The sequence below is a fragment of the Somniosus microcephalus genome, unplaced genomic scaffold (assembly GCF_052327205.1).
Source record: "Somniosus microcephalus isolate GS21.2 unplaced genomic scaffold, FLI_Smic_1.0 unresolved_chr4, whole genome shotgun sequence".
In the NCBI taxonomy this organism is placed as follows: Eukaryota; Metazoa; Chordata; class Chondrichthyes; order Squaliformes; family Somniosidae; genus Somniosus; species Somniosus microcephalus.
Genome location: NW_028225182.1, coordinates 33723912 through 33788045, shown reverse-complemented (window position 1 = coordinate 33788045; position 64134 = coordinate 33723912). Strand labels below are relative to the sequence as shown.

The window sequence follows — 64134 nt, the reverse complement described above, 5'->3', positions numbered from 1 at the left end:
CAAAGGTATTTTGATATTGATGGATATCCTGTATAGAAAACTTTAAGAACTGTAATACTGTAGTGAAGTTAAGATTTAAAAGTAAGGTTCTCTGTTAAAAAGATCATATTTTTTCTCTTTTTAGAACTGTTAACGTTGCGATTGACTGATTCACCAACTGTAAATTGCATGTCGGTTCTTTTAATAAATCTCTATATATTTTTAAAATTGTCTCACATAAGTCTTCTGTATCAATAACTCGCAAACTCAATCTCTGTACACTCTGGTGGAGAGGTACATTTCTGAAGGAAATCTCCGGACCCTCATAATATCCGGGATGTTACAGTCTGGCTAAACTTATTAAAAGCACTATCTGGAGGACAGTAACATTCTCGGGTTGTTCCTTTCCTTTAGGGAGAGATAGCCCAGACCATTAGACCCAGTTAAGCGTCTTTAGGATTCGGCTAACTCAAACTTTAGTTGAAAGTGAACATCTGAGAAATATGCCTGATCCAGGATAGCCCCAAAGGGGCTAGGACGAGTAAATAACCCTTCACCCGTATCTTAACTCGCATCAAGTCCCGTTCACCCATCACGCCCTGTGCTCGCTGACCTTCACTGGCTCCCCATCCTACAACGCCTCAATTAAAATCCTCATCCTTGTTTTTAAATCCCTCCATGGCCTCACCCCCTCCCTATCTCTGTAATCTCCTCCAACCCTACATGCCCACAAGATGCTCCTTAAAACCTACCTCTTTGATCAAGCTTTTGGCCACCTCTCCTGATATCTCCTTCTGTGACTTGGTGTTAAAAAATGTTTTTTTTTATTGATATCGCTCTTATTAAGCCCCTTGAGAACATAAGAATTAGGAGCAGGAGTAGCCCATATGGCCCCTCGCGCCTGCTCTACCATTCAATATGATCATGGCTGATCATCGACCTCAACTCCACTTTCCCGCCTGATCTCCATATCGTTTGATTCCCCTAGAGTCCAAAAATCTATCCATCGCAGCCTTGAATATACTCACCGATTCAGCATCCACAGCCCTCTGGGGCAGAGAATTCCAAAGATTCATAACCCTGAGTGAAGAAATTCTTCCTCATCTCAATCTTAAATGGCCGACCCCTTATCCTGAGACTATGCCCCCCTGGTTCTAGACACTCCACCCAGGGGAAACAGCCTCTCAGCATCTACCCTGTCAGAAGTTTTACTATGTTAAATGCGCTATATAAATGTAAGTTGTTGTTATGTCAGCTGTGGCTCAGTGGGCAGCACCCTCATCTCTGAATCAGAAGGTTGTGGGTTCAAGTTCCACTCCAGAGACTTGAGCACAATAATCCAGGCTGGCACTCCAGTGCAGTGCTGAGGGAGTGCTGCACTGTCGGAGGTGCCATCTTTCGGATAAGACATTAAACCGAGGCCCCGTCTGCTCTCTCGGGTAGACGTAAAAGATCCTATGGTGCTATTTCGAAAAAGAGCAGGGGGGAGTTCTCCCCGGTGTCCCAGGGCCAATATTCATCCCTCAATCAACATCACTGAAACAGATTATCTGGCCATTATCACATTGCTGTTTGTGGGAGCTTGCTGTGTGCAAAATGGCTTCCGCGTTTCGTACATTACAACAGCAAAGTACTTCATTGGGTGTAAAGCGCTTTGGGATGCGAAATGTGTTATAGCAATGCAAGTCTTTCTTTTTTAAGCGCTATTCACCTCAAAGTGACCTCCGCACGTTACAGTAATCACACCCTCGAAGCCTTAAAGGCACAGCCAAGTTGCAGCAGCTCCATCTTAGCAGCAGAATATTACACAGGCCTGCCTCCTGACTTGCTGTGAGCATTGCCACGGGAGATCCACCAGCACGCTGACTATATTTTTTTCAAGCATTGTTACCTTAGCCCTCTGGACAAGGCTCCGGAGTCTCGGAGGTTTGTTTGTCTGCTGATTAAAGGGTCTCGGGGTGGGGGGGGAAAACTTAACAAGCTCAGTCATTAATTCCTACACGCCGTGAGGCCGAGAAGCAAATGGAAAACGAACAGACTTTTTATTTAAAAATAAACCCAGACGATCAGGGTCCGGGTAACCTACAGCATTCTGAACAGCGCGTACAAAAAAACTGGAGCATTGGGTTCAAAAGCAGAACGGTGGTGGTGGTGGCCTTCTTCAGGTAGCACGCAGCGGAACAGATATCTAGGCGTGTTAGTGGATGAAGCGGATTCTTTGTAGGCCTGTCGTTTTAGCCGTGTCAGGGACCAGCATTGACTCTTCATTTATAGAGAGTACAACGAGGAATTTCGTGAGGTGATGTGGGGGGCGGGGTTTCATATCTAATATTGAGGACAAGAATCGGCCATTCAGGCCATCGAAGCTTTTCCTTCTAGGACCGCATCTCTCCCTCAAATCCCATCCCTCAATACCTCAACCCTTCCTCAAAGCCCAATCTTCGAGTACCTCAACCCTCCCTCAAGGCCCAACCCTCCAGTGCAACCCTCCCTCAAAGCCCAACCCTCCCTCAAGGGGAGGCTGGTGTGGGAGCGGTGAGACCAGAGACCCGGTGAGTATTTAAACTCACTCTCGCGGGCTTTCTTACCAATTTCAGACCGGCGGCGGTGTTCCAGAGCCACGTCACGATTCAAAACGTGACGCGGGCAGGAGGGAGCAGCGGATTGGGTGAGTACGGCCAGGTTAGTTTGACAGTTAAGCTCCATAGTTTATAAAGTTTAGAAGGTCTTAATTTTTTGTGGTTATAGTTTCTAGTGCTAGTAACCAAGGGCCCTTGAGTATATCATTTAATTGGTGGTATTGATTTGATTTAAGTTAATGTGAATTAATTAAAGGGTAAGTCATGGCAGGAGAGCTCTGTGCCGTGGTATGCTCCTCCTGCACTATGTGGGAAATCAGGGACACTTCCTGTGTCCCTGACGACCATGTGTGCGGGAAGTGTATCCAGCTGCAGCTACTCACAGACCGCATTGCGGCGCTGGAGCTGCGAGTGGATACATACTGGACCATTCGCGATGCTGAGGACATCGTGGATAGCACGTTTAGGGAGTTGGTCACACTGCAGGTAAAGGCTGCACAGGCAGGAAGAGAATGGGTGACCACCAGGCAGAGCAGTAGGCGCAGGCAGGTAGTGCAGGGGTCCCCGTGACCATCCCCCTCTCAAACAGATATACCGCTTTGGATATTGTTGGGGAGGATGGCTTATCAGGGGAAGGCAGCAGCAGCCAACTTCCTGGCACCGTGGGTGGTTCTGCTGCACAGGACGGGAGGAAAAAGACTGGGAGAGCTATAGTAATAGGCGATTCTATTGTAAGGGGAATAGATAGGCCGCAAACGTGACTCCAGGATGGTATGTTGCCACCCTGGTGCAAGGGTCAAGGATGTCTCAGAGCGGCTGCAGAACATTTTGGAAGGGGTGGTGCATATAGGTACCAACGATATAGGTAAAAAACGGGATGAGGTCCTAAAAGCTGAATATAGGGAGTTAGGAGGTAAATTAAAAAATAAGACCTCAAAAGGTAGTAATCTCAGGATTGCTACCAGTGCCATGTGCTAGTCAGAGTAGAAATAGAAGGATATTTCAGATGAATACGTGGCTAGAGTAATGGTGCCAGGGGGAGGGATTCAAGTTCCTGGGACATTGGAACTGGTTCTGGGGGAGGTGGGACCAGTACAAACCGGACGGTTTGCAGCTGGGCAGGGCCGGGACCGATGTCCTAGGGGGAGTGTTTGCTAGTGCTCTGGGGGAGGGTTTAAACTAAAATGGCAGTGGGTTGGGAGCCTGAGCAGGGAGACAGAGGAAAGGGAAACAAGAATAGAAGCAAAAGATAGGAAGGAGTAAAACAAAAGTGGCAGTCAGAGAAATCAAGGGTTTAAATCAAACATGGCCACAGTAAATAATAATTCTAAAAGGTGTAAGAGTGTTAAAAAAACAAGCCTGAAGGCCTTGTGTCTTAATGCGAGGAGCATTTGTAATAAGGTGGATGAATTCGCTGCGCAAATAGAGGTAAACGGATATGATATGATTGGGATTACTGAAACATGGCTCCAGGGTGGCCAAGGCTGGGAACTCAACATCCAGGGGTATTCAATATTCAAGAAAGATAGGCAAAAAGGAAAAGAAGGTGGGGTAGCATTGCTGGTTAAAGAGCGGATTAACACAATTGAAAGGAAGGATATTAGCTCTGATGATGTGGAATCTGTATGGGTAGAACTGAGAAATACCAAGGGGCAGAAAAGGTTAGTGGGAGTGGTATATAGACCTCCAAACAGTAATGCGGAGGTTGGGGATGGCATTAAATGGGAAATTAGAGACATGTGTAATAAGGGCACAGCAGTTATCATGGGTGACTTTAATCTACATATAGACTGGGTTAACCAAATTAGTAACAATACTGTGGAGGAGGAATTCCTGGAGTGTATACGGGATGGTTTCCTGGACCAATATGTCGAGGAACCAACTAAGGATCAGGCCATCTTAGACTGGGTATTATGTAATGAGAAAGGATTAATTAGCAATCTTGTTGCGCGAGGCCCCTTGGGTCGGAGCGATCATAATATGATTGAATTCTTCATTAAGATGGAGAGTGAAGTAGTTGACTCAGAGACTAGGGTCCTGAATTTAAATAAAGGAAACTACGATGGTATGAGGCGCGAGTTGGGTTGATTGGGCTTATACTCGCTGGAGTTTCGAAGAATGAGAGGGGATCTCATTGAAACTTATAAAATTCTAACAGGACTAGACAGACTAGATGCAGGAAGGATGTTCCCGATGGCCGGGGAGTCCAGAACCAGGGGTCACAGTCTAAGGGGTAAGCCATTTAGGACAGAGATGAGGAGGAATTACTTCACCCAGAGAGTGGTGAACCTGTGGAATTCTCTACCACAGAAGGCAGTGGAGGCCAATTCATTAAATATATTCAAGAAGGAGTTGGATATATTTCTTAAGGCTAAAGGGATCAAGGGGTATGGGGAGAAAGCAGGGACAGGGTACTGAATTTGGATGATCAGCCATGATCTCATTAAATGGCAGAACAGGCTCGAGGGGCCGAATGGCCTACTCCTGCTCCTATCTTCTATGTTTCAAAGCCCATCTCCTGAATACCTCAACCCTCCCTCAAAGCACATCCCTCCAGTACCTCATCCCTCCCTGAAAGCCCATCCCTCCTGCATAATTCTCCCTCAAAGGACATCCCTCCAGTGCAACTCTCCCTCAAAGCCCATCCCTCCTGTACAACTCTCCCTCAAAGACCATCCCTCCTGTACCTCAACCCTCCCTCAAAGGCCATCCCTCCTGTACCTCAACCCTCCCTCAAAGGCCATCCCTCCAGTACCTGAACCCTCCCTCAAAGACCATCCCTCCAGTACCTGAACCCTCCCTCAAAGACCATCCCTCCAGTACCTCAACTCTCCCTCAAAGCCCCAACTCTCACTCTTTGTAATCACAGAATCACAGAAACCCCACAGTGCAGATAGAGGCCATTTCGGCCCATCGAGCCTGCACCGACACATATCCCACCCGATCCCCATAACCCCTACACCAACACATATCCCACCCTATCCCCGTAACCCCACGTATTTAATCCCCCTAACACTAAGGGTCAATTTATCATAGCCAATCAACCTAACCCGCACATCTTTTGGAATGTAATAATTGTAATTAAATTAGGTGGCATAGATTTAAAGTAATTGGTAGAAGGATTAGAGGGGAGTTGAGGAGAACTTTTTTCACCCAGAGGGTGGTGGGGGTCTGGAACTCACTGCCTGAAAGGGTGGGAGAGGCAGAAACCCTCATCATATTTAAAAAGTACTTGGCTATGCACTTGAAGTGCCGTAACCTGCAGGGCTACGGACCAAGAGCTGGAAAGTGGGATTAGACTAGAAAGCACTTTGTCGGCCGGTATAGACACGATGGGCCGAATGGCCTCCTTCTGTGCCGTAAATTTCTACGATTCTAAAATTTGCTCTGAGGTACAGCTTGTGCAAAGTCATCATAATCGGTACAGATAAAGCACGAGCCCTGACACACACTGATGCAGATCGAAGGTGACCGGGCCCCGAGATAGGTTTGAGGTGCAATAAATAAACAAACACAACGTAGACCGCCCCCCCGCCAAGTCTGGCCAGATCCCTGCCAACCAACATCACCACCCAGTGAACCACCCAAGTTCCGCTCAGTCCTGCCTTACGACGGATATTTTTCACCCGCAATTTTTAACGGGTCCCTTTCTCTTTTCAGACCCGCTGTGCCGTTCCGAGGAGCGTCTACTGGGTTTTCCGACAGATTTCCGGCAGTTCCGCCTCTGGCTCCTTTCTGTTGGCCGTCGGGGTGGATTGCACGGCACCGCGCATCACCAGTTTCCTGCTACATTCAACGAACCAACAACTCTCTGGAACAGTGCTCAAGTATTGGAGGAAATTGGAACGTCAAAGAGAAAAATAAATCAATTCCTGAGCAGCTCGACAGTGCAAAATTCCAGCCACAGCTGTCCAGATGTGCGCCTGTGTCCAGCGCGCCCTCACTTCCAGTAAAACTTCCGCAGTTCTTCCCAGAAGAGGAGGCTGAGAATGGTGTGCGGGCCCAGTCGGAAGTAGGACGCCCCTGTGCCCTTGTAGAGGCCGAGGAGGCCTTCCTTCTTCATGGTCTTTGCAAAGCAATCCAGATACCCCGTGTAGAAAATACCCTGCAGGAAGACAACAGTGAAGGTGACTGACTATAACGTTTGAAGGGGACGGACTATAACGTTCGATGGGGACTGACTAGAACGTTAGACGGTGACTGACTATAACGTTCGATGGGGACTGACTATAACGTTCGACGGGGACTGACTACAACGTTAGACGGTGACTGACTATAACGTTCGATGGGGACTGACTAGAACATTCCATGGGGACTGACTATTATGTGTGACGGCTCAAAGGGTGACCACATTTTCTGAACCGATCCGGGGACGCACAGGGCGGGAGTACAGCAAAGTAGCCAGGACGAGTTGCGCAGCCGAGTGAAGTAAAATTTACTGGTTATTTTGATGCAAACTGAATCTGCAAAAAGGCAGCGGCAGAACTTTCCGCCTGAATAATGCGGCCGCTGTTCACGGCATCTGCCGACCGTGACCACCGGCTCATCTCCCTCCTCACAGCCCGACACTCCGAGCCGGGAGATCCACGCGTCCCGACTCCAGTTGCCATCGGCCTCCCCCTCCCCTCCGGTTGCTCGGACATTTTGGCTCCGGTGCCGATTTCTCTTCAACCAAATTTTACAGGACCACCCGGGGATTCGGTGGGGGTGGGGGAGGGCGGTCGGGGGATGGGCAGAGCTCGCGTGCTGTGGCCAAAGAGTGCGATAAATTAAAGCCCCGCAGTGAGCCCACCCCTTCTACTGGTTGAAAACTGGAGATTGGCTTCCCTCCCACCAATCGGAACCCGTTTCCCCGCCCCCCCAACCCACCGCTGCACAGCCCCCGCCCAGTTCATCGACCGACCGCAGGGCGGCTCGGGGCCACGTGGCTCCCGATTTGAACCCGCGCGTATTCGGAGACGATTTTCCTGAACAAGGGATTCTTGTTTGCCAGGGAACACAGACCCTCATCCGGAGACTGTCCCAGGACATATGGTCACCCCGACTGAATGGTCTACTCTTGTTCCTAATGTTCCTTCCCATTTGCCGGCCGTACATGCAGGAAACTTTCGATTAACCGGCACCTAAATAACCGGAAATGTCGGTTAACCGGCAAAATTCAGGAGTAATCACAGAAATCACAGAAACCCCGCAGTGCAGATAGAGGCCATTTCGGCCCATCGAGCCTGCACCGACACATATCCCACCCTATCCCCGTAACCCCATGTATTTAATCCCCCTAACACTAAGGGTCAATTTATCATAGCCAATCAACCTAACCCGCACATCTTTGGACTGTGGGAGGAAACCGGAGCACCCGGAGGAAACCCACGCAAACACGGGGAGAATGTGCAAACTCCACACAGACAGTCACCCGAGGCCGGATTCGAACCTGGGTCTCTGGCGCTGTGAGGCAACAGTGCTAACCACTATGCCACCGTGCTGCCCTGGTTCAGGTTCAGGTAAGTTTTATTACTTGCCTTCCTCCATGTGTTGCTGTGCAAGGGTGTGGCTGCAGCTGTTGCTAAGCTACAGAGACGCTTGCAACTTGTGGCCATTGTTTTGAACCTGGGTTTGTTGCTTTATACGGAGCTCTCAGCTCCGTATCTTTTACTATAGCGTTCGGTTATCCGGAATTTTTGATGAACCGGCACCACGTCGGTCCCGTCCGTCCCGGATAAAAAAAAGTTTCCTGTATCAGGATATCATCGGCCTCGCTTTCCCGTCCATTAATATGAATGAGCTCGTCAGCGGCGGCGGGGGGGGGTGGGGGGGCGGCAGGAGTCGGCGGGGGGGAATGTTATAAATCTCATCATTCATCAAGAAACTACTCATGAAATAACGCTGGACGGCCAGCTGGTGGCGCCGTCCAAGGAATATAAATACTCGGGCATCGGCCCCAGCTTCCCAGGGACATTTTGTAAGACAAGGAACTAGTGAAGTACAACTAGACCTCCATGTTCTGAAACAAGTTGATTAAAGCCTTGCTTTATACTCAAACCAAGTGTGTAGTGAGTTTTATTACGTCAGGGAACAGGCCCTGTTGCCTGTTTAATGCTCGGGGGGGGGGGGGCGGGGGGTCGCGATCCATTACCTTCCCCTTCTTGTCCACGGGCTGGTTGTAGAGTCGGGTGCTGATTACATCGAAGGGCGTCATGGCGAGGACGACAAACACGCTGCTGACCATCCCCGCTGTGAGCGACACGAGCCAGCTGCCCGGCTTAAAGACCTGCGAGGAAAGAAAGGAGCCGTCAATGGCGCTGGCTGTTGGTGGTGGGGGAGGGGAGGGGGTGGCGTAACGTCACCTGCGGGATCGGGCCACACACAGATTTCAACAACAACTTGAATTTGTGATAGCAGAACATGGCCCCAAGGATCTTCACAGGAGCGTAATCAAACAAAGGTTTCACACCGAGCCTTCGTAGCGAGAGGGTTCGAGTACAGGAACAAGGATGTCTTGCTACAGTTGTACAGGGCCTTGGTGAGACCACATCTTGAGTATTGTGTGCAGTTTTGGTCGCCTTATCTGTGGAAGGATGTTCTTGCCATGGAGGGAGTGCAGCGAAGATTCACCAGGCTGATACCTGGGATGGCAGGAATGACGTATGAGGAGAGATTGGGTCGATTGGGCTTGTACTCACTGGAGTTTAGAAGAATGAGAGGGGATCTCATTGAAACATATAAAATTCTAACAGGACTAGACAGACTAGATGCTGGAAGGATGTTCCCGATGGTCGGGGAGTCCAGAACCAGGAGTCACAGTCTAAAGATAAGGGGTAAGCCATTTAGGACAGAGATGAGGAGGAATTTCTTCATCCAGAGAGTGGTGAACCTGTGGAATTCTCTACCACAGAAGGCAGTGGAGGCCAATTCATTAAATATATTCAAGAAGGAGTTGGATATATTTCTTAAGGCTAAAGGGATCAAGGGGTATGGGGAGAAAGCAGAGACCGGGTACTGAATTTGGATGATCAGCCATGCTCTCACTGAATGGCGGAGCAGGCTCGAGGGGCCGAATGGCCTACTCCTGCTCCTATCTTCTATGTTTCTATCAGCCACACAAGGAGATATAAAGGACAGGTCTTGGGCAAAGAGGTAGGCTTTAAGGAGCGACTTAACGGAGGAGAGGCAGAGAGGCTTAAGGAGGGAATTCCAGAGCTTGGGGCCCAGGCAACTGAAGGCACGGCCGCCAATGGTTGAGCGATGGAAATCGGGGATGCGCAAGAGGCCAAAATTGGAGGAGCGCAGCGATCTCGGGGGAGGGTTGTGGGGCTGAAGGAGATTACAGAGATAGGGAGGGGGGGCGAGGCCATGGAGGGATTTGAAAACAAGGATGAGAATTTTTAAATCGAGGCCTTGCCGGACGGGGAGCCAGTGTAGGTCAGCGAGCACAGGGGGTGATGGGTGAACCGGACTTGGTGCAAGTTAGCAGAGAGTTTTGGATGAGCTGAAGTTTACAGAGGGTGGAGGTTGGGACGCCGGCCAGGGGAGCGTCGGAATAGTTGAGTCTAGAGGTAACAAAATGCATGGATGTGGATTTTCCAGTAGCAGATGGACTGAGGCAGGGGGCGGAGACGGGCGATGTTACGGAGTCTGTGCTGTTCGCTTATTTAATTATTTATTCGTTCCTGGGATGTGGGCGTCGCCAGTATTTATTGCCCATCCCTAATTGCCCTCGAGAAGGCGGTGGTGAGCCGCCATTTCAGAGGGGCAGATAAGAGTCAGCCACATTGCTGTGGGTCTGGAGACACATATCGGCCAGACCGGGTAAGGACGGCAGATTTCCTTCCCTAAAGGACATTAGTGAACCGGATGGGTTTTTACAACAATCTGATAGTTTCATGGTCACCATTACTGACACTAGGGGGGAAAGATTCAGTTGGTTTGCGCCTCCCGTTAGCGCCTTAAGAGGGCGCTAATGGGGCTTAAAGCAACTAGCGCCCATGCGCGGCGATGTTTGCGCCGCTCACGAAATTGACCAGACATTTTGCGGCGGCGCTAAACACTACCGCCACGATCTCCTGCGCTCGCAGATCGTGACGTCAGTCGAGCGTGCAACACCCTGGTAGTGCCCCGGACCGGATATTGAGTGGCGCCCCCTGCCTTACCGCCTGCCGCTAGCAACGACAGGTTGAGGGGAGTGTTTTGCAGTCAGGAAGGGACTGGGGGAAGTGCTATTTAAGGCGACCGCTTCCTGCCTTTTTTTGTTGGTAACATTTTAACACCACGCATTCTGAGAGACTTCTGGAGAGATTCAACGCTGTGTGAAGGTGTTTTGGGTACTGAGCAGCACTTTGCAGGTGTGGCAGAGCCACTAAGGGACTCTGAACAACTGTACATAATTCCCTTTAACAATCTGTTAGCTACAGCCTGAACCTGTATCTTGTATATACGTTTCAGGTCTGGTACAGAGCGCGGTCCCTTTAAGAGCGCGGGCAAACGCGATGACGTCATGCCGTTAATCACGTGATCCTCCAACGGCGGGAAAAACGTGATGACATCATGATGCCGTCCACGGGACCGTCCTAGCAGTCCTAGTGGAGCCTTCAAACTGTAAAGACCTGTATCCATAGTTCTCTTGCATTTGTCTGTTAAACTCAGTTAGTTTTACATTAAACTTCTTTTGATTGATCGCCTGAGTCGACCTCAGTCTCTTGATAGGAATTAGACCATTCCTACACAGGTTCATTTTGATTTGCCCTTCCTTGTATCGATTTAGAAGAGACTATGGGGGCTGCACTCTGAGCTCTTTCCCTGGGCCTCTCCATTGTTCTTTCCAGCAGATTTGATGTACAGGTCTCTCCAGGCCGAGATTCAAGGCTGCAATGAGCAGGGTGTGGATGGAGAGCAAGATCGGCCCTCCCCTTTAAGAACTGGCCGGCGCCAGTGTGTCCGTGTTCCATTGCTGACTGACATCACATGAGCTCCGCCAGCGCTCTGAGGTAGCGACTCGCTCCTCGGCCTTTGCGCTGAAGTAAGATATTAAAAATTGGATAACGGCAAGACAAACCAGGATTCACTTGCAACATCAATATACAAGGTGGAGGGAATGGGTTAATCCATGCTCTGAGTTGAACAATAGAGGTCTGTAAAATTGTATAAACCCAGCTAAGTTTAAACATGATTAAGGGACTTCAAATGCTGAGAGATTAAAACTGCCAGAACAACTCCTGGAAAGATTGAGAGAGATGGGTATGTTCGGCCAAGCGAGTCGACACCTATGGACTTAAGAATCTGTTTAGTGTAAAGCACAACAGGGTTCTATTCTTCAATGTATACTGAGGATTAACTAAAGTGTTTTTGCTTTGCAGAAGTGACCCAAGAGTAAGACAGAAAGTCTGCGGATTGCCCGCTTTGAAAAGAACTGCTATCTTAAGAAAACACTTAGCAGACCGAACCATCTGACCACGGGCAAATAGATAGTTGTAAAGTAATTAAGATGAGGCCCATGGTCACAAGAGGTGACGGGACCAACTGATAACGAAATGTGGGATTTGTAAGCGGCTGGAAGGATGGAATGTCACGGTTTTATAATTACAATTTAGCTATAACTCTGTATATGCTAATAAGCTTATCCCCGCCTCTAGGGCAGGGCCTTAATTTTTGTATAACTGTGTGGACTTTGAGAGGTTTGTTGGAGTTGGATTCAGACGTGTCTGAAAGGCTCTCCCTCAGGCCTGAGTAAACCGTTTTGACTTCAATTAGTGGTCTGTCTTTCTTTCAACAAGCCAGTGACGTCGACCTTGTATATCACTTGGTCCGCACTTTGGGGGCTTACATCAGCGCCTTAAGAGAGGTGTGTAGCGCCTGATTTAGCGCTCCAATCACCTCCAGGGGCGATAAAAGCCAAGTTTGCAGTCGGAGGCGATAATTAGCGCCAGGCGCTAATCTTTGCACCCAGCCGATAATCGCGCCCCAAACGGGGCGATACTGAACTTTTCCCCCTAGCTTTTTTATTCCAGATTTGTTTAATTAACTGAATTTAAATTCCCCAGCTGCCGTGGTGGGATTTGACCTCACGTCTACCGGATCATTAGTCCATTACCACTATGCTACCGTACCCCTATCTCAGGTGAAGAAACAGTCAGGGTGCGACAAACGGCCCCTCGCCCAGGGAAAGGGGCAAAATAATCAGCCAAGGACCCCTCGCAGCCGGCTTGTACCTTTTGTGTGGAGGACGCAAAGAATCCCCACAGGGATATAGAGAGGCTAAGTGAGTGGGCAAAAATCTGTCAGATGGAGTATAATGTGGGAAAATGTGAGGTTATCCACTTTGGTCGGAAAAATAAAAAAGCAAATTATTATTTAAATGGAGAGAGATTACAAAATGCTGAGATACAGAGGGATCTGGGGGTCCTTGTACGTGAATCACAAAAAGTTAGCATGCAGGTACAGCAAGTAATTAGGAAGGCAAAAGGAATGTTGGCCTTTATTGAAAAGGGAATGGAGTATAAAAGCAGGGAAGTCCTGTTACAACTGTACAGGGCGTTGGTGAGACCACACCTGGAGTACTGCGTACAGTTATGGTCTCCTTATTTAAGGAAGGATATACTTGCATTGGAGGCAGTTCAGAGAAGGTTCACAAGGTTGATTCCTGGGATGAAGGGGTTGTCTTATGACAAAAGGTTGAGCCTATACTCATTGGAGTTTAGAAGAATGAGAGGTGATCTTATTGAAACATATAAGATTCTGAGGGGGCTTGACAGGGTAGATGCTGAGAGGATGTCTCCCCTCGTGGGGGAATCTAGAACTAGGGGGCATAATTTCAGAATAAGGGGCCACCCTTTTAAATTGGAAATGAGGAGGAATTTTCTCTCTCAGAGGGTCGTGAATCTTTGGAGTTCTCTTCCCCAGAGAGCTGTGGAGGCGGAGTCATTGAATATATTTAAGGTGGAGATAAGACAGATTTTTGAAAGGTAAGGGAGTCGAGGGTTATGGGGAGCGGGCAGGGAAGTGGAGTTGAGGCCAAGATCAGATCAGCCATGATCTTATTGAATGGCGGAGCAGGCTCGAGGGGCCGAATGGCCGACTCCTGTTCCTACATCTTGTGTTTGTTCGTTCTCCCGTGCCCTTTAATCCATCCCTTTCTCTGACCCACTGTTGTGGGGAAGTTTCGAGCTAAAACAATCCACTCGATTCTACTGACCTGCAGTTCGTTGGTGAACTGTTTCGCTTTGGAGAACGTGGAGAGCTGGGAGGCTGAGCCAATCATCACCCTGGGCACCGCCGAACCCGACCCACGCCACAGTCCGGTGATACCGTGCCGCTGGTAAATAGTAATCAGTGCGTCGAGCATCCCCTGAGGAGAGACCATGTGGTTGGATCAGTATCAATATATTGTTCAAAATGTTCTGCAGGTTCTCTGTTATCACTAGAAATTCATTATAGCCCAGGAATGGGCGGTTATTGTTAGCCAGGCGCTAATGCTTTAGACTGCACGCAAAATTCGTGCTCACTGCTCAAAGAAATGATTGGAGCGCTAATTCAAGTCTTAAAGTCCAACTTCATTGGCGTTACACTCAAAGGGTGGACCAATATCAAGTGCAGTCTAATCGCAAATCATCATTGCCACAGACATTTTTTCAGTTCTTAAAGGGGAGGTTCATTGATGCTGCAGAATCTCATTCTCAGCATTGCTGGCTGTGCAGCTGCCTCAGCAGCAGCAGCAGGTCAAGGAGAAGGAGTCGGAGGACTGAAGCAGCTGTACTCATGGCAGATCCACGCCCCGGGGAAGAGAGCCCACAGATTCTGCGATCAAGCATTGGAGGCCTTGGTGTTCGCTGTGAAGAGACGGAGGGCGGTGCTCTACCTGGCAAGTGGCAGGTGGCCCTTACCGCAAGTCTTCCGCACCATGTGGAGGGAGGTAGCCCAGCATATCTTGGGCAGCACTGTAGTCCCCAGGACCCACACACAGTGCAGGAAGAAATTTAATGACCTTACTCAGGTGGGTAGGGTGAGTGAACGCTTCAACAAATGATACATACCATCATCTGAACCTCAGTCTGCGCACTCTGCCCAAAGCACCACAACCCCAGCACTCGCCCACCAACAATCTCTACCCACCAACACTCACACCCACATCTTGCACACAATGACAGCTATTCAGCTATAGCAGGCACATCACCCAAACACATCGCTCCACACTCACTCACACACTTTCCTTTCTCTTGTGCTGAGATATGGCCTGCGACAGGGATGGAATGATAGGGATGTGGTGAGCAATGGGGATCTGGGGTTTAATTTACTGGAACCGCAGTCTGATGAGGCGGTCACGGACCGCCCTTCCAGAAGGCCGATTGAGTGGCTGCCTCCTCCCTCGCTCCTGTTCCTCCTCTCCCTCTTCCTGAGGTGGTCCCACAATCCCTGGGAGCCTCATGATGGCCAAATTGTGGAACATGCTGCAGGCGACGACGAAATGGGACACCTACTCGGCCGAGTACCATGGAGCCCCTCCCGGGCGGCCAAGGCAGTGGAAATGTTGCTCGAGTAGCCCAATGGTCTGCTCGATGATGTTCCTGGTGGCAGCATGGCTCTCATTATATGAGCGCTGGGCAGGAGTGTTGGGGTTGCGGAGGGGAGTCATGAGCCAGGTGGTGAGCGAATAGCCCTCGTCTCCGACCAGCCAGCCGCGAGCTTGATGTGGTGGCTGGAAGAGACCTGGCGCAGGATGAAGGCATCGTGGCTGCTGCCTGGATAGCGGGCATTGACATTGAGGATTCACTGTCTGTGGTCGCACACCAACTGCACATTAAGTGAGTGGTAGCCTTTGCGGTTACGGAAGATCTCAGGATGGTTATGCGGTGCCCGCAAAGCCACGTGGGTGCTGTCAATGGCGCCCTGCGCCATGGGGAATCCCGCTATCCTAGCAAAGCCACATGCACGCTCGTCCTGCTTCTCTCTGGTGATGGGGAAGGAAATGTAGTCCCTTCTCCTACTGTAGAGAGCCTCTGTGACCTCCCGGATGCAGCGATGGATGGCGAACTGCGAGATGGTAGCTATATCTACTGTTGCAGACTGGAAGGATCCGCTGGCGAAGAAACTTGAGGGTGACGGTGACCTTAACTGCCACTGAGAGAGCCGTGGTCGCCCTGGTCTGAGGCTTGTGGTCTGGTTGCAGGAGGTGGCTGAGTTCTGTGACCACCTCCATGCTGAAGCGGAACCTTCTAATACACTGCTCCTGGCTTAATTGGAGGAAGGAGAAGTGCTCTCGGAATACCCTCGGAGGGTAAGGCCTCCTGTTGAGAGCCCTGATGGCCCTTCTCCTCCCTCTGGCCACATGATCCAGGTCAGGTACAGCATGGGTTAGATACAGAGTAAAGCTCCCTCTACACTGTCCCATCAAACACTCGCAGGGCAGGTACAGCACGGGTTAGATACAGAGTAAAGCTCCCTCTACACTGTCCCAACAAACACTCCCAGGGCAGGTACAGCACGGGTTAGATACAGAGTAAAGCACCCTCTACACTGTCCCAACAAACACTCCCAGGGCAGGTAGAGCACGGGTTAGATACAGAATAAAGCTCCCTCTACACTGTCCCATCAAACACTCCCAGGGCAGGTACAACACGTGTTAGATACAGAGTAAAGCTCCCTCTACACTGTCCCATCAAACACTCCCAGGGCAGGTACAGCACGGGTTAGATACAGAGTAAAGCTCCTTCGACACTGTCCCATCAAACACTCCCAGGGCAGGTACAGCACAGGTTAGATACAGAGTAAAGCTCCCTCTACACTGTCCCATCAAACACTCCCGGGGCAAGTACAGCACGGGTTAGATACAGAGTAAAGCTCCCTCTACCCTGTCCCATCAAACACTCCCAGGGCAGGTACAGCACGGGTTAGATACAGAGTAAAGTTCCCTCTACACTGTCCCATCCAACTCTCCCAGAGCAGGTCCAGCACGGGTTAGATACAGAGTAAAGCTCCCTCTACACTGTCCCATCAAACACTCCCAGGGCAGGTACAGCACGGCTTAGATACAGAGTAAAACTCCCTCTACACTGTCCCATCAAACTCTCCCAGAGCAGGTCCAGCACGGGTTAGATACAGAGTAAAGCTCCCTCTACACTGTCCCATCAAACACTCCCAGGGCAGGTACAGCACGGCTTGGATACAGAGTAAAGCTCCCTCTACACTGTCGCATCAAACACTCCCAGGGCAGGTACAGCACGGGGTTAGATACAGAGTAAAGCTCCCTCTACACTGTCCCATCAAACTCTCCCAGGGCAGGTACAGCACAGGTTAGATACAGAGTAAAGCTCCCTCTACACTGTCCCATCAAACACTCCCAGGGCAGGTACAGCACGGGTTAGATACAGAGTAAAGCTCCCTCTACACTGTCCCATCAAACACTCCCAGGGCAGATACAGCACGGGTTAGAAACAGAGTAAAGCTCCCTTGCACTGTCCCATCAAACTCTCCCAGGGCAGGTACAGCACGGGTTAGATACAGAGTATAGCTCCCTCTACACTGTCCCATCAAACACTCCCAGGGCAGGTACAGCACGGGGTTAGATACAGAGTAAAGCTCCCTCTACACTGTCCCATCAAACACTCCCAGGGCAGGTACAGCACAGGTTAGATACAGAGTAAAGCTCCCTCTACCCTGTCCCATCAAACACTCCCAGGGCAGGTACAGCACGGGTTAGATACAGAGTAAAGCTCCCTCTACACTGTCCCATCAAACACTCCCGGGGCAGGTACAGCACGGGTTAGATACAGAGTAAAGTTCCCTCTACACTGTCCCAACAAACTCTCCCAGGGCAGGTACAGCACGGGTTAGATACAGAGTAAAGCTCCCTCTACACTGTCCCATCAAACACTCCCAGGGCAGGTACAGCACGGGTTAGATACAGAGTAAAGCTCCCTCTACACTGTCCCATCAAACACTCCCGGGGCAGGTACAGCACGGGTTAGAAACAGAGTAAAGCTCCCTCTACACTGTCCCATCAAACACTCCCGGGGCAGGTACAGCACGGGTTAGATACAGAGTAAAGCTCCCTCTACACTGTCCCATCAAACACTCCCAGGGCAGGTACAGCGCGGGTTAGATACAGAGTAAAGCTCCCTCTACACTGTCCCATCAAACACTCCCGGGGCAGGTACAGCACGGGTTAGATACAGAGTAAAGCTCCCTCTACACTGTCCCATCAAACACGCCCAGGGCAGGTACAGCACGGGTTAGATACAGAGTAAAGCTCCCTCTACACTGTCCCATCAAACACTCCCAGGACAGGTACAGCACGGGTTAGATACAGAGTAAAGCTCCCTCTACACTGTCCCATCAAACACTCCCAGGGCAGGTACAGCATGGGTTAGATACAGAGTAAAGCTCCCTCTACACTGTCCCATCAAACACTCCCAGGGCAGGTACAACACGGGTTAGATACAGAGTAAAGCTCCCTCTACACTGTCCCATCAAACACTCCCAGGGCAGGTACAGCACGGGTTAGATACAGAGTAAAGCTCCCTCTACACTGTCCCATCAAACACTCCCAGGGCACTGCCTCTGCTCCCTCCACTGTAGACCCTGGGGGGTGAGGTCAGCTGCCAGTACAGCCCCCATTAATGTAACCAAGTGCAGCAGTTTGATTTTTTTTAAGAATAAATGCCCTGGTTGTGAATGGAGGGCCAGAGGCTGAACAGTTGCGATTTCTTAAGTGTAGTTGCAAGAGAGTTGGGAGAGAGTTTTTTCCAGGGGCGGACACAGAAGGAAGTAGGGTTGAGGGGTGGTGGAAGGGGGAAGTGGGTGGAGAGCGATACAAGGAAGTGGTCAGAGATGGCCTTATCTGCGATTGACACGATGGGAGTAGCGAGGCCACGAGAGATGGCAAGGTCGAGGGGGTGGCCGTGAATATGGGTTGGGGAGTTTACATGGAGGGAGAGATTAAGGGAGGATAGGAAAGTAGTGAACTCGGAGGAGAGAGAGTATGATGACTTGAGATGGAGGTTGAAATCGCTGAGGATGAGCAGTCGTTTGGTGCAGAGGCTGAGGGAGGAGAGCAGTGAAGATATCTCGGTAATAAAATTTTTATGGTACTTGGGTGGGCGGTAGAGAACAAGAATTTTAAATGAGAGGTGAGAGGGGTGGAATAAGGTGAGCTGCTCAAAGGAGGAGAAAGCGCCGGAGGAGTGGAGAGACAGACCAAGGTGTGATTTGGTGATGAGATCCACACCGCCACCACGGCGGTCTGGGCAAGGCAAGTGGTGGAACTTATAGCCAGGCGGGGAGGCTTCATTTAAGGGTGAGGTGTCATCACCCCTCAACCAAGTTTCCGTCAGGGCCATGATGTCGATGTAATCATCCACGATCAGCTCATGGATGGCAAGGGCCTTGTTCGCAAGTGAACAGACATTCTGGAGGGAGATGCGGAGAGCGTCGGTGATGGCTGCCCCACTGCCAGCGTCCACAGGGTCAGCGCTTTGGGGGGGGGGGGGGGGGGGGCGTGGTGGGGGAGGAGATTGGCAAGATTTGCCCCCAGTGGGCGCGCTGGGCGGGAGGGTCGGCGGGAGAATAGGATGGGACAGTTGGGGTTGCTGCTCGTAAGGAGGCAGCGACGAGTGCCTCGATGGGCCTTTCGTAGGATGCCAAGAGAGGCACAGAGGGAAGCTGCGGGCTTATCCAAGAGGGAGTCAAGCCTGGAACGGCAGCAGGTGAATTGGAAGGTCGAAGAGTAATGAAGGATTGGGGTAGGGATTTGGGAGGGCAGAGTATGAGAGAGAGGAGATGAAAGGAGGCATGACGGCAGGAGAGAGCGGTCAGGGAGGGATAGAGAAGGAAAAGATGGGGAAAAAGTGGAAAAGTATTGAATGGCCCGGGTCTGGAGCGGCAGCCACAGTGCGCACGCGAATGGACACAGCTCAGGTTACATAGGCCTGGTTTATGTAGTAATTAATGGGATACATATTTCCTGGTAGCAGGGAATAGGTTGGAGACAATAGTAGGTCCCATGGAGGGACACAGCTGACGGAAGCAGGATGGGGCCGGCACGGGGCATCGATGAACCGCTGTCCAAAGCAGGCGAGTGAAGCCCAGAAGCTATTTGAAGGGCAGAGAGTTCGAGGATGGAGGTTGTTGCCGTAGGAACGAGAGTCGGTAGCGGTGCAGAAAGATGATGGCAAAATTGACGCAAGTTGAAAGCCAGCGTCAATCAAAGCGGCGGGGAGGAAAAAGTAAAATCACAAGCCAGCGACAGGCAAAGCTGAAAACCGATAGAACGAGTCAAGTGTAAGATAGAACGTACCTGTAGGATTTAGTAAACATTATTAAGATTTTAAACCATTATTAAACAACCATAATGTATGACAATGTGTGTTAAAAGCCTAAAGCCTGTATAAAATGGCAAATGGTTGAGAAGCAAAGCATGATGGTACATTAGGCCAACTTGATGTAATTCTGTAAAATGGTCTGTTAAGTAAACAAGGAGATTGTGGGGAACAAGAAATTCAGCAACATTGCAAAAGAAGATAGGGGCTGGAGACAGTCACCACTCCCTTTTTCTCAAAAATGCAGAACAATGAGCTGATTAAAAAGCAAAAAGACATCTGTGAGAACTTAGTGTGAAGGTCGTTCTCAGATAAGGATAGCTTGCTTACTAATTGCCACGTAGGCAAAAGGGAGAAAAAGGGTATAAAAATAGATATTGAACACCGAAAGCAGCGCGGAGCCAGAGGAAGAAGAAACCTCAGTCAACAGAACACAGCAAGAGAGTTAAAGAGATCGCGCCGCAGGGATATAGACAGGCTAAGTGAGTGGGCAAAAATCTGGCAGATGGAGTTTAATGTGGGAAAATGCGAGGTTATCCACTTTGGTCGGAAAAATAAAAAAGCAAATTATTATTTAAATGGAGAGAGATTACAAAATGCTGCGGTACAGAGAGACCTGGGGGTAGCTTTGTACATGAATCACAAAAAGTTAGCATGCAGGTAGAGCAAGTAATTCGGAAGGCAAATGGAATGTTGGCCTTTATTGCAAAGGGGTATGGAGTATCAAAGTAGGGAAGTCCTGTTACAACTGTACAGGGCGTTGGTGAGACCACACCTGGAGTACTGCGTATAGTTTTGGTCTCCTTATTTAAGGAAGGATATACTTGCATTGGAGGCAGTTCAGAGAAGGTTCTCAAGGTTGATTCCTGAGATGAAGGGGTTTTCTTATGAGGAAAGGTTGAGCAGGTTGGGCCTATACTCATTGGAGTTTAGAAGAATGAGAGGGGATCTTATTGAAACATATAAGATACTGAGGGGGCTTGACAGGGTAGATGCAGAGAGGATGTTTCCCCTCGGAGGGGAAACTAGAACTCGGGGGCATAGTTTCAGAATAAAGGGTCGCCCATTTAAAACTGAGATGAGGAGGAATTTCTTCTCTCAGAGGGTCGTAAACCTGTGGAATTCTCTGCCCCAGAGAGCCGTGAAGGCTGGGTCATTAAATACATTGAAGGTGGAGATAGACAGATTTTTGAGCGATAAGGGAGTCAAGGATTATGGGGAGCAGGCAGGGAAGTGGCTTTGAGGCCAAGATCAGATCAGCCATGATCTTATTGAATGGCGGAGCAGGCTCGAGGGGCCAAATGACCTACTCCTGCTCCTACGTCTTATGTTCTTAGGTCACTCGGAAGGAACGCCGGGGTTCGTTGAACAGACTGCGACTGTCTTCTTGTTAAGTATTACTTCTTTGTACCGGATGTTTAATGTTTAATAAACCGGTTTTACTGATACACAATATACCTGGACCCAGAGTGGTTTGTGTAGTCACAGACTGTTTTACTGATACACAATATACCTGGACCCAGAGTGCTTTGTGTAGTCACGGACTGTTTTACTGATGCACAATATACCTGGACCCAGAGTGGTTTGTGTAGTCACGGACTGTTTTACTGATACACAATATACCTGGACCCAGAGTGCTTTGTGTAGTCACGGACTGTTTTACTGATGCACAATATACCTGGACCCAGAGTGGTTTGTGTAGTCACGGACTGTTTTACTGATACACAATATACCTGGACCCAGAGTGCTTTGTGTAGTCACGGACTGTTTTACTGATACACAATATACCTAGACCCAGAGTGGTTTGTGTAGTCACGGACTGTTTTACTGATACACAATATACCTAGACCCAGAGTGCTTTGTGTAGTCACGGACTGTTTTACTGATACACAATATACCTGGACCCAGAGTGCTTTGTGTAGTCACGGACTGTTTTACTGATACACAATATACCTGGACCCAGAGTGCTTTGTGTAGTCACAGACTGTTTTACTGATACACAATATACCTGGACCCAGAGTGCTTTGTGTAGTCACGGACTGTTTTACTGATACACAATATACCTGGACCCAGAGTGCTTTGTGTAGTCACGGACTGTTTTACTGATGCACAATATACCTGGACCCAGAGTGGTTTGTGTAGTCACGGACTGTTTTACTGATACACAATATACCTGGACCCAGAGTGGTTTGTGTAGTCACGGACTGTTTTACTGATACACAATATACCTAGACCCAGAGTGCTTTGTGTAGTCACGGACTGTTTTACTGATACACAATATACCTAGACCCAGAGTGCTTTGTGTAGTCACGGACTGTTTTACTGATACACAATATACCTGGACCCAGAGTGCTTTGTGTAGTCACAGACTGTTTTACTGATACACAATATACCTGGACCCAGAGTGCTTTGTGTAGTCACGGACTGTTTTACTGATACACAATATACCTGGACCCAGAGTGCTTTGTGTAGTCACAGACTGTTTTACTGATACACAATATACCTGGACCCAGAGTGCTTTGTGTAGTCACAACTGTTTTACTGATACACAATATACCTGGACCCAGAGTGCTTTGTGTAGTCACAGACTGTTTTACTGATACACAATATACCTGGACCCAGAGTGCTTTGTGTAGTCACAACTGTTTTACTGATACACAATATACCTGGACCCAGAGTGCTTTGTGTAGTCACGGACTGTTTTACTGATACACAATATACCTGGACCCAGAGTGCTTTGTGTAGTCACAGACTGTTTTACTGATACACAATATACCTGGACCCAGAGTGCTTTGTGTAGTCACGGACTGTTTTACTGATACACAATATACCTGGACCCAGAGTGGTTTGTGTAGTCACGGACTGTTTTACTGATACACAATATACCTGGACCCAGAGTGCTTTGTGTAGTCACGGACTGTTTTACTGATACACAATATACCTAGACCCAGAGTGCTTTGTGTAGTCACGGACTGTTTTACTGATACACAATATACCTGGACCCAGAGTGCTTTGTGTAGTCACGGACTGTTTTACTGATACACAATATACCTGGACCCAGAGTGCTTTGTGTAGTCACGGACTGTTTTACTGATACACAATATACCTGGACCCAGAGTGCTTTGTGTAGTCACAACTGTTTTACTGATACACAATATACCTGGACCCAGAGTGCTTTGTGTAGTCACAACTGTTTTACTGATACACAATATACCTAGACCCAGAGTGCTTTGTGTAGTCACGGACTGTTTTACTGATACACAATATACCTGGACCCAGAGTGCTTTGTGTAGTCACGGACAAATGAATTCAGAGATTTTAAAAGCTACACAAGTGAAACAGCAGCTCCTAGCTAGAAGCTGAAAAACCAGTAGAACCATTCAGCAGAGACACAGCCGCAGTTTAAAAGTTATTTCTAAACAAAAAAGAAAATCTTTTAGCAGCAGAGATGGAGATACAGCAGGTCAGTCTTACAGTGTAATCCAGTGTAGTCCAGTGCAGAAACGTAGTGGTGTAATCCAGTGTCGTTCAAAGCAGAAACGTAGTCTGGATGTCCAGAGAAATCCAGGAGATTGGGAAAACCAATTTGAGAAAAGAATTCAGCAGCTTAAGACTTGAAGCGACTGAAAAGCAGAGCAGTCACAGCAGCTGAATCAAACAGTGTAGTCAGTAGAGCAGCACCGTCCTGATTGGTAGAGGAATCCAGGCGATGGAAATCAAGTTTCAGCAGAGTCACAGCAGTTGAAAGAGCTCAGTGAGGACAAAGGCACGCAGGGTCAGGGGGCGGGCAGCGGGCTCTGCAGGGGTAGCTTTAAACTTGTAGTTTGGGCTGAAATGCCTTCACTATCACAGCCAGGGCATTTTAAGCAATGGAAGAAAGGAGATTGGTGAAAGAAAGGACAAAGGATGACCAAGGACATAGCTGAAGAGAAGAGCAGCTCAGTAAGAAGCGGCCAGCCCAGAAGACATCTTGGAATCAAATCCATGGCCTCGAATCCAATCCCTCCATGGCCTCGCCCCTCCCTATCTCTGTAACATCCTCCAGCCCTACAACCCTCCGAGGTCTCTGCGCTCCACCAATTCTGGCCTATTGCTCATCCCTGATTTTCATCGCTCCACCATTGGTGGCTGTGGATTCAGCTGCCGAGGCCCCGAGCTCTGAAATTCCCTTCCTAAACCTCTCCGCCTCTCTCTCCTCCTTTCAGATGCTCCTTAAAACCTACCTCTTTGACCAAGCTTTTGGTCTCCATTCCTAATGTCTCCTAATGTGGCTCGGTGTCAAATTTTGTTTAATTATTGTTCCTGTGAAGCACCTTGGGATGTTTTACCACGTTAAAGGTGCTATATAAATGCACGTTGTTGTTGGGCTCGTTGAAGGGAGCATTACTCATTATCTAACCTGTACCTTAGTGTAGAGGGAGCTTTACTCTGTATCTAACTCGTGCTGTACCTGCCCTGGGAGTGTTTGATGGGCAGTGTAGAGGGAGCTTAACTCTGTATCTAACCCGTGCTGTACCTGCCGTGGGAGTGTTTGATGGGACAGTGTAGAGGGAGCTTTACTCTGTATCTAACCCGTGCTGTACCTGCCCTGGGAGTGTTTGATGGGCAGTGTAGAGGGAGCTTAACTCTGTATCTAACCCGTGCTGTACCTGCCGTGGGAGTGTTTGATGGGACAGTGTAGAGGGGGCTTTACTCTGTATCTAACCCATACTGTACCTGCCCTGGGAGTGTTTGATGGGACAATGTAGAGGGAACTTTACTCTGTATCTAACCCGTGCTGTATCTGCCCTGGGAGTGTTTGATGGGGACAGTGTAGAGGGAGCTTTACTCTGTATCTAACCCGTGCTGTACCTGCCCTGGGAGTGTTTGATGGGACAGTGTAGAGGGAGCTTTACACTGTATCTAACCGTGCTGTACCTGCCCTGGGAGTGTTTGATGGGACAGTGTAGAGGGAGCTTTACTCTGTATCTAACCCGTGCTGTACCTGCCCTGGGAGTGTTTGATGGGACAGTGTAGAGGAAGCTTTACTCTGTATCTAACCCGTGCTGTACCTGCCCTGGGAGTGTTTGATGGGACAGTGTAGAGGGAGCTTTACTCTGCATCTTACCTGAGCTGGGAGTGCTTGATGCTGTCACTGGATGACTCAAATGTACAGCGTTCCACTCCGCCCATGCTCACCTTGAGGAGCAAAAGGAATAAATCTGAGCTTACAAATATCCGGCATCAAACATGGCACTCAATCTGTGAGTGAGCGAGTGTGTGCGAGGCCCATGGAGCTACATGTCCCGCCCTGTCTGCTAGCCATTCCGAGCAATGTAGATCACAAGGGCCATGACTCACTTAAAGATTTGTGGTTCCCCCTTCCCGGATCACTGTCTCCACACGAGCAGTTGCCCAGGACCCGAGTGTTCTGACTCGGCGACGAGTCAGCGGAAGCGGTTTCACTGAATCAGCTCTTGATCTAGAGACTGAAGAAGTTGTTCCCCTTGGAAGCAGAGAAGGTTAAGGGGAGGTTTGATGGAGGTGTTCAAAATGATAAGAGTAGATAAGGAGAAACTGTTTCTGGTGGCAGGAGGGTCGGTAACCAGAAGACACCGATTTAAGGTAATTGGCAAAAGGACCAGAGGGGGAAGATGAGGAGAATGTTTTTAGGCAACGAGCTGGAATGCGCTGACCCCACAGGCCGCGATGTGATAACGGCCAGATCGACTGCTTTTAGTGCTGTTGCAGATTCAATAGTAACTTTCAAAAGAGGAATTGAATTAATATTTGCAGAGGAAAAATTTGCAGGGACCGGCACCTAAATAACTGGAAATCTCTGTTAACCGGCAAAATTCAGGAGTAGGTTCAGGTAAGTTTTACTTCGTATTAGTGGCCGTTCTTGGATCTATGGCTGTGTAACCGGGGTTCCTGCACCTGTTGCTAAGCAACAGGGGCACCTGGATCTGTTGCTGTGTACGGGGCTCTCATACCTTTTACTATACCTCTCTGTAATCCGGACTTTTTGATAAACCGGCACCACGTCGGTCCCGGATAAGAAAGAGTTTCCTGTAATTGGACAGCTCTTTCAAAGAGCTGGACAAGCACGACGGGCCGAATGGCCTCCTTCTGTGCTATGATGGCTAACCTCCACATCCCGGGATCTAGAGGAAGGCCCAAGGCCTGTTGGACAGGCACCAGCCAGACTGGAGAGAGCGCCCTCTCCAGCTGGAAAGTGCACCTGCGCATGAAAGGCAGGATCCTACCCAGCTGTGACGCCCTCCGCGGTTAGCGTCAGCCGCGGTTCAGTGGGTCGCGCTCTCTCACCTGTGTGAGTCAGAGGCTCGTGGGTTCCAATCCCCCTCCAGGGACTCGAGCACAAAATCCAGGCCGACACTCCCAGTGCTGGTACTGAGGGAGCGCCGCACTATCGGAGGTGCCGTCTTTCGGACGAGACGTTAAACCGAGGTCCCCGTCTGCCCTTTTTAGGTGGTAAAAGATCCCGCGGCCACTACTGGAAGAAGAGCAGGGGCGTTCTCCCCGGTGTCCCGGTAATATTTATCCCTCAATCAGCAGCACTAAAAGCAGTCGATCTGGTCGTTATCACATCGCGGATTGTGGGATCTGAGTGCGCACAAATTGCCTGCCACGGTTTCCGACATTACAACAGTGACCACACCTGGCTCTAAAGAGCTTTGGGATTTGAGTACAGGAGTAAAGAAGTCTTACTCCAATTATATAGGGCCTTGGTGAGACCACACCTGGAGTACTGTGTACAATTTTGGTCTCCTTACCTAAGGAAGGTGTTAGGGAATATATATATATATTTTAATAACATAGATTTTAATATGATTAAAATCTAATGATTTAAAGAAATCTGATTATGCTTAAGCTGGCCACGTGCCAAAGGATGGTGTGATGTATCAGATCCAATCACAGCTGGTAACGTCACATCGGCTGACTTAAAAACTGAGAACAATGAAAATGCTGATTTAGCTTAAACTGTGAAAGTGCTGATCTTAGCTTAAAACTGAAAGTGATGATTCTGCTTAACTAGAGAACAAAGGAATGATTGATGTACCAGAGATCCAATCAGTGTGATGTAGTTGAACCAACCATAACTCTGCATGCATGCTGCTGAGCCAATGGTAATAAAGGGGGCGGGTACATCTGCTGCTGTATAAAAACCAGCCATTTTGAATATGTTGTTAGTCGGATGAAGGAAGTCAAACAGTGTAAATCAAGTGATGCAATAAATCGACTATTTAAAACTTACCACCGGATTCGCAAACTTTTATTTTAGTGTGTTGACCTCAGATCAGTGTGGTCCACTGAACTTACCTTGATCTAACAGAAGGATATGCTTGCCGTAGAGGGAGTGCAACGAAGGTTCACGAGATTGATTCCTGGGATGGCGGGACTGTCGTATGAGAAGAGATTGAGTAAACTAGGCCTGTATTCTTTTGAATTCAGAAGAATGAGAGGGGATCTCATTGAAGCATACAAAATTATTACTGGGCTTGATAGGGTGGATGCTGGGAGAATGTTTCCCTTGGCTGGGGAGTCTGGAACCAGGGGCCACAGCCTCAAGATAAAGGGTAGGCCATTCAGGACTGAGATGAGAAGAAATTTCTTCACAGAGGGTGGTGAATCTTTGGAATTCTCTACCCCAGAGGGCTGTGGAGGCTCAGTCATTGGGTATATTCAAAACAGAAGTCGATAGATTTCTGACTAGTAAAGGCATCAAGGGATATGGCGATAGGGCCGGTGAATGGAGTTGAGGCAGAAGATCAGCCACGATCTCATTGAATGGCGGAGCAGGCTCGAAGGGCCGAATGTCCGACTCCTGCTCCTATTTCTTATGGGACGTCCCGAGGTGGTGAAAGGCACTATCGAAATGCAAGTCCTTTCTTTCGTACCTTGACTTAATGACTAGGTTTACACCAGCCAAGGATGGTAACTTGAGGGAGGTGCTGGAGGTCAGAGGGCACCGGATGATCCTGTACCAATCAACGGTCAGCGGCTACAGGACAGGAGCCGGGGGGCGGGGCGCACGAGAAAGAGAGACCGGGCAGGGAAAATGAACCACCATTAGCTCAAATGTGGCAGGTTTGGGAACAAGGAGGGGAGACAATTCACTGCTGCACCCCTCCCTCCAACCAGAACCACCAAACTCGCATTTATACAGCGCCTTTCATGACCTCAGGATGTCCCACAGCACTTTACAACCTCGCAGGTGGACGTAAAAGATCCCGCGGCCACTATTTCGAAGAAGAGCGGGGGGGGGGGGGGGGGGGGCGGGGTGGGGGGGTTCTCCCCGGTGTCCTGGGGCCAATATTTATCCCTCAATCAACACAGCAAAAAAAACATTATCTGGTCATTATCACCTGGAGTACTGCGTACAGTTTTGGTCTCCTTATTTAAGGAAGGATATACTTGCATTGGAGGCAGTTCAGAGACGATTCACTCGGTTCATTCCAGAGAGGAGGGGGTTGACTTATGAGGAAAGGTTGAGCAGGTTGGGCCTATACTCATTGGAGTTTAGAAGAATGAGAGATGATCTTATTGAAACATATAAGATACTAAGGGGGCTCGACAATGTAGATGCAGAGAGAATGTTTCCCCTCGTGGGGAAATCTAGAACTTGGGGGCACAGTCTCAGAATAAAGGGTCGCCCTTTTAGAACTGAGATGAGGAGGAATTTCTTCTCAGAGGTTCGTAAATCTGTGGAATTCTCTGCCCCAGAGAGCCGTGGAGGCTGGGTCATTAAATACATTTAAGGTGGAGATAGACAGATTTTTACAAGATAAGGGAGTGAAGGGTTATGGGGAGCGGGTGGGGAAGTGGCTTTGAGCCCAAGATCAGCCATGATCTTATTGAATGGCGGAGCAGGCTCGAGGGGCCGAGTGGCCTATTCCTGCTCCTATTTCTTATCTTATGTTCTTATTGCTATTTGTGGGAGCTTGCTGTGTGCAAATTGGCTGCCGCATTTCCTACATTACAACAGTGACTACACTTCAAAAAAAGCATTTAATTGGCTGTAAAGCCCTTTGAGACGTCCGGTAGTCGTGAAAGGCGCTTTAGAAATGTAAGTCTTTCTTTTCAATGAAGTACTTTTGCAGTGTAGTCACTGTTGCAATGTTTGGAAAGCTAGTTGTATGCAGCAAGATCCCACGAACAGCAATGAGATCCTTGTCGACACGAGAGATAAGATGCGAAAGAAGCTTAGGCCCAGGCTTAAGCGTAAGGAACGAGAGGTGATGCAAAGGACGTGAACTGCTTTTTCCTGGATTCTCCTGCTGTGAGGGAGATCAGAACTAGGGGCCATCAATATAAGATAGGTCACTAATAAATCCAATAGGGAATTCAGGAGAAACTTCTTTACCCAGAGAGTGGTGAGAATGTGGAACTCACTACCACAGGGAGTGGTTATAGAGTCATAGAGTTATGGAGCACAGAAAGAGGCCCATTGTGGCCACGCCGGCCATCAAGCCCTGTCTATTCTAATCCCATTTTCCAGCACTTGGTCCGTAGCCTTGTATGCTATGGCGTTTCAAGTGCTCATCTAAATGCTTCTTGAATGTTGTGAGGGTTCCTGCCTCTACCACCCTTTCAGGCAGTGAGTTCCAGATTCCAACCACCCTCTGGGTGAAAAAGTTTTTCCTCAAATCCCCTCTAAACCTCCTGCCCCTTACCTTGAAACTATGCCCCCTGGTTATTGACCCCTCTACTAAGGGGAAAAGTTCCTTTCTATCTACGCCCCTCATAATTTTGTACACCTCAATCAGGTCCTCCCTCAGCCTTCTCTGCTCTAAGGAAAACAACCCCAGCCTGTCCAGCCTCTCTTCATAGCTGAAGCGCTCCAGCCCAGGTAACATCCTGGTGAATCTCCTCTGCACCCTCTCCAATGCAATCACATCCTTCCTATAGTGTGGCGACCAGAACTGCACACAGTATTCCAGCTGTGGCCTAACTAGCGTTTTGTACAGCTCCATCATAACCTCCCTGCTCTTATATTCTATGCCTCGGCTAATAGTTGAGGTGAATAGCATAGATACATTTAAGGGGAAGCTAGACAAACACATGAGGGAGAAAGGAATAGAAAGATATGTTGATGGGGTGAGATGAAGAGGGGTGGGAGGAGGCTCGGGTGGCGCATAAACACTGGCACGGACCAGTTGGGCCGAATGGCCTGTTTCTGTGCTGTACGTTCTATGTAAGATGCAGTGTTGAACCGTACATGGCAAATGACCTCTGGACACTCCTATTCCTATGTGTTCCACTAGGACCAACAATTTATCAAGGCACTTCAGGTGCTAGCCACGAGAAGATCTTGACCGCTGGACTGTCCTGGTCCCGAGCCGCGATGTATAGCAGTTATAAAATAAGCAACCAAGTAATCTGCTTTGACGTTGGTTGCAGGATAAGCATAGAGTCATAACGGCGCAGAAGGAGGCCATTCGGCCCATCGAGTCCGTGCCAGCTCTCTGTAGAGCAATCCAGTCAGTCCCATTCCCCCGCTCTATCCCCGTAGCCCTGCAAGTTTATTTCCCTCAAGTGCCTCTCCAGTCTCCCCTTGAAAACATTGAGTGTCTCCGCTTCCACCACTTCCGTCGGCAGCGAGTTCCAGGTCCTCACCACTCGCTGCGTAAAAAAGTTTTTCCTCACGTCCCCCCTGTATCTCTTGCCCAAAACCTTAAATCTGTGTCCCCTAATCCTTGTACCATCAACTAGTGGGAACAGCCTCTCCCCGTCTAGCCTATCCAAGCCCGTCATAATCTTGTACACCTCGATCAAATCACCCCTCAACCTCCTTTGTTCTAATGAAAACAATTCCAGCTTCTCCAACCTGTCCTTGTAGCTAAGATCCCCCATCCCCGGAACCATTCTGGTAAATCTCCTCTGCACCCTCTCAAGGGCCTTCACATCCTTCCTAAAGTGTGGTGACCAGAGCTGGACGCAATACTCCAGTTGTGGCCTAACCAGCGCTTTATAAAGGTTCAGCATAACTTCTCTACTTTTGTACTCAATACCTCTATTTATGAAGCCCAAGATCCCATATGCTTTGCTAACCACTCTCTCACTATGTCCCGCCACCTTCAGGGACCTATGCACATTAACTCCCAGGTCCCTCTGTCCCTGTACACCCTTTAAAACTGTGCCATTTTGTGTATATTGCCTCTCTCTGTTCCTTCTGCCAAAATGCATCACTCACACTTCTCTGTATTAAATTCCATCTGCCACTTGTCTGCCCATTCTGCTAGTCTTTCTATGTCCTGTTGCAGTCGATTGGTATCATCCTCACTGTTTGCCACCTCCCCCAAGTTTGGTGTCATCAGCAAATATAGAAATTCTGCTCTGTATTCCAATATCCAGTTCTTTTATATATATGAAAAAAAGCAGTGGCCCCAGCACTGACCCTTGGGGAACAACACTGTCTACCATCCTCCAGTCTGAAAAACAGCCATTTACCACAACTCGCTGTTTTCCGTCCTTAAGCCAATTCCTTATCCAAGCTGCCACTGACCCACCTATTCTATGAGCCTCAATTTTGTTAACCAGCCTTCTATGTGATACTTTGTCAAATGCCTTCCTAAAATCCACTGCATTCCCTTCATCAATCCTCCCTGTTACTTCATCAAAAAATTCAATTAGATTGATAGTCAAACACGATCTGCCTTTTACAAACCCGTGTTGGCTCTCTTTAATTAGCTTAAACCTCTCCAAGTGCCCGTTAAAATTTTATTCCTTGATTATTGTTTCTAAAACTTTACCCACCACTGATGTTAAACTGACCGGCCTGCAGTTACTAGGATTGTCCTTACACCCTCTCTTGAACAACAGTGTCACATTTGCCACTTCCCAATCCTCAGGCACCTCCCCCGCATCTAGGGAAGATTGGAAAATTATGGCATGCCCTTCCGCTATCTCCTCCCCAAATTCCCTTCGCAACCTGGGATGCAAGCCATCTGGGCCAGGCGACTTATCCACTCTAAGCAGGGCCTATGATAATTGCTCTTCAGGATCAATACGAGTGTAAAACTTTAACTAGTGTCAGCGGTGGTTAGTTTGCACTGACCACTTTTTACTGTCTTATCCCCTATTGATTAATAAAAAAACTTGGAGGTGTCTTGTCATTCATTCATGGGATGTGGGCATCGCTGGCAAGGCCAGCATTTATTGCCCATCCCTATTTACCCTCGAGAAGTCGCAATCCTGAACCGCTGCAGTCCGTGTGGTGATGTTGTCATCGCGGTTTGCACTGCCATTTCAATTCAATTCAATTTTATTTGCCATATGTAGCTAGTACAATGGAATGCTTACTCCCCGTTGGGACGCGTCAGCTATACATACAGCGCCGTGTTCAGAGAGTCAATACAATGGCTTCCCGTGGCAGTGGGAGCACGATGTCCCTCAGCCGCTCCGTCCTCCTCGTCACCGCGGCCTCCTCCTCACTGTTGCCGGCTCCACGTGTGGTGGCCTGCTTCTCCCGCTCACGATCCGACCTCTGGCCACCATACCCGGCTCCCCTCCTCCCAGTCGGACTGCGAGCTTCCCGCCAAGGAGCTGCCGGCCGACGTGCTGCAGCGGGTCGTCGTTGCTGCTGCTCGTTGCGCTGCGCTGCCTCTGCCCGACTCGCCGAACACATCGTCGGGATGTGAATGTTCCGGTCGCCACGACCTCCTCCTCACCGTCGCCGGCTCCACGGTCCGACGGCCCGGGGCCTGCTTCTCCCGCTCATGGTCCGGCCTCTGGCTGCCATGCTCGGCTTCCCTCCTCCCAGTCGGAATGCCTTCCCGCCGAGGAGCTGCCGGCCGACATGCTCTAGCGGGTCGTCGTGGCTGCTGCTGCTGCTCGCCGCGCTGCGCTGCCTCCGCCCGACTCGCCGAACACTTCGCTCCGGTTGCGGGAGTGAGCGGGCCGCCCGAAACAGGGAGAGCGCGCTAGCACCGGACCGTCCCCGTCGCCATCTAGACTCTCACAGAGGGCAGTTAAGAGTCAACCACATTGCTGTGGGTCTGGAGTCACATATCGGCCAGACCGGGTAAGGGCAGCAGATTTCCTTCCCTAAAGTGAACCAGATGGGTTTTTACGACAATCCGGTAATTTCACAGTCCCCGTTACTGATTCTAGCTTTTCGTTCCTGATTTTATTTCATTGAATTTAAATTCCCCAGCTGCTACAGTGGGATTTGAACTCGTGTACTCCGGATCATTAGGGCAGGTCTCCGGATTAATAGTCCAGTAACATAACCACTATGCTACTGTACCCGTTAGGTGAGCTGAGCCCTAAGTCTAGAGCCCCATAGTGTTTCGAAACTGGAGTCTCTGGAACTCGAGGGGTCTGTAAAGACATCCCGCTGGAGGTCATCATATTTCTGTATTCGCTCCCTTCACTGCTGTACACCAACAGACAGCATTTACTGTCTGGGGGATCCCTGGGAGTGGGAGTGTGTCAGTATTTACAGGGGGTCTATGGGAATGTGTCAGTATTTACAGGGGGTCCCCAGGAGAGGGTCAGTATTTACAGGGGGTCCCTGGGAGTGTGTCAGCATTTACAGGGGGTCCCTGGGAGTGTGTCAGCATTTACAGGGGGTCCCTGGGAGTGTGTCAGCATTTACAGGGGGTCCCTGGGAGGGTGTCAGTATTTACAAGGGGTCCCCGGGAGTGTGTCAGTATTTACAGGGATTCCCCAGGAGTGTGTCAGTATTTACAGGGGGTGTCCGGGAGTGTGTCACTATTTACAGAGGATCCCTGGGAGGGTGTCAGTATTTACAAGGGGTCCCCAGGAGTGTGTCAGTATTTACAAGGGGTCCCCAGGAGTGTGTCAGTATTTACAGGGGGTCCCCGGGAGTGTGTCAGTATTTACAGGGGGTTCCCGGGAGTGTGTCAGTATTTACAAGGGGTCCCCAGGAGTGTGTCAGTATTTACAGGGGGTCCCCGGGAGTGTGTCAGTATTTACAGGGGGTCCCCGGGAGTGTGTCAGTATTTACAGGGGGTCCCCGGGAGTGTGTCAGTATTTACAGGGGGTCCCCGGGAGTGTGTCAGTATTTACAGGGGGTCCCCGGGAGTGTCAGTATTGACAGTATGAAGACTGCTTGCTCTGGGCAGTAGACAGCTGTATCGTGTGACTTGCAATTTGTGGGTGAATGGACACTATAAATAGGCACATGTTTCAAAAACCAGCCTGGAGACCTCGCGCAGCCTTTAATTTCGTACTTGCCACTATTTCTCAAGCGCAGAAAATCCCCTTTGTTCTTCGGAGCCATTTACTTCCTGTAATTGGACGGTCTGGATTAATAACTGTTGGGTAGGATTCGCGCGGTGGGTGGGCGTTGCCAAGTGTACGGCAATCACCCGCGCTCTCTCAATTCCTGCCCACACTCTCTGTAATTCCGGATATTTTTAAATCACAAGCCATAACGCCACTGCCTAACTGCAGGCCACACTCCAGCTGGATTCTCCACTGTCCCAGGTGTGTCGCTGAAATAAAGAATAGATTTGCCTTCCAAAGTTAGGCTTTATTAACTTTAAAATTGGCAGCATATCTTTCTACATCCAGTCCCAACTAAAGCTAGAAAAGGACTGAATTTAAGGTAGCCACAACACATCATGTGATCATCAACTACCAATGAGATTACAACACATATCCCAAGGCAGTTAACAAACAACGAATCACAATACTTTTACTAATCAAGGAATAATCACCACATTCACCCCCTCCTTTAAAATATACTCCAACCTAATAACTTTTACAATTTACAATTAATTATTTACAACTAAACTATGCACGAGAATAAAACTATTTACATAACACAATACTAAATGAACAACAAATAATAACATTACGCATAAGTATTAAGTATCTCTCAACTAAAACAATATACTATAATATTTCAACAATTTTTAAAACATTACTATCAATTTAAAAGTCCATTTTCAATCGGTCGACCGGATATCTTGTCCGTGTCGACCTTCTTAACCTTGGTGAAATTCCTTGCCCTCCCACGCCAGAAGGCACAGAAGTATCTTCAACAGGAAGGCTATCCATATCCCGATTCTCAACGGTTTCCGGATTAGAAATCCCATCAGAAGATGAGCTGGGACGGTCATAAACATCTATCAAAGGCTGACTAATAGAAGTATGATTATCTGCAATCGGATTGGAAATATTCGTAGTATCTGTAACAGCATCCACATTATCCGAATCATGACCATTATTATTATCCTCAGAAGAGGGCTGGCCCCCACAAGGAGCCAAGTCTTTAATTGAAACAGTACTTTCTTTCCCATCTTGGAATCGAATATGAGCATATTGGGAATTTGCCTCCAACAGCTCCACCTCCTCCACCAAGGGGTCATATTTTGACAATCTAACATGGCGTCGAAGCAACACAGGTCCCTGCATAGTAAGCCATGAAGGTACCGAATATCCCGTAGTAGATCTCCGCGGATAGTTAAAGAGCCTTTCATGGGGGGTCACATTAGTAGCCGTTGAAAGCAATGATCTAATGGAATGCAGGGCATCAGGCAGTACCATTTCCCACTGTGTATTCTTAAGGTTCCGGGATGTCAACGCCAACATAACTGCCTTCCAGATCACCCCATTGTATCGTTCGCACTGTCCATTACCCTGGGGATTATACGGGGTAGTTCTGCTAGTAGAAATTCCCCGACTCTGAAGGTATTCCTTCAACTGGGAAGACATAAAAGAACTTCCCTGATCCGAATGGATATACGCAGGCATCCCAAAGATGACAAAAAGTTGAGTCAAACATTTAATAACTGTAGCAGCTGATACATCTGCACAAGGAAAAGCAAAAGGGAACCTTGAAAACTCATCCACAACAGTAAATATATATCGGTTTTGAGTAGTTGAAGGAAGAGGTCCCTTAAAATCAACACTCAAACGTTCAAAAGGAGAAGTAGCCTTTATAAGATGAGCTCGTTGAGGCTTAAAGAAATTCGGTTTACACCGAGCACAGATAGAACATGATGAAGTCATCCGCTTGACGTCTTCAACTGAAAAAGGCAAGTTCTTACTGCGTACAAAGTGTATCATCCTCGTAACCCCAGGATGACATAAGGCATTGTGAAGATTAATAAGCGTATCTCCGTGAATCACCGAACAATAAGCCCTCGACAGTGCATCAGCAGCAACATTATCCTTCCCCGGACGATAAACTATGTCAAAATGGTAACATGCCAACTCAATCCTCCATCTCATTATTTTATCATTTTTAATCTTTCCAAAATGTTTAACATCAAACATAAAGGACACAGATTTTTGGTCAGTTACCAACGTGAAATGTCGCCCCGATAAATAATGTCTCCATTTACGCAATGCTTCTACTATTGCGTATGCCTCTTTTTCTATTGAGGAATGTCTTTTTTCACTATTATTCAAAGTACGTGAGAAAAAGGCCACAGGTCTTCCATTTTGGTTCAAAGTAGCCCCAATTGCAAAATCTGAAGCATCCGTCTCAATCACAAAGGGAACCTGCTCATCAATGGAATGCACAACTGCTCCTAAAATATCCTTTTTAATATTCTCAAAACATGTCCTGGCCTCCCATGATAGAGGATATGTCGTAACCCGAATAAGAGGCCGGATCTTCCGTGAAAAATTTGCAATCCAATTAGAATAATAAGAAAACAGTCCAACAACTCGTTGCAAAGCCTTAGAATTAGTAGGACAAGGTAAATCGATCAATGGTCGCAGACGTTCTGGATCTGGTTTAATCTTATTTCCTGAAATAATATACCCCAATAGATTTACCTCAGTAGTCGAAAAGACACATTTCTCTTTGTTAAAAGTTAAACCAACTTTTTCCACAGCTTGAAGGAATCTTTTTAAATTAGAATCATGCTCCACCCTTGATTTGCCACACACTGTGATGTCATCTAAGTATGAAAAGGTGTCAGAGAGGGAGTTATCACTTATAAAAGCATCCATTGCCCATTGAAAACAAGCAACACCATTAGTAACACCAAATGGTATTCGGCAAAACTGATACAGCTTTCCACCAGCCTCAAAGGCCGTATATGGTTGATCCTTCTTAACAATAGGAATCTGATGATAAGCACTCTTTAAATCAATAGTGCTAAAAACTTTATACTGAGATACTTTATTGATAAGCTCATCAATCTTAGGCAAAGGGTACGCATCTAATTGAGTATACCTATTAATAGTTTGGGAATAGTCTATCACCATTCGTTTCTTGTGTCTCTCATTAGTCGTGACAACTACCTGTGCTCGCCAAGGCGAACAACTAGGTTCAATGATTCCTTCCAATAAGAGACGTTGAACTTCAGAATTAATAAATTCTCTATCCTGACTACTATATCTTCTTGACTTGGTAGCAATTGGCTTACAATCCGACATCAAATTGGAAAAAAGTGATAATGGAGGAATAGATAAAGAGGTTAATCCACAAATAGATAAAGGTGGCTTAGTCCCTCCAAATGAAAGACTAAGAGACTCGTGTAACTGAAGCACATCATGTCCAATCAAAATATCCGCACAAAGATTAGGCAAAACAGATAGGCGTATATCAGTATACGTATTACCTAGAAGAACCATTTTCACAAAGCAACAACCAGCTATTTGTGAAATAAGGGTCGTCTGAGCCATACACACCTGATACGTAACAGGCGAAATTTTCAAATGCTTCTCCTTCGCAAACTGAAGACTTATAAAACTCTCAGTACTGCCCGTATCTATAAGGGCCTTCACTTCCAACCCATTAACTTGAGCCGTAACTATAGCTTTGTTTAGGCCATGAGCAAATGCAGCAGAAATTGATGCAATAAACGCCCTATCTAAAGGCTGAATAGTCACAGAAGAGGTAGTGGAGGAAGACCCTCCCACACCAGGAGAAGGGAAGGTAATTGAACCTAATGATTTGCACACACGTGCATAATGACCTCTCTTGCCGCATTTACTACACACAGCCTCCCGAGCAGGACACTTCAGACGAGGGTGCCGGATATTCCCACAAAAATAACACTTCTGAATCCTAGAGGCAACGGCCGCCGAAGTAGAAACTGTTTCAAAATCTAGTAAACCACTCCCATTAAGTCCACATAATTCCTTTTCATCCGAAACTGCCGAAACCATAGTCGCAGGCCAATTAAAAAGAGCATAAGAATCCGAACTTCTCTGAGCCATATCCAATGTAGAAGCTTGCTCAAAAGCACTTTTAAGATCCAGAGTCTTATTTTCTAACAACCGCTGACGAATTGATCTAGACAGTAATCCATTAATAAAAGCATCCCGTACCAATTCGTCCTTATATTCTTCAGCCGTCACAGCCTTATAATTACAGTCAACACTAAGGCACCGAAGTGCTTGTAAATAAGTATCCAAAGATTCTCCCACCTGCTGCCTACGGGCAGATAGAAGATGACGTGCAAATACCTCATTCTTTGGTTTAACAAAAATCTTTTCCAATGTAGAAGTAGCCTCTTCATAAGTTTTACAGTGCAAAATATATTTATATACATCCGGGTCAATGTAGTTGATCAGCATATTCAGCTTATTTAGAGCCTCTTGATCCAACACGCCCAAAAAGTTTTTAAATGTACAATACCAATGTTTCCATTTATCATCCACTCCAGCAGAATTGGGGTCAGCCTTGAATCGTTCTGGTTGAAGATATCGCTCCATTCTAACATAAAGTTAATAAATTGAAATAAAGAATAGATTTGCCTTCCAAAGTTAGGCTTTATTAACTTTAAAATCGGCAGCATATCTTTCTACATCCAGTCCCAACTAAAGCTAGAAAAGGACTGAATTTAAGGTAGCCACAACACATCATGTGATCATCAACTACCAATGAGAATACAACACATATCCCAAGGCAGTTAACAAACAACGAATCACAATACTTTTACTAATCAAGGAATAATCACCACAGTCGCGAAGATAGAAAGTATTGCATTTCTATAGCGCCTTTCTCCACCTCAGGACGTCCCAAAGCGTTCACAGCCAATGAAGTACTTTTTTTGAAGCATAGTCACTGTTGTGATGTAGGAAATGCGGCAGCCAATTAGCGCACAGCAAGCTCCCACAAACAGCAATGTGATAATGATCAGATAAAATGTTTTGGTGATGTTGATTGAGGGATAAATATTGGCCCCAGGACACTGGAGAGAACTCCCCCTGCTCTTCTTCGAAATAGTGCCACGGGATCTTTTACATCCACCCGAGAGCAGACGGGGGACTCGGTTTAACGTCTCGGCCGAAAGACGGCACCTCCGACAGTGAAGAGTCGACCACGTTGGTGTGGGACTGGAGTCACACATAGGCCCAGACCAGGTCAGGACGGCAAGTTTCGTTCCCTGGGGAACCAGTTACGTTTTTACGAATCAGACAGTCACGTTTACTGACACTGGTTTTTTTTTTTTTTAAAGACGGACTTTAAAATGGGGGCTGAATTACGTCTGCTCGCAGAGCTCCAATTATCACAGGTGAGCTGTGGCTCAGTCTGCAGCGCTCTCTGGCCTCCGAGTTGGAAGGTCGCGGGTTCAAGTCCCACTCCAGGGACTTGAGCCCACAATCCAGGCCGACACTCCCGGTGCCAGTGCGGAGGGAGCGCCGCACTGTCGGAGCTGCCGTCTTTCGGATGAGACGTTACACCGAGGGCCTCGTCCGCCCTCTCAGGTGGACTTAAAATATCTCACGGCCACTATTAGTGGCAGAAAAGGAGAGTTCCTGGGACTAGGGACAGGGTCACTGGCAAGGCTTGGAAGCTAAGCAGAGCCAGGCTTGGTTAGTACCTGGAGGGGTGACCATCAGGGAAGACCAGGTGCAGAAGGTCACGGAAGGAGCCCCGGGAGGGGCGGCTGGTGAGCAGGCCCGGGCGTTGGGCTGAAGATTGTCGGACAGGAGGAATGGTGGAAATGGAATGGCGGCGCGCACAGACGCAGCGGCTTTGCTTCTCCCAGGACGGTGCTATTTACGTTTAATGTTATTGTACTGGACTCATGGGAGCTTGCAAGATCACATTTCGTTGTTCATGTACTTGTGCATTGTACAATGACAATAAAGTTGAATTATTATTATTATCCCGGATGTCCTGGCCAATATTTATCCGTCAATCAACATCACTAAAACAGATGATCTGGTCATTATCACATTGCTGTTTGTGGGAGCTTGCTGTGCACAAATTGGCTGCTGCGTATCCCACATTACAACAGTGACTACACTTCAAAAAGTACTTCATTGGCTATAAAGCGCGTTGGGACATCCTGAGGTTGTGAAAGGCGCTGTACAAATGCAAGTTCCTTCTTATTTCCTTTTATTCTGGTTGGACTAATTGCGACACTTTCTGACTCCTGAGGATTGAGCATGAAGTCTCGAGAGGAGCCACGGCATAAAAATAAAATTACTAATCCACACTGAGCGAAACTTAGCAAGTGAAAATATCTCTGGAAATTGAGAAATCATGAGAACTGTTAGGAACAGGAAAAGGTTCTTTGACCCACCAAGACCCACAGAAATAACCTGGGCACCACCCCACCCCAGTCCTTACCCTGCCGCCATGATTGTGACCCCGCTTCCCCCTCTCCATGACCCCTGCCTCCTCGATCGTGAGACCCCACTTACCGCGTTGCCGGAAGTGATGGACCGATGTGGCTGGGATCGTTCACCGGTTGTAACTGAGGCCGCGCCTCGAGACCGCAAGCAACTCTTCGCCGCCGGGAATGCCGATCAACCGACCGAGCGCCCTGGCAATCGGTCGCCTAATGGTCAAGATCAACCGCCAGGGCCCCCCAATCCTTTCTCCCTCCGCAAATGCATCGAAAGGCATTGTTACTCGGGGTTGCAAACATGGGGTTAGAGAGGGTCCTGTTCCGGAAGGGGTGCCAGATGTTTGTCGCGCTTCTGTTACTGTGCCAGGTCATGCCACGCAATGCCAACCAGCTCCCTCTACACTGTCCCATCAAACACTCCCAGGGCAGGTACAGCATGGGTTAGATACAGAGTAAAGCTCCCTCTACACGGTCCCATCAAACACTCCCAGGGCAGGTATAGCACGGGTTAGATACAGGGTAAAGCTCCCTCTACACTGTCCCATCAAACACTCCCAGGGCAGGTACAGCACGGGTTAGATACAGAGTAAAGCTCCCTCTACAGTGTCCCGTCGAACACTCCCAGGGCAGGTATAGCACGGGTTAGATACAGAGTAAAGCTCCCTCTACACTGTCCCATCAAACACTCCCAGGGCGGGTACAGCACGGGGTTAGATACAGAGTGATGGGCCTTCAATAACCACAAAACTAGAAGTTATAGACTTAAACAAGTTGGCTTTTAATCACTAAGATCAGAGCTAACATCTCAACACGCCGACTGGTTCACAGGAATGAGTCATACAGATCCTGGGATCTTTATGTAAGAGAAGTCAGGGGCGGAGCCAAGAGCCAAGACCTGGAACCTCCCAGGTTAGTCGGGAAAGAGAAAGTGAAACTATACATAGTGGGGGAGGGTAATATACATGAGTGCAAAACGAATACAGGATCAAGACAAACAGATTTCATTACACAGAGTAAAGCTCCCTCTACACTGTCCCATCAAACACTCCCCAAGGCAGGTACAGCACGGGTTAGATACAGAGTAAAGCTCCCTCTACACTGTCCCATCAAACACTCCCAGGGCAGGTACAGCACGGGTTAGAGACAGAGTAAAGCTCCCTCTACACTGTCCCAACAATGTGCGCCTAGCCCAGCCCCAGAAACGCGCCCCTACTGCACCAGTGTGGCAATATCCCCCCACCCCCCTCGAACATCGTGCGGCCTGTCTGGACGAAGTCACTAATTGGCGCTGAATTAATGGTTAGTTTTAATGATTAGGAGCTGGGCTGAGACTGCGCAAACTCATGTGACATCGGAATCTTGTGTCGCAGGTTTGCCGGTCTCAGAGGGGAAAGGTCAGACTCCAGCCCACTGCTCCACCCGGTTCCGCACCACTTCCCTTCGCATTTCCAACTTGCTCATTTTGAACTTGCATTCCCTGGTATGTGAATCCGCCAAAGTAACAAAACGTGGATTCATTGCATCAACTGCTTTCGACTCGGTTCAGACGCTCCTAGTCTCGCCTCCGAGTCAGGTCGTCATGGGTCAAGCCCCACTCCAGGCCCCCGAGCATATAACCAACAGCAACTGGCATTTATACAGCGCCTTTCAGATAGTAAAATGACCCAAGGCGCTTCACTGGGGCGTTATCAGACAAGATTTGACACCGAGCCACATAAGGAGATATTAGGAGTTACGACCAAAATCTTGGTAATCTAGGCTGACTCTCCCAATGCAGTACTGAGGGAGTGCTGCACTGTCGGAGGTGCTGTCTTTCGGATGAGACATTAAACCGAGGCCCCGTCCGCCCTCTCAGGTGGGTGTAAAAAGACCCCACGGCCACTAAAGGAAGAAAAGCAGGCCAATATCTATCCTTCAACCAACATCACTGAAACAGGTTATCTGGTTATTTATCTCGTTGCTGGCTGTGAGACCTTACATAAGAACAGCTGGAGTACTGTGTGCAGTCCTGGTCGCCACACTATAGGAGGGATGTGATTGCATTGGAGAGGGTGCAGAGGAGATTCACCAGGATGTTACCAGGGCTGGAGCGCTTCAGCTATGAAGAGAGACTGGACAGGCTGGGGTTGTTTTCCTTAGAGCAGAGAAGGCTGAGGGGGGACCTGGTTGAGGTGTACAAAATTATGAGGGGCATAGATAGGGTAGATAGAAAGGAACTTTTCCCCTTAGTAGAGGGGCCAATAACCAGGGGGCATAGTTTCATGGTAAGGGGCAGGAGGTTTAGAGGGGATTTGAGGAGAAACTTTTTCATCCAGAGGGTGGTTGGAATCTGGAACTCACTGCCTGAAAGGGTGGTAGAGGCAGGAACCCTCACAACATTCAAGATGAGCACTTGAAACGCCATAGCATACAAGGCTACGGACCAAGTGCTGGAAAATGGGATTAGAATAGACAGGGCTTGATGGGCCGGTGCGGACACGATGGGCCGAAGGGCCTCTTTCTGTGCTGTATAACTCTATGACTGTATAAGAAATAGGAGCAGGAGTCGGCCATTCGGCCCCTCGAGCCTGCCCCGCCATTCAATAAGATCATGGCTGATCTGATCTTGGCCTCTCCCGCTCCCCATAACCCTCGGCTCCCCTGTAGCTCAAATATCTGTCCGTCTCCGCCTTGAGTATATTCAATGACCTTGCTGTGCGCAAATTGAGACTGTCGGCCCACACAGCAACAGTGACTGCCCTGCAAAGGTAATCCATTGGCTCTGAAGGTTCTCTGGGATGTCCTGGGGAAAAGTAATGTATCAATGCCAGCTTTAGAAAATCTTGAAAATTCCAATCAGGTGACCTCGCAGTCTTCTCCTTTTCAAAGGCAGCAAGCCCAAGATTCCTTTGAGGCAGCCTATTGACCCCGGAGGCGACCTCCCGACCCCGGAGGCGACCGACCGACCCCGGAGGCGACCTACCGACCCCGGAGGCGACCTACCGACCCCGGAGGCTACCTATTTACCCCGGAGGCGACCTACTGACCCCGGAGGCGACCTCCCGACCCCGGAGGCGACCTCCCGACCCCGGAGGCGACCTACCGACCCCGGAGGCTACCTATTTACCCCGGAGGCAACCTACCGACCCCGGAGGCAACCTACCGACCCCGGAGGCAACCCATTGCCATGGGTAGGGAATTAGTTCAGAGGTCGGAGACAGAGAGTAGGTTCAATGGGCACGGACTCCAATTGGCAGGATGCGACTAGTGGTGTCCCCCCGGGATCTGTACTGGGGCTGGGGCCTCAGCTTTTCACTATATTTATCAATGGCTTAGATGAAGGAATCGAGAGCTTGCTGACGACACGGAGTCAGGCGGCACAGTAAATAGTGTCGATGGGAGCAGAAAGTTGCAGAGTGACATTGATGGATGAAGTGAGCGGGCAAAACGGTGGCAGATGAAGTTCAATGTGGGGGGGGCGGGTGGGGGGAGTGCGAGGTCATCCACTTTGGACCCAAGAACGATAGATCAGAGTATTTTCGAAAAGGTGAGAAGCCGGGAAGCTGTGGAGAAGCCGAGAGATTGTGGGGTCCAAGTGCAGAAATCACCAACAGCTAGTGAGCAGGTACAAAAAATCATTTAAAAGGCTGATGGAATGTTGGCCTTTATCTCAAATTGGGCTGGAACACAAAGGGGTGGAAGTTACGCTACAGTTATATAAAGCTCTGGTTAGACCCCATCGGGAGCGCTGCGGTCAGTTCTGAGCACCGCACCTCAGAAAGGACATATTGGCCTTGGAGCGGGTGCAGCGTAGGTTTACCAGAATGATACCAGGGCTAAAAGGGTTAAATCACGAGGACAGGTTGCACAGGCTAGATTTAAGTATAGAAGATTAAGGGGTTATCTAATTGAAGGATTAACGGATTTGATAGAGTAGATAGAGAGATACTATTTCCTCCGGTGTGAGGGAGTCCAGAACAAGGGGACGTAACCTGAAAATTAGAGCCAGGCCGTTCAGGGGTGATGTCAGGAAGCACTTCTTCACACAAAGGGTAGTGGAAATCTGGAACTCTCTCCCCCAAAAAGCTGTTGAGGCTGGGGGTCAACTGAAAATTTCAAAACTGAGATTAATACAGTTGCAGTTAGAGGGTACTGGTGAGGCCACACCTGGAATACTGCGTGCAGTTTTGGTTTCCATATTTAAGAAAAGATATACTTGCTCTCGAGGCGGTTCAGAGAAGGTTCACTCGGTTGATTCCGGAGATGAGGGGGTTGACGTATGAGGAAAGGTTGAGTAGGTTGGGACTCTACTCATTGGAGTTCAGAAGAATGAGAGGCGATCTTATCGAAACATATAAGATTGTGAGGGGGCTTGATCGGGTGGATGCGGTGAGGATGTTTCCACTGATGGGTGAGACTAGAACTAGGGGGCATAATCTTAGAATAAGGGGCTGCCCTTTCAAAACTGAGATGAGGAGAAACTTCTTCACTCAGAGGGTAGTAAATCTATGGAATTTGCTACCCCAGAGAGCTGTGGAAGCTGCAACATTAAATAAATTTAAAATGTAGATAGACAGTTTCCTAGCAGATAAGGGAATTAGGGGTTACGGGGAGCGGGCAGGGAAGTGGACGCGAGTCTAGATTCGGATCAGCCATGATCCTATTGAATGGCGGAGCAGGCCCGAGGGGCCGTATGGCCTACTCCTGCTCCTACTTCTTATGTTCTTATTAATAGACCTCTCTGTCCTCGGCCTCTTACACTGTTCCAATGAAGCTCAACGTATGCTCGAGGAACAGCACCTCATCTTTCGATTAGGCACTTTACAGCCTTCCGGGCTCAACATCGAGTTCAACAATTTCAGATCAAAATCTCTGCCCCCATTGTTTCGGACGGCAGCTGTTGATGATTCTGCCATTCCCATTTACACCTCCTCTAGACCCATCTTGTGTTCCTTAACTTGTCCCATTACCATCTCCTTTAGCCTCGCACCATCATCTCCTTTTGTCTTTCAATCTCTCCTGCCTTCCGCTCTATCACAGACCTTCCCTTTTGTTCTTTCCTCCCCCTCCCCCCTTTCCCTGCCCCCGCACTGGCTTAAAAACCAGTTAAATCTCTAACTTTTTCCAGTTCCGACGAAGGGTCGTCGACCTGAAACGTCAACTCCGTTTCTCTCTCTCCGCAGATGCTGCCCGACCTGCTGAGCGTTTCCAGCGTTTTCTGTTTTTATTTCACATTTCCAGCATCCGCAGTATCTGGCTTTTGTAATGGATAGGTTTTTGTTAAGCAAGAGTATGAAGGGTTACGGAACCACGGCAGGGAGCTGGAGTTAAGATGCAAGTCAGCCGTGATCTAATTGAGTGACGGACCAGGTTTGAGGGACTCCGTGGCCTCGTCCTGTTCCTATTTCGTTGCAACTTCAATCCCTGATGCCACGTACTCTCCCCAGGTTTGTATAGCCAGTATTTCTACTTACCTGGTGTTTGTACTGATGACCCACAGCTATATAGGAGGTAGACTGTGCCTGCAGGTGGGTCTTGACCTTAAAAAAAAATGCAAAGTTTTAGCAACATGGAGGACAATAATTCTCCCCCCCCCCCCCCCCCTCTCCACTTTAAGGTGCCGACCCTTACTGGGGTACAGTTCCACAAGAGCCCGTCACCTTCCAGTAATTGTGTCCCAGTTAGATTTAACATAGAAACATAGAAGATAGGAGCAGGAGTAGGCCATTCGGCCCCTCGAGCCTGCTCCGCCATTTAATGAGATCATGGCTGATCATCCAAGTTCAGTGCCCTGTCCCTGCTTTCTCCCCATATCCCTTGATCCCTTTAGCCTCAAGAAATATAGCCAACTCCTTCTTGAATATATTTAATGAATTGGCCTCTACTGCCTTCTGTGGTAGAGAATTCCACAGGTTCACCACTCTCTGGGTGAAGAAATTCCTCCTCATCTCTGTCGTAAATGGCTTACCCCTTATCCTTAGACTGTGACCCCTGGTTCTGGACTCCCCCGCCATCGGGAACATCCTTCCTGCATCTAGTCTGTCTAGCCCTGTTAGAATTTTATAAGTTTCAATGAGATCCCCTCTCATTCTTCTAAACTCCAGCGAGTACAAGCCCAATCGACCCAATCTCTCCTCATACGTCATTCCTGCCATCCCAGGTATCAGCCTGGTGAATCTTCGCTGCACTCCTTCCATGGCAAGAACATCCTTCCTCAGATAAGGCGACCAAAACTGCACACAATACTCAAGATGTGGTCTCACCAAGGCCCTGTACAACTGCAGCAAGACATCCTTGTTCCTGTACTCAAACCCTCTCGCTATGAAGGCCAACATACCATTTGCCTTAACCGCCTGCTGCACCTGCATGCTTACCTTCAGCGACTGGTGCACAAGGACACCCAGGTCTCGTTGCACTTCCCCTTCTCCCAATCTATTGCCATTCAGATAATAATCTGCCTTCTTGTTTTTGACACCAAAGTGGATAACCTCGCATTTATCCACGTTATATTGCATCTGCCATGTTTCTGCCCAATCACCCAACCTGTCCAAATCGTACTGGAGTTTCTCGGCATCCTCCTCACAGCACACACGCCCACCCAGCTTTGTGTCGTCTGCAAGCTTGGAGATACTACATCTAGTTCCCTCGTCTAGATCATTAATATATATTGTGAATCGGGAGGGAGGGGCACTGGATACCCAGCGGGAGGATCCCAAGCTGATGTGTACCGCTAGCCCAGACGCCATTTTGTGCCCTTGTTGGCTCACCGACTTCCATCCCAGCTACCCTCAGCTGGTAGATCAAAAGGTTAAAAATCCGCACCCTCCTCCTCCACCCCCCCTCAACCCCCATTGAGACATGAACATTGTGATAATAGCCAACATTCCATCAGCCTTTTAAATTATCTTTTTTGTACCTGCTCACTGGCTTTTAGTGATTTCCGAACTCGGACCCCTTAATCTCTCTGCTCCTCCACAGCTCCTAGATTCTCCCCATTTCGAAAATACTCTGATCTATCCTTCTTGGGTTGAAAGTGGGTGACCTCGCACTTTTGCCACACTGAACTCCATCTGCCAGTTGTGCCCACTCAATCTGCCTTTCTGCTCCCATCTATACAATTTACTGTGCTACCTAACTTAGTTTCGTCAGCAAACTTGGACATACGGCTCTCTATTCCTTCATCTAAGTCATTTATAATTATAGTGAAATGCTGAGGCCCCAGTACAGATTTAGCGATGTTGGTTGAGGGATGCATACTGGCCCCAGGACACCGGGGAGAACTCCCCCTGCTCTTCTTCAAAATAGTGGGGGTCTTTTACGTCCACCTGAGAGGGCAGACAGGGCCTCGGTTTAACGGCCCGGAAATTCAGGTCTCCACGGCTGAGTACGCACAGGGTACTCACCCGTAGGCCCAATGGAAGTGCCGGTTTCCTGCATGCACTGCGCGTGCGCGGGAAACCGGCACTTCCGTTCCCCTGAAAGCAGGGGTTCAGAGGTCGAACGCGTGCGCGGGGGGAGGCTGCGCGTGCGCATCGAACTTCGTTTTTTTTTTGTTGCAGGTTTTCCAAGTTTGACCAAGTGAATGCATGGCGGGAGAGATGGTGCAGGAGGGAGGCCTTTATATTCCTGAGGCATTGGGACCGTTTCTGGGGGAGGTGGGACCTGTACAAGCCGGACGGGTTGCACCTCAACAGGACCAGAACCAATATCCTCGCGGTGGGGTTTACTAGTGTTGTTGGGGAGGGTTTAAACTAGCTTGGCAGAGGGATGGGAACCTCAGAGTGGATTCAGAAGGGAGAGAAGCAAAACTGGAACTGGAAGGCAGAAAATTAGAAAGTGAGTTTAGTCGGCAGAGGAAACAGGCTAGAAAATAGGCAAGGGAGTTTGGCAATGCTAAATGGTATTTACTTCAACGCAAGGAGTTTAGGGAATAAAGCAGATGAGCTGAGGGCACAGATCGACACATGGGAGGATGATATAGTTATTACTGAGACATGGCTGAAAGAAGGGCAGGAATGGCAGCTCAACATTCCTGGTTAAGAGTTTTCAGATTGGTGGGGGGGGGGGGGGTCACAATCACAGAAACCCCACAATGCAGATAGAGGCCATTTCGGCCCATCGAGCCTGCACCAACACATATCCCACCCGATCCCTGTAACCCCTACACCAACACATATCCCACCCTATCCTCGTAACCCCACGTATTTAATCCCCCTAACACTAAGGGTCAATTTATCATAGCCAATCAACCTAACCCGCACATCTTTGGACAATATTGATTAAAGAATCAATTACATGGCAGTTGAGGCCAATTCATTAAATATATTCAAGAAGGAGTTGGATATATTTCTTGAGGCTAAAGGGGTACGGGGAGAAAGCAGGGACAGGGTACTGAATTTGGATGATCAGCCATGATCTCATTAAATGGCGGTGCAGGCTCGAAGGGGCCGAATGGCCTACTCCTGCTCCTATCTTCTATGTTTCTATGTAAGTCTCCAGAAGTTAGACATGTAAAAAGCAAGCGTAAGGCCTGCTTTTTACACGGCAAGTGGTGAATTAATTAAAATTAAAACATTTTTTCCACAGGTTTATTATTTTTAAATACTTTAAAGCAAGGTAAGTTTATTTTTAGCCCCGTTAGAAAATAAAATTATTTTCTTCAAAAATTTAAATTATAGTTTAAAATAGTTATTTCATGTAATTTATAGTTTATTTAAAAAATTTGATTAAAAAAAAATGTATTTGAAGATTTAGTGATGTTTTGTAAGAAGGGGCCCGTAGTATTTCTAAGTTTGACAGCACTTCCTGTCAGACTTATGAATGGAGCATTCCCTGCTCCGATTGGCTCTCCATGGCCCACGTGATCCCAGGGAATGCATCGAACTAACTGCGCCCCTGGGATACGTAAGCACTGCGCGCCGGCAGCTGGAGCAGGCCCAGGATCGGATTCCCACGCGGGCCCAGAGCTCAACGGCCGGCGCGCAAGGTAAGTGCAGGTTGGAGGCTTGCACCCGCGGGAAGCCCCCGACCCGAATTTCTGGACCATTGTCTCATCCGAAAGACGGCACCTCCGACAGTGCAGCACTCCCTCAGTGCTGCAGTGTCGGTCTGGATTTTGCGCTCGAGTCTCCGGAGCGGGATTCAAACCCGCGACCTTCTGACTCGGAGGCGAGAGCACACTACCCACTGAGCAACGCCTGCACGGGGAGTGCGTGCGTTCATGCAGCCATCACGATGCCACGACAACCCACCCATCACGCTCCCTCAACTCCCCCGCGCCATGGTCAAATAGCGTGCGGACACTCACTGTCCTGGGCGTGATCTTGCGCCGTGCACCCAAGGGCAGTCGGTGCCCGCAGGGCAGGAGGGAGCGGTCTGTGGGGGAATCGCTAGAGCTGGAGAGAGGGCACCGATGTTGGCATTGCAATGCAGCTCTTCTGTCTCAAGACTTGCCACCCACCCCCTCCAGACGGCAGCACTTACTCACCAGGTAGATGGGGCTTGCTAGGAGTGCCCCAGTCACCCCAGCCAGTGCCCCCGCCACCGTGCTCTTGAAGGCGCTGACCCCGCCGTCCGTCCGGGTGTAGCCGGCCGTCTCGATCACGGCGTAGGAGCCCAGGCGGATGCCGTTCATGCAGAACTGGTAGAGGAGGCCGGGCAGCAGCCCCTTCTGCAGGGCCAGCAGCCCGTCCATCTTCCAGATGGTGTAGGTGGCGTGGAAGACGTTGCGGTAATGCACCGGGTAGGAGCCCCAGCGCTTCAGCTCGCCTTGCAGCTGCATCCTGGTCTTGACTACCTCCAAGGGGTTGGTGAAGAGGCAGGCTCCGCAGGCGGCCACCCCGCTCAGAAGGAAATCCATGCTGCAATTAACAAGGCTTGTTTAAAAAAAAAACACAAATGTAATGATCTGTGGCGGCTCGTTTTGGTTTGAATGAATGCAATGCAACCCGGCGCCGGCTGGCTAAGGAGGGACGAGTTGGATGTCACCGGGTGCATGGGTGGCCGAGCCCCGCCCGGTGGCTAAGGGGGCGGTAGCGGGCGTCCAATGCCGGGGGGGGGGCGGGGGAGAAGCGCCAAGGCGCAGCCTTGCAGAGCTTTGCAACGCGGCTGTCAATCAATCAGCCCGCCGGCTGTCAATCACCCGCCGCGTCGCCAGGCGACCGCCCGCCCCAGATTCCAAATCCTCCCGCGCCCGCTGTCAATCACGCGTCGCCAGGCGACCGCCGGCCCCAGGTTCCAAATCCCCCCCGCGCCGGCTGTCAATCACCCGCCGCGTCGCCAGGCGACCGCGTCTCCACGTGCTGGTGCTCCCACCCGCAGATTCTGCAAACTCGGTTCACACTCACACTTTGTGGCACAACCAGCAAGTTTTCCCAAACTGGAGTGGTGGGGTGGGCAAGGGAATAGGACTTGCTGCTCGTCAGTTCGGTGCATGCAGAAGACCACTCACCTCAGCAGGCTCAGGAGATGGACAAGGAGGGAGGCCATTCAGCCCTTCTAATTACAGCAGCTGCCGCAGTAGGCCATTCGGCCCCTCTAATTATAGGATCAGGAGCAGGCCATTCAGCCTCTCTAATTATAGGAGCAGGCCATTCAACCCCTTTTAATTATAGGAACAGAAGTAGGCCATTCAGCATCTCTAGCTAATGGAGGGTAGCTAATGTTACCCCACTATTCAAAAAAGGTGGTCGAGAAAAAGCGGGGAATTACAGACCGGTCAGCCTGACATCGGTAGTGGGGAAAATGCTAGAATCTATTATAAAAGATGTAATAGCAGAGCACTTGGAAAGCAGTGACAGGATCGGACAAAGTCAACACGGATTTACAAAAGGTAAATCATGCTTGACTAATCTACTGGAATTTTTTGAGGATGTAACTGGTAAAATAGATAAGGGAGAACCAGTGGATGTGGTGTATTTGGACTTTCAGAAGGCTTTCGATAAGGTCCCGCATAAGAGATTAGCGTGTAAAGTTAAGGCACATGGGATTGGGGGCAAGGTATTGACTTGGATAGAGAACTGGTTGGCGGACAGAAAGCAAAGAGTTGGAATAAACGGGTCGTTTTCCGAGTGGCAGGCAGTGACTAGTGGGGTACTGCAAGGATCGGTCCTAGGACCCCAGCTGTTCACAATATATATTAATGATCTGGACGAGGGAATTGGATGTAATATCTCCAAATTTGCAGACGACACAAAGCTGGGTGGGAGGGTAAGCTGTGAGGAGGATGTCGTGAAACTCCAGTACGATTTGGACAGGTTGGGTGATTGGGCAGAAACATGGCAAATGCACTATAATGTGGATAAATGTGAGGTTATCCACTTTGGTGGCAAAAACAGGAAGGCAGATTATTATTTGAATGGCAATAGATTGGGAGAAGGGGAAGTGCAAAGGGACCGGGGTGTTCTTGTGCACCAGTCACTGAAGGTAAGCATGCAGGTGCAGCAGGCGGTTAAGAAGGCAAATGGTATGTTGGCCTTCGTAGCAAGAGGGTTTGAGTACAGGAACAAGAATGTCTTGCTACAGTTGTACAGGGCCTTGGTGAGACCGCACCTTGAGTATTGTGCGCAGTTTTGGTCGCCTTACCTGAGGAAGGACGTTCTTGCCATGGAAGGAGTGCAGCGAAGATTCACCAGGCTGATACCTGGGATGGCAGGAATGACGTATGAGGAGAGATTGGGCTTGTACTCACTGGAGTTTAGACGATTGAGAGGGGATCTCATCGAAACCTATAAAATTCTGTCAGGCCTGGACAGACTAGATGCAGGAAGTATGTTTATGATGGCCGGGGAGCCCAGAACCAGGGGTCATAGTCTAAGGATAAGGGGTAAGCCATTTAGGACAGAGATGAGGAGGAATTTCTTCACCCAGAGAGTGGTGAACCTGTGGAATTCTCTGCCTATCTTCTATGTTTCTAATTATATGATCAGGAGCAGGCCATTCAGCATCTCTAATTATATGATCAGGAGCAGGCCATTCAGCCCCTCCTTTTATAGGACCAGGAGCAGGCCATTCAGCCCCTCTAATTATATGATCAGGAGTAGGCCATTCAGCCCCTCCAATTATAGGAACAAGAACAGGCCATTCAGCCCCTCCAATTATCGGAACAGGAGCAGGCCATTCAGCCCCTCCTTACATAGGACCAGGAGCAGACCATTCAGCCCCTCCAATTATAGGAACAGGAGCAGGCCATTCAGCCCCTCCTTACATAGAACCAGGAGCAGGCCATTCAGCCCCTCTAATTATAGGAACAGGAGCAGGCCATTCAGCCCCTCCAATTATCAGAACAGGAGCAGACCATTCAGCCACTCCAATCATAGGAACAGGAGTAGGCCATTCAGTCCCCCCCTATTATGGAGCAGGAACAGTCAATTCAGCCCCATCTAATATAGGATCATAAGAACACAAGAATTAGGAGCAGGAGTAGGCCATTTGGCCCCTCCAGCCTGCTCTGCCATTCAATAAGATCATGGCTGATCTTCTATATCAATTCCACTTTCCCGCCCATTCCCATGTCCCTATCTATCTCAGCCTTGAATATACTCAACGATTGAGCCTCCACAGCCCTCTGGGGCAGAGAATTCCAAAGATTCCCAAACCTCTGAGTGAAGAAATTCCTCCTCATCTCAGTCTTAAATGGCCGACCCCTTATCCTGAGACTGTGACCCCTGGTTCTAGACTCTCCAGCCAGGGGAAACAACCTCTCAGCATCTACCCTGTCAATCCCCCCCTCAGAATCTTGTATGTTTCAATGAGATCACCTCTCATTCTTCGAAACTCCAGAGAGTATCGGCCCAGTCTACACAATCTCTCCTCATAGGACAACCCTCTCATCCCAGGAATCAATCTAGTGAACCTTCATTACACCGCCTCCAAGGCAAGTATATCCTTCCTTAGATAAGGAGACCAAAACTGTGCCCAGTACTCCAGGTGTGGTCTCACCAAGGCCCTGTACAATTGGAGCAAGACTTCCTCACTCTTATACTCCAACCCCCTTGCGATAAAGGCCATTTGCCTTCCCAATTGATCAGGAGAAGGCCATTCAGCCCCATCTAATATAGGAACAGGAGTAGACCATTCAGCCCCTCCTATTATAGGATTCGGAGTAGGCCATTCAGTCCCTCCTATTATAGGATTCGGAGTAGGCCATTCAGCCTCATCTAATATAGGAACAGGAGTAGGCCATTCAGCCCCATCGAATATAGGAACAGGAGTAGGCCATTCAGCCCCTCCTAATATAGGATTCAGAGTAGGCCATTCAGTCCCTCCTAATATAGGAACAGGAGTAGGCCATTCAGCCCCTCCTAATATAGGATTCGGAGTAGGCCATTCAGCCCCTCCTATTATAGGATTCGGAGTAGGCCATTCAGCCCCTCCTAATATAGGATTCGGAGTAGGCCATTCAGCCCCATCTAATATAGGAACAGGAGTAGGCCATTCAGCCCCTCCTAATATAGGATTCGGAGTAGGCCATTCAGCCCCTCCTAATATAGGAACAGGAGTAGGCCATTCAGCCCCTCCTAATATAGGATTCAGAGTAGGCCATTCAGCCCCATCTAATATAGGAACAGGAGTAGGCCATTCAGCCCCTCCTAATATAGGATTCAGAGTAGGCCATTCAGTCCCTCCTAATATAGGATTCGGAGTAGGCCATTCAGCCCCTCCTAATATAGGATTCAGAGTAGGCCATTCAGTCCCTCCTAATATAGGATTCGGAGTAGGCCATTCAGCCCCTCCTAATATAGGATTCGGAGTAGGCCATTCAGCCCCTCCTAATAAAGGATTCGGAGTAGGCCATTCAGCCCCTCCTAATATAGGATCCGGAGTAGGCCATTCAGCCCCTCCTAATATAGGATTCGGAGTAGGCCATTCAGTCCTTCCTAATATAGGATTCGGAGTAGGCCATTCAGCCCCTGCTAATATAGGATTCGGAGTAGGCCATTCAGTCCTTCCTAATATAGGATTCGGAGTAGGCCATTCAGCCCCTCCTAATATAGGATTCGGAGCAGGTCATTCAACCCCTCCTAATATAGGATTCGGAGTAGGCCATTCAGTCCTTCCTAATATAGGATTCGGAGTAGGCCATTCAGTCCTTCCTAATATAGGATTTGGAGTAGGCCATTCAGCCCTTCCTAATATAGGATTCGGAGTAGGCCATTCAGCCCCTCCTAATATAGGATTCGGAGTAGGCCATTCAACCCCTCCTAATATAGGATTCGGAGTAGGCCATTCAGCCCCTCCTAATATAGGATTCGGAGTAGGCCATTCAGTCCCTCCTAATATAGGATGCAGAGTCGGCCATTCAGCCCCTCCTAATATAGGATTCGGAGTAGGCCATTCAGCCCCTCCTAATATAAGATTCGGAGTAGGCCATTCTGCCCCTCCTAATATAGGATTCGGAGTAGGCCATTCAGCCCCATCTAATATAGGATTCGGAGTAGGACATTCAGCCCCTCCTAATATAGGATTTGGAGTAGGCCATTCAGTCCTTCCTAATATAGGAACAGGAGCAGGCCATTCAGCCCCATCTAATATAGGATTCGGAGTAGGCCATTCAATCCTTCCTAATATAGGATTCGGAGTAGGCCATTCAGCCCCTCCTAATATAGGATTCGGAGTAGGCCATTCAGCCTCTCCTAATATAGGATTCAGTGTAGGCCATTCAGCCGCTCCTAATATAGGATTCGGAGTAGGCCATTCAGCCCCTCCTAATATAGGATTCGGAGTAGGCCATTCAGTCCATCGTAATATAGGATTCGGAGTAGGCCATTCAGCCCCTCCTAATATAGGATTCGGAGTAGGCCATTCAGCCCCTCCTAATATAGGATTCGGAATAGGCCATTCAGCCCCATCTAATATAGGATTCGGATTAGGCCATTCAGCCCCTCCTAATATAGGATTCGGAGTAGGCCATTCAGCCCCATCTAATATAGGATTCGGAGTAGGCCATTCAGCCCCATCTAATATAGGATTCGGAGTAGGCCATTCAGCCCCTCCTAATATAGGATTCGGAGTAGGCCATTCAGTCCCTCCTAATATAGGATTCGGAGTAGGCCATTCAGTCCCTCCTAATATAGGATTCGGAGTAGGCCATTCAGCCCCTCCTAATATAGGATTTGGAGTAGGCCATTCAGCCCCTCCTAATATAGGATTCGGAGTAGGCCATTCAGTCCCTCCTAATATAGGATTCGGAGTAGGCCATTCAGCCCCCCCTAATATAGGATCCGGAGTAGGCCATTCAGCCCCTCCTAATATAGGATCCGGAGTAGGCCATTCAGCCCCTCCTAATATAGGATTTGGAGTAGGCCATTCAGCCCCTCCTAATATAGGATTCAGAGTAGGCCATTCAGCCCCTCCTAATATAGGATTCGGAGTAGTCCATTCAGTCCCTCCTAATATAGGATTCGGAGTAGGCCATTCAGCCCCTCCTAATATAGGATTCGGAGTAGGCCATTCAGCCCCTCCTAATATAGGGTTCGGAGTAGGCCATTCAGTCCCTCCTAATATAGGATTCGGAGTAGGCCATTCAGCCCCCCCTAATATAGGATCCGGAGTAGGCCATTCAGCCCCTCCTAATATAGGATTCGGAGTAGGCCATTCAGCCCCTCCTAATATAGGATCCGGAGTAGGCCATTCAGCCCCATCTAATATAGGATCCGGAGTAGGCCATTCAGCCCCTCCTAATATAGGATTTGGAGTAGGCCATTCAGCCCCTCCTAATATAGGATTCGGAGTAGGCCATTCAGCCCCTCCTAATATAGGATTCGGAGTAGGCCATTCAGCCCCTCCTAATATAGGATCCGGAGTAGGCCATTCAGCCCCATCTAATATAGGATCCGGAGTAGGCCATTCAGCCCCTCCTAATATAGGATTTGGAGTAGGCCTTTCAGTCCTTCCTAATATAGGATTTGGAGTAGGCCTTTCAGTCCTTCCTAATATAGGATCCGGAGTAGGCCATTCAGCCCCACCTAATATAGGATTTGGAGTAGGCCATTCAGTCCCTCCTAATATAGTACAGGTATTCGGATTAGGCCATTCAGCCCCTCCTAATATAGGATTCGGAGTAGGCCATTCAGCCCCATCTAATATAGGATTCGGAGTAGGCCATTCAGCCCCTCCTAATATAGGATCCGGAGTAGGCCATTCAGCCCCTCCTAATATAGGATTCGGAGTAGGCCATTCAGCCCCTCCTAATATAGGATTCGGAATAGGCCATTCAGCCCCATCTAATATAGGATTCAGAGTAGGCCATTCAGCCCCTCCTAATATAGGATTCGGAGTAGGCCATTCAGCCCCATCTAATATAGGATTCGGAGTAGGCCATTCAGCCCCTCCTAATATAGGATTCGGAGTAGGACATTCAGCCCCTCCTAATATAGGATTCGGAGTAGGCCATTCAGTCCCTCCTAATATAGGATTCGGAGTAGGCCATTCAGTCCCTCCTAATATAGGATTCGGAGTAGGCCATTCAGCCCCTCCTAATATAGGATTTGGAGTAGGCCATTCAGCCCCTCCTAATATAGGATTCGGAGTAGGCCATTCAGTCCCTCCTAATATAGGATTCGGAGTAGGCCATTCAGCCCCCCCTAATATAGGATCCGGAGTAGGCCATTCAGTCCCTCCTAATATAGGATTTGGAGTAGGCCATTCAGCCCCTCCTAATATAGGATTCGGAGTAGGCCATTCAGCCCCTCCTAATATAGGATTTGGAGTAGGCCATTCAGCCCCTCCTAATATAGGATTCGGAGTAGGCCATTCAGCCCCTCCTAATATAGGATTCGGAGTAGGCCATTCAGCCCCTCCTAATATAGGATTCGGAGTAGGCCATTCAGCCCCTCCTAATATAGGATTCGGAGTAGGCCATTCAGCCCCTCCTATTATAGGATTCGGAGTAGGCCATTCAGCCCCATCTAATATAGGATTCGGAGTAGGCCATTCAGCCCCTCCTAATATAGGGTTCGGAGTAGGCCATTCAGCCCCTCCTAATATAGGATTCGGAGTAGGCCATTCAGCCCCCCCTAATATAGGATCCGGAGTAGGCCATTCAGCCCCATCTAATATAGGATCCGGAGTAGGCCATTCAGCCCCTCCTAATATAGGATTTGGAGTAGGCCTTTCAGTCCTTCCTAATATAGGAACAGGAGCAGGCCATTCAGCCCCTCCTAATATAGGATTCGGAGTAGGCCATTCAGTCCTTCCTAATATAGGATTCGGAGTAGGCCATTCAGTCCTTCCTAATATAGGATTCGGAGTAGGCCATTCAGTTCTTCCTAATATAGGATTCAGAGTAGGCCATTCAGCCCCTCCTAATTTAGATTTCGGATTAGACCATTTTTCGATTGAGAAACTAGCAAGTGGCCTGCGCGGGAGCTTCAGACAGCTGCGCGGCTGTGTGACTAAACGGGAACATGCTCCCGACATAGGTACAGGAGCAGGCCATTCGGCCCCTCGAGCCTGTTCCACCATTCAATCAGATCACGGCTGATCTGAACCTTAACTCCAACTACACTCCTTGGCTCCGTAACCCTTCATACCCTTACATAACAAAAATCTATCGACCTCAAGTTTTATACATTTACCATTGACCCCCAGCCTCAACAGCATTTTGGGGGGAGAGACTTCCAGATTTATAGAATCATAGAATGGTTACAGCACGGAAGGAGGCCATTCGGCCTGTCAAGCCCGTGCCGGGTCTCTGCAAGAGCACTTCAGCTAGTCCCACTCCCCCGCCCTTTCCCCATAGCCCTGCAGATTCCTTTCCTTCAGGTACTTATCCAACTCCCTTTTGAAAGCCACAGCTGAGTCTGCCTCCACCACACTTTCAGGCAGCGCATTCCAGATCCTAACCACTCGCTGAGTAAAAAGCTTTTTCTTACGTCGCCTTCGGTTCTTTTGCCAATCGTCTTAAATCTGTGTCCTCTGGTTTTCGACCCTTCCACCCATGGGAACAGTTTCCCTCTATCGACTCTGTCTAGACCCCTCATGATTTTGAACACTTATCAAATCTCCTCTCAACCTTCTCTGCTCCAAGGAGAACAACCCCAGCTTCTCCAGTCTATCCACGTAACTGAAGTCCCTCATCCCTGGAACCATTCTAGTAAATCTTTTCTGCACCTCTCTAAGGCCCTCACATCCTTCCTAAAGTGCGGTGCCCAGAATTGGACACAATACTCCAGTTGAGGCCGTACCAGTGTTTTATACAGGTTCAGCATAATTTCCACGATTTTCTGCTCGATGGGGGAATAATTGAGTCGCACCCCCTTTGGGGTGCTAACTTCGCTGGGGCGCTACTTTTAGCTAAAGTTAGCGCCCCCGTGGCCGATTTTCCCAGGTAGCGCCCCGAGAGGGAGGAGGGGCACTATTGGAAGTGCCCCGCGTCCCTCTTGGGGCGCTGCGAGCCAATATCGCGGCGCTACATGCCGCGGTACCGCAGGCTTTCCTCCCCTTATTAAAAATGGAGGCACCTGGCACAGCGCGTCCTGGCGCCCGGCTGGGCCACCAGGGCTCAGAAGAGCCGGCAAACGAGCCCGGCACTCAAGAGGGAACGCTGCACTGTCGGAGGTGCCGTCTTTCGGATGGGACGTTAAACCGAGGCCCCCTTCTGCCCTCCCGAGTGAACGTAAGAGATCCTATGGGCACTATTTCAAAGAGGAGCAGGGGCGTTCTCCCCGGTGTCTAGGGGCCAATATTTATCCCTCAACCAACATCACTGAAATAGATGATCTGGTCGTTATAATATTACTGATAGACTAGAGAAGCTGGGGTTGTTCTCCTTAGAGCAGAGAAGGTTGAGAGGAGATTTATAGAAACATAGAAGATCGGAGCAGGAGTAGGCCATTCGGCCCCTCAAGCCTGCTCCGCCATTCAATGAGATCATGGCTGATCATCCAAACTCAGTACCCTGTCCCTGCCTTCTCCCCATATCCCTTGATCCCTTTAGCCTTAAGAAATATATCCAACTCCTTCTTGAATATATTTAATGAATTGGCCTCCACTGCCTTGTGTGGTAGAGAATTCCACAGGTTCACCACTCTGGGTGAAATTCCTCCTCATCTCAGTCCTAAATGGCTTACCCCTTATCCTTAGACTGTGACCCCTGGTTCTGGACTCCCCGACCATCGGGAACATCCTTCCTGCATCCAGTCTGTCTAATCCTGTTAGAATTTTATAAGTTTCAATGAGATCCCCTCTCATTCTTCTAAACTGCAGCGAGTATAAGCCCAATCGACCCAATCTCTCCTCATATGTCATTCCTGCCATCCCAGGTATCAGTCTGGTGAATCTTCGCTGCACTCCCTCCATGGCAAGAACATCCTTCTTCAGATAAGGCGACCAAAACTTCACACAATACTCAAGGTGTGGTCTCACCAAGGCCCTGTACAACTGCAGCAAGATATCCTTGTTCCTGTACTCAAACCCTCTCGCTATGAAGGCCAACATACCATTTGCCTTCTTAACCGCCTGCTGCACCTGCATGCTTACCTTCAGCGACTGGTGCACAAGGACACCCAGGTCTCGTTGCACTTCCCCTTGATTATGAGGGGTTTAGATAGAGTAAACAAAGAGAAACTGGTTCCAACTATTTACAATCTATAGTAATGACTTGGATGAAGGGACCGAGTGTACTGTAGCCAAATTTGCTGATGATACAAAGATAGGTGGAAAAGCAAATTGTGAGGAGGACACAACGGGCTGGATTTTGCCATTGGGGGCGGGCTGGGGCGTGTCAGGTGGTTTTCGTGTCAGGACCCCGACTCCGATGTGAAGTGGGAAAAAAGTGCGATTTTCCCCTAATTGGGCGATTGATTTCCAGCGTGTGGGAACCTCTAGCCCAATGAGTCTTTTCATTCAGAAAGTCGCCTCCGATGATGTCATCAATGCTGCTGGATTTAAGGCCTGCAAGCAGCCTGGCTTCTTCTGGAGACTTTAAACTTTATGCCCATTGTTGTGATCGCTTCATTCAGCAACTATGTCCAGCAGTCGGCCAAAGTGTGCTCCAAGGTTCGATGAGGCCTCCCTCCAAGCTCTGGTGGAGGGAGCAAGATGAAATAAGGAGGTGCTCTTCCCTTCCTCAGGGAGGAAAAAGCCTCCCCCAGCAGACTAAAGCTGTGTGGATGCAAGTAGCAGAGGAGGTCAACTCCATATCGATGAGCCGCAGAACCTGGCTGCAGTGCAGGAAGAGGTTTCATGACCTTCTCCACACAGGAAAAGTGAGTATGACTTTCCCATCACCCTCAATCTGATCCCCATCACCTCTCCTCACCGGCACTCTGCTTTGCCAACCTCTTCCTCCACATCCCACTTGACACTTACATCCCTGCATCCTTACCCATTCCCTCTCTCTCTCTGGTTACATTCACTTAACTATTCGACCATGCAGCCCTCACACTCCCTATCACTGTGATACAATGACAACAACTTACAACACACAGGGAGGGTCCTTTGTCTCCTTCTAAGCATCTATGCCATGGATTCTCTACACTCACTCCTTCATTCTCACTCAAACTCCACTTGTGTCCCTCATTGCAGGAAAAGAGAGCCCACAATAAGAGGGAAAGAGCGAGGACAGGAGGAGGGCCACCCTCAGTAGCCCAGCTCACCACCTCGGAGGAGGCGGCCCTGGAAATCGCTGGTGTCGAGGACGATTCTCAAGTGGGGGACGGACAGACAGGCGCATCACAGCAAGCTAGTGACAGAATAGTTTGGCAACTCTCTCATTGACATTGCATGAGTGACCGATAATGATTCTGATGCTCTTACAGATTGACTTATGATCATCTGCACAATTCAATGTGCATGCAACCTTTACCTCACATCTCTAACTCTTTCCTTTACTCCCCCACAGGACCATCGACAGCCCCCGTCCCCACTGTCCAGGAGGAACAGCCTGACCCTCAAGACTCCTCAGAGGAAGCTGCAACCTCTGAGGGCACAGCGTCAGCAGAAGAAAGTGCACCCAGCACCAGCGCAGACACTCACACCTCGGTGGGACCATCGCGAGATAGAGTAGTGTTGTCACCTGGTTTATCACAGCTCACAAGTGAGCATCAGCAGATGGTGGAGACAGGGACAGCAGTGGAGAGTCCTCGTCGGAGGGCACAGGACTCTGCCAGCTCGGCTCAGCTGCATGTCGACCCTGTGCCTCCGGGTCCATCCAGAAGGAGAGCGGTGCTGGAACTCCAGGAACAGGTGCAGGAGTCTCTGGCAAGTTTTGTCTCCAGGGTCGCTGCGAGTGTGGAGCGAATGGAGGAGTCCATCGCGAACATGAGCAGAGCCTTTGTGGAGGCATTGGCACATGAACGCATCACCACGGAAAGGATGGCAACCTCCGTGGAAAGGATGACTACGTTAGAGGAGAGGATGGCTACGGCCATGGAGGAGCTAAGTCACCAGAGTGTTGAAAACATGGTCATTGTTCAGAATAGACTGACATCTCTTGAGGAGCGATGGTCAGCTATTGAGCATAGAAACCAGACCTTCATAGAAGTCCTCTGGAGTAGGACTTCCAGTGCAGAAACGGGTTCTCATGGCCCCCCTGCAGTGCAGTAAGGTGCTGTCAAGCCACTTGCTAGCTCTGAAGTGGGGCTGACCCATGAGAGGGATGTTGGTGGCAGACAACAAGGAAGTGGGGCCTCCTCTCCAAGCACTCACACGACCATGCCACTGCAAAGCCCTCGGTCAGAGCCCCACCAGAGTCCTCATCCCCTGCACAGCCATAGGAGCAGCAGACTGTTGCCGAGCCCTCACAGGTTCGCAACCCCAGAGGACGTCCGCCAAAGGTGTCGAGACAGGAGCAGCAAGCAAGTGAGCAAAGGGCCTCCACACCTGCTGAAGCCACAGGGGAAGCACCACGTAGGAGCACGCGTAAGAGGAAGATAATGCACAAGTAGTCACAAGGGTAGTCACTTGGGTTATGTTGTGTTTATTTTTGAAATGCCACCAGTTGCTTGTTGTGATAAAAAATTCTGATGGTAAACTGTTGAAGTTGTAGCCTGTGTCATTTCGCAAATGGGACTTCCACATTGAGGGCTCAGAGCGACTTGCAATTGTCAGTATGGTGGTCAGAGTGATAGGAATCCACAGGTTCTTGTCCATTGTCGATGCTCTGGTGAGAAGGTGCGAGGCAAAAGTGTTTGATTGTGCAGGCTAAGCAAATCTGGCCAACATGAGTGCGTCCCTTGCATCCCGGGCAGCAATGTGGTCGCGTGCTGGCGCTTTCTGGCCTGCGCAGCTTCAGGTGGGTGAGCAGCAGCTTGGCGCTCCTGTTGTTGCTGCTGCTGTTGGTGCTGCTGTTGTTCATGGTTCTGCTGCTGCAACGGCTGGTCTTCGTCCGAATCTGATGTCCAGGAGGAAAGGAAATAAATGGTTCTGGTATAACAACAGAAAATGCTGGAAAAACTCAGCAGGTCAGGCAACATCTGTGGAGAGAAATTTGAGTTGACGTTTCGGGTTGGACCCTTCTTCAAAACTGGAAAGAAAAGAAACTAGATCGGAGGCAGGGCTGCGATCGGACAAAAGAATAAAAGAAACAAAAGAAGTAAAAGAGATTAGAAGCTAGACGAGATGGTAATAGGCTGGGATTAGGTGTAAAGTGTACTGGCAGGGCAAAAGATAGCTGCCAGGTGTGAGAGAGAAACAAAAGGAAAGGGGGGGGGGGGGGAAAGGAGTGGAACAATTACAAGAGAAAATGAAATGGGGGCCGAGCTTATGATCTGAAATTGTTGAACTCGATATTGAGTCCGGAAGGCTGCAGAGTGCCTAATCGGAAGATGAGGTGCTGTTCCTCGAGTTTACGTTGAGCTTCCGTGGAACAATACAAGAGGCCAAGGACGGTGAGGTCCGAGTGGGAATGGAGCGGTGAATTAAAATGACAGGCGACCGGAAGCTCGGGGTCACCCTTACGGACTGAACGGAGGTGTTCCGCAAAGCGGTCACCCAATCTGCGTTTGGTCTCCCCAATGTAGAGGAGACCGCATCGTGAGCAGCGAATACAGTATACTAGATTGCGAGAAGTACAAGTAAATCGCTGTTTCACCTGGAAGGGGTGTTTGGGGCCCTGGACAGTGGGAAGGGGGGAGGTATAGGGGCAGGTGTTACATCTCCTCCGCTTGCACGGGAAGGTGCCAGGCGAAGAGGAAGGGCTGTTTGAGGTGATAGAGGAGTGGACTAGGGTGTCTCGGAGGGAGTGGTCCCTGCGGAATGCTGAAAGGGGAGGGGAGGGGAAGATACGTTTGGTGGTGGGATCACTTTGGAGGTAGCGGAAATGCCGGAGGATGATCCGTTGAATGTGGAGGCTGGTGGGGTGAAAGGTGAGGACAAGGGGAACCCTATCGTGGTTCCGGGAGGGAGGGGCAGGGGTGAGGGCAGAAGTGCGGGAGATAGAACTGACATGGTCGAGGGCAGTGTCAACCACAGTAGAGGGGAATCCTCGGTTGCGGAAAAAGGAAGACATGTCTGAAGCACTGGTGTGGAAGGTGGCATCGTCGGAGCAGATACGGCGGAGGCGGAGAAACTGGGAGAATGGAATAGAGTCCTTACAGGAAGCGGGGTGGGAGGAAGTGTAGTCCAGGTAGCTGTGGGAGTCAGTGGGCTTGTAGTAAATATTGGTCGATAACCTATCCCCAGAGATGGAGACGGAGAAGTCGAGGAAGGGAAGGAAAGAGTCCGAGATGGACCATGTGAAGGTGAGGGAAGGGTGGAAATTGGAGGCAAAGTGAATGAAATTGTCAAGTTCAGGGCGAGAGCAGGAAACGGCACCGATACAGTCATCAATGTATCGGA

The 64134-nt window shown here is 49.1% G+C and overlaps 1 protein-coding gene across 1 annotated transcript; it reads right to left on the bottom strand.

Moving 5' to 3' along the window:
* Positions 1 to 5520: 5520 nt before the first annotated feature.
* Positions 5521 to 50367, bottom strand: slc25a35 (solute carrier family 25 member 35). Its single transcript, XM_085977260.1, has 5 exons — positions 49844 to 50367; positions 45831 to 45896; positions 13744 to 13896; positions 8692 to 8826; positions 5521 to 6663 (listed from the first exon to the last, which is right to left on the bottom strand). Exons 1-5 carry the CDS (start codon positions 50213 to 50215, stop codon positions 6499 to 6501), a joined length of 891 nt encoding a protein of 296 aa, XP_085833386.1. The 5' UTR covers positions 50216 to 50367; the 3' UTR covers positions 5521 to 6498.
* Between the last annotated feature and the right edge of the window lie 13767 nt (positions 50368 to 64134).

Bases quoted from the DNA above. Each gene is read 5' to 3' on its own strand.
- slc25a35 (XM_085977260.1), bottom strand. From the start codon at position 50,215: ATGGATTTCCTTCTGAGCGGGGTGGCCGCCTGCGGAGCCTGCCTCTTC. The intron at 13,897-45,830 runs GTAAGTAGAAAT...GTCTCTCCTCAG, and splicing joins GTCATCAGTACAAACACCAG to GGGATGCTCGACGCACTGAT. The intron at 6,664-8,691 runs GTAATGGATCGC...GTCTTCCTGCAG, and splicing joins CCGTGGACAAGAAGGGGAAG to GGTATTTTCTACACGGGGTA.